The sequence below is a fragment of the Trachypithecus francoisi genome, unplaced genomic scaffold (genome assembly GCF_009764315.1).
Source record: "Trachypithecus francoisi isolate TF-2019V2 unplaced genomic scaffold, Tfra_2.0 Lachesis_group10, whole genome shotgun sequence".
Lineage (NCBI taxonomy): Eukaryota > Metazoa > Chordata > Mammalia > Primates > Cercopithecidae > Trachypithecus > Trachypithecus francoisi.
The window spans coordinates 37,118,550-37,190,362 of record NW_022681455.1 but is presented as its reverse complement, the minus strand read 5'-3'; the positions used below and the strand labels follow the sequence as shown (position 1 = coordinate 37,190,362).

Below are 71,813 nucleotides of genomic sequence, written 5' to 3'. Positions count from 1 at the left end.
AATAGGAGTGTTCCACCTCTTTAAAGACATGCGTCTGTACGTATCTTTTATATATTGCTTCTCATTTTATGTCATCTTCAGAGCTTTATTTTAAATATTAAATGTCTCTTAACTAATGTAGAATAAAAACCAGTAACCCATTTAACAATTAAAAATAAATTAAAAAAAATAATAAAATAGCTCTCAAGGGCAGTGCTGTGGTGCTATCTTATCTTTCTACGCACAAGAAGCTATAATGTGCCTTACAGAGAAAATATATGTGTCAGATAAACTTTATTAAAGCATGAGTTATAGCACTGTTTTATATATACACACACACACATATATACACATATACATATATACATATACATATATACACACATATACATATATGTATATATATGCATACACATACATTGGAGACAGGGTTTCACTGTGTCACTCTGTCTGGAGTGCAGTGATGCAATCACGGCTCATTACAGCCTCAATCTTCCTGCCTCAGGCTATCCTCCCACCTCAGCCTCCCAAGTACCTGGGACTACAGGTGCACACCACTACACCCAGCTAAATTTTTTTAGTTTTTTTGTTGATATGGAGTCTCACTATGTTGCCCAGGCTGATCTTGAACTCCTGAGTTCAAGCAATCCTCCGACCTTGGCCTCCAAAAGTGCTGGGATTACAGGTGTGAGCCACCACACCCAGCCAACAATTTATATTACATAAATGTCTTTAAACAGAAACACTCATATTATAAAATAAGGTTATGTATAGATTAGTTGATGAAAATGTTGTGACCAGAGGCTTGCAGAACCTAACCCTGTATTTCCCCCAGGAGTAATGGTTCAGTAATCACTAATTCAGTGTTCATGGCAACTTTATAGAACATAACTACTTCAAATAATAAGAGTCAACTACATTTAGTAAAACATTCCATGTTCCTGGTCCACCTGTACTTGTTTTAATATAGTCTCAAGTATTCCTTACATAGTAGGAAAATGTATTTATCTAAGGCTCCTACCAGTCATCTAAGCATTGAAGTTTGCTGGTTTGTCTACCACTTTCTAACCCCTGACAGATATCTGATTAGCTGGGCACTTTGTGGTCCTAATTTTTCTCAAGTAGGTTGATAGTTTTTCCTGATTTCTATATTCAGTTTTTGCCAATTTCAGAGAGAAAATACTTACCCTGGTGACAGACACTTGATTGTTTTTCAAAAATTTCCTGTCAGTCAGGTGTGGTGGGTCATGCCTGTAATCCCAGCACTTTGTGGGGCTGAGGTGAGAGAATCACTTGAGGCCAGGAGTTTGAGACCACGTTGGGCAATGTAGCGAGAGCCTGTCTCTGCAAACAAGATTTTTTAATTGGCCAGACATGGTTGGTGTGCACCTGTTGTCCTAGCTACTTGGGAGGCTGAGATGAGAGGATCGCTTGAGCCCAGGAGGTTGAGGTTACAGTGAACTAAGATTGTGCCACTGCACTTCAGCCTCGGTGTCAGAGCAAGACCCCCACCTCTAAAAAAAAAAAAAAAAAAAACAGAAGAGTTGAGGCCAGATGTGGTGGCTCATGCCTATAATCCCAGCACTTTGGGAGACCAAGGTGGGATGATCACTTGAGGCCAGGAGTTTGAGACCAGCCTGGCCAACATGGCAAGATCCCATCTCTACAAGAAATACAGAAATTAGCTGGGTGTGGTGGTGGGTGCCTGTAGTCCTAGCAACTCAGGAAGCTGAGGTTCGAGGATCACCTAACCCCGGGAGGTCGAGGCTGTGGTGAGCCGTGATTGTGCCACTGCACTCCAGCCTGGGTGACAGAGTAAGACCCTGTCTCAAAAAAAGTAAAAAAAAAAAAAAAAAAATTAAAAATTAAAAAGAAGAAAAGTTGAAAAAATAGTAAGATGAGCACTCATATACCTCCACTCCAGTTAGATACTTAGATGCCACGATTGCTATCATTTTGTCAGTTTACCATGCTCTCTCTCTCCACACGCACTTTTCTTTTTCTTTTGCTTACTTCTTACATTTGAAATTAAGTTTTGATTTAAAAAAATGAAATCAAAATACTTCACGTCAAAATATGTCCTGCATCTCCTAAAAATAAGGACATGCTTTTATACAATGACAATATCCTTAACACACCTAAGAAAAAGAGCAATAATTTTCTAATATCTTCTAATATCCAGTGAACATTCAAATTTCCCCAGTTGTGCCAAGAATGACAGAAACATGACATTGAATATCCCCAACTGTATAGTAGCCATATATTCAAACCAAAAGTCTGGGCGCGGTGGTTTATGCCTGTAATTCCAACACTTTGGGAGGTGGAGACGGGTGGATTACCTGAGGTTAGGGGTTCGAGACCAGCCTGACCAACATGGTGAAACCCTGTCTCTACAAAATACAAAAAAATTAGCAGGGCGTGGTGGAGCATGCCTGTAATCCCAGCTACTAGGGAGGCTGAGGCAGGAGAATTGCTTGATCCCAGGAGGCAGAGGTTGCAGTGAGCCAACATCGCGCCATTGTGGTTCAGCCTGGGCAACAGAGAGAAACTCCAGCTCAAAAAAATATATATTAGGGTGTATGGCCAGCCAATGGATTTATTGGACAACAAGCCAGAGGATCCCTTTCATTTCTCTAAGGCCTCCAAGAGCAACCGTCCACACCCTGCTTCCTCTTCCCCTCACAAAGGGGCTCCTGCCCCTCCAGAGAGCAATGCCCCGGCCACCGTGCCGCCCCAGGAGTGTCCCGAGTACAGCTTCCCCTTGCCCAGGAGAACACACGGGGCTTCTCCAGGATTCTTCTTGGCCTCATTTTTATGATCCTCATTCAGTTAATTCCATTTCGGGAAATCCCAAACACAAATTTTCTCTTCTTTTTTATTCCTTTTGTAAACCCAAAGACACCCTAATTATGACTTGTCCAAGAGGTTTACTAGTAGCATACATTTATTAAGGAAGAGAGAATCCATACAGCCAAGCTTTCAGGATAAAATAGGTATAATAAGCATCTGGAGGTTCCATCTGGTCATTTTAAAGTACTTTAAACCTCTTTTAGCATCCACCTCTGTCACACTCACCCATTCTCCACCAATTAAACTTGCTGTGCTACAAAAGCATCAGTCTTCAAGAGACAACAGAAGCTATTTCTTATTATTTGATTATTATTTTAGAATTATTTTTATTTTTAATTGACACATAATCATTGTATATATTTATGGGGTACAATGTAATGTTTTTGTACATGTATACATTGTATAGAAATCAAATCGAGGAGAAGGAAGGAAACATCTTCTGATTTCCATGGTATAAATACTCCTGCCATGGCTACCAATGTGATGTCCATTGGCTCATGAAACTCCTGAACATTTTTCACAGTCAGTTTTCCCAAGCTGTCACAAGCTGGCTCCAGCACAACACGGGGCAAGAGGGTCTAGAAACCAGGTCATCTATCAAATAGTCAGAGGACCGACACCCCTTGACTGGGAATGAAGAGATTTCAGGGGAACAAGTCAGGAGTCCTTAACTATTTGAAGACCTGTTGTAGGGGAGAGTTATCAGATTCATGTAGTCAGACAGTGGAGCTAGGACCAAAATACAAGGTAGGCCCAGCTCAGTGGCTCACATCTGTAATCCCAGCACTTTGGGAGGCTGAGGCAGGCAGATCACTTGAGGCCAGAAGTTCAAGATCAGCCTGGCCAACATGGTGAAACCCTGTCTCTACTAAAATACAATAATTAGCCCCGAGTGGTGGCACATGCCTGTAGTTTCAGCTACTCGGGAGGCTGAGCCAGGAGAATCACTTGAACCCGAGAGTTGAAGGTTGCAGTGAGCCGATATTGCGCCATTGCACTCCAGCCTGGGGGACAGAGCCAGGCTCCCTTTAAAAAAAAAAAAGAGAGAGAGTCGGGCGCGATGGCTTATGCCTGTAATCCCAGCACTTTGGGGGGCCAAGGCTGGTAGATCAGGAGTTTGCGACTAGCCTGGCCAACGTGGTGAAACTCCATCTAGACTAAAAATTCAAAAATTAGCTGGCCGTGGTGGCAGGCGCCTGTAATCCCAGCTACTCGGGAGGCTGAGGCAGGAGAATCGCCTGAACCCGGGAGGCGGAGGTTGCAGTGAACTGAGATTGCGCCACTGCACTCCAGCCTGGGCAACAGAGTGAGATTCCTACTCAAAAAAAAAAAAAAAAAAAAAAGAGAGAGAGAGAAAGAAGGTAGCAGAAGACAAATAACAACTTGAAACAAGGAAGACTTTTCTAACTGTCTTGGGAGGGGAATACACTCAACTAAGGGAGAATGCCTATCTATATGGTGGTGCTGATTCCTGCACTAAGGAGGGAACTCTAGACAACAAGATGGACCAAGATGTAAGGCAGGAGGGGATGGGGAGATTGACTGGAAAGAGCAAACTCAAATGTCTGAGTCCACAATCCACTGTTGTGTCTGAGTTCTAGAATCCCAAAGTATTGTTTTCATAGCAATTGTATAGTATTTCAGCCACCTCATGTGTTAACTCAGCATTTGAGGGCAGAGCTGAGAGCTCAACCTCCATTTGTAATGTGGTTTCTATAGGAAGATGTGTTGGATTTCAAGCAAATGATACACAAACAAATTTTTGAAACATGACCCTTCAGGAGCAGAGAACTGCCTGCTCTTCTTTTCACTGGTTCTTAAACTCCTGAACACATCCAGCTGTCCTCATGCTACTGTTCCTGGGTTTGGGGATTAAGTCTATGTTTGTCTTACTAAATTATCATTTTGTAAACTTCAAATTCCCGGATGAGTTTGACCAGACAGGAAAGAAGGAAACCCAAGACCTGGCGCCTTCGGAGTCAGATTTTTCCAACCTAGGCCGAGGCGGGCAGATCACTTGAGGTCAGGAGTTCCAGACCAGCGTGGCCAACGTGATGAAACCCTGTCTCCACTAAAAATACAAAAATTAGCCAGGAGGCCAGGCGTGGTGGCTCACACCTGTAATCCCAACACTTTGGGAGGCCGAGGCGGGTGGATCATGAGGTCAGGAGTTCAAGACCAGCTTGGGCAATATGGTGAAACCCCGTCTCTACTAAAAATACAAAAAAACTAGCCAGGCATAGTGGCACATGCTGGTAGTTCCAGCTACTCAGGAGGCTGAGGCAGGAAAATCACTTGAACCCAGGAGGCAGAGGTTGCAGTGAGCCAAGATCGTGCCACTACACTCCAGCCTGGGCAATAGAGGCAGACTCCGTCTCAAAAAAAAAAAAAACAAAATTAGCCTAGCATGGTGGTGCACATCTGTAGTTCCAGCTACTTGGGAGGCTAAGGCAGGAGAATCACTTGAACCTGGGAGGCAGAGGCTGCAGTGGACCGAGATCGCACCGTTGCACTCCAACCTGGGTGACAGAGGGAGACTCCGTCTCAAGGAAAAAAAAAAAAGAAGATTTTTACAACCTAGCTTTATTAGTTTGTCTGAAGTAAATGCCTAGGTTGATAGATAATCCTGCCTCCTCCCTGCTTCCCAAGAAACCTGCTGTGACACCTGCAGCCAACATTCTCTTTTTAGGCCTCCAGTAGTAATTTGTATCTCTATAAAGCAGACAACATGTTTTGGTGCTGGGTTACCATTTACTTTATAATGTTATTATGTATCCTCTCATCTGCTCTCTAATTGTTCCCTGTACCCTACACCTGCCTTTTCATAAAACTGTATGCTTTGACCTTACATTAACCTATAACATACTCATCTGTTAGAGCCTCCAAAAAGCCAAGAACAGTAGCAACACAGTGTGGGTTTTTTTGTTTTTTGTTTTTTTGAGACGAGGCCTTGCTCTGTCGCCCAGGCTGGAATGCAGTGGCGTGATCTCAGCTCACTGCAGCCTCCACCTCCTGGGTTCAAGCGATTCTCCTGCCTCAGCCTCCTGAGTAGCTGGGGTTACAGGTGTGTGCCACCACGCCTTGCTGATTTTTAGTAGAGACGGGTTTCACCACGTTGGCCAGGCTGATCTTGAACTCTTAATCTCAGGTGATACTCCTGCCTCAGCCTCCCAAAGTGCCGGGATTACAGGTGTGAACCACTGCGCCTGTCCAGCAATGCAGTGTGTAAGGAAAGACTCTAAAGTTGGCGACACATAAACTTAGAATTCTACTCTGCCATTTACTAGCCATGTGACCTTGGTAAATTATTCCATTTTGGAGTCTTGATTTACTAGTCTCTAAAAGGGAAATGACTGTACACTTATAAAGTGTCTGTCACATGCTAGGCACCCAATAAATCATCATTCCCATAAATAAGCACATGATGTATGACACCACTTAAATAAAATCCTACAACAGGCAAACCTAATCTACGGTGACAGAAAGCAGATGTGTGGTTGCCTGGGGCCAGTGAGGATGGGATGGGGAGATTGACTGCAAAGGGCCCAGGGAACTTTTGGGGGAGGTGGAAATGTTCTATATCCTGATTGTGGTCATGGTTACAGGGGCCTGTACGTTTGTCAAAACACATCAAACTGTGTGCTTAAAATGAGTGCTATTTAGTGTATGTAAATTACCCCTCAATAAAGTTTTTTTTAAAAAACATGTATTATCTTTTTTTTTTTTTTCCTTGAGAGGAAGTCTTGCTCTGTCACCCAGGCTGGAGTGCAGAGGCACAACTTTGGCTCACTGCAACCTACACCTCCTGGGTTCAAGCGATTCTCCTGCCTCAGCCTTCCGAGTAGTTTTCCGAGTAGTTGGCATTACAGGTACCCGCCACCACATCCAGCTGATTTTTGTATTTTAGTACAGACGAGGTTTCACTGTGTAGGTCAAGCTGGTCTCGAACTCCTGACCTCAAAAGATCCACCCACCTTGGCCTCCCAAAGTGCTGGGATTACAGGTGTGAGCAACCGCACCTGGCCATATTTCCTTTCTTTCTCCATCAATTAAAATATGTTGGATTTGGCTGGGCACAGTAGCTCACGCCTGTAATCCCAGCACTTTGGGAGGCCGAGGTGGGTGGATTACCTGATGTCAGGCGATTGAGACCAGCCTGGCCAACATGATGAAACCCTGTCTCTACAAAAAATATAAAAATTAGCTGGGCGTGGTGGTGCGTGCGTGTCTGTAACCACAGCTACTTGGGAGGCTGAGACAGGAGAATTGCTTGGAACCTGGGAGGAGGCTGCAGTGAGCCAAGATAATGCTACAGAACTCCAGCCTGGGCAACAGAGCAAGACTCTGTCTCAAAAACAAAAACAATAAAATATGTTGGATTTAGGAACACATTCTAGTGCCAAATATACATTTTAAGTTATCTTTCATTTTAGATTATTCATACTATCATATACTTTCCCCATGGATTGATGCAAATAAATGAGAATCAACTTGATCGCCCAGCTCACTTTCTTTTTATTTTTTGTTTTTTGTTTTTTAGAGACAGGGTCTCACTCTGTCACCCAGGGTGCAATGCAGTTGCACTATCGTAGCTCAGTATCACCTCGAACTCCTGGGCTCGAGTGATCCTCCTGCTGAAGCCTCCCAAGTAGCTAGGATTACAGGTTCACGCCACCATGCCCAGTTTATTTTTATTTATTTATTTATTTTTTAAATTTTTTTTTTTGAGACAGAGTCTTGCTCTGTCGCCCGGGCTGGAGTGCAGTGGCGGGATCTCAGCTCGCTGCAAGCTCCGCCTCCTGGGTTCACGCCATTCTCCTGCCTCAGCCTCCCGAGTAGCTGGGACTACAGGCGCCCGCCACCTCGCCCGGCTAGTTTTTTGTATTTTCAGTAGAGACGGGATTTCACCATGTTAGCCAGAATGGTCTCGATCTCCTGACCTCGTGATCCCCCCGTCTCGGCCTCCCAAAGTGCTGGGATTACAGGCTTGAGCCACTGCATCTGGCCTATTTTTATTTTTTAATAGAGATGGGTTCTCACTACGTTGCCCAGGGGGTTCTTGAACTCCTGGCCTAAAGCTATCTGCCTGCCTTGGCATCCCAGAGTGCTGGGACTACAGGCGTGAGCCACTGCACCCAGCCTCCAATCTCACTTTCTAACTGACTTGCAGTATAAAATTGGACCGATGTGTCAAGAGGAGTTGGAAGGAGCAGACACTGGGGCCATGAGAAAGTGAAAGTATAAAGATACCACACATTTTTTGAAAAATCACTAACTTAGAGGGGACAAGTATTTTTCTTATGAAATACTAAAAGCTTATCACAGGCCCAGACATAGTGGTCCATACCTGTAATCTCAGCACTTTGGGAGACTGAGGCAAGAGGATCACTTGAGTCCAGGAGTTCAAGACCAGCCTGGGCAATACAGCAAGACCCCACCTCTACAAAAAAAATTATAAAAATTAGTCAGGCGTGGTGTGCGTGACTGTAGTCCCAGCTATGGGGAAGCTGAGGCAGGAGGATTGCTTCAGACCAGGATGTTGAGGCTGGAATAAGACATGATTGCACCACTGTACTCTAGCCTGGGTGACAGAGTGAGGCCCTGTGTCAAAAAAAAAAAAAAAAAAAGCTTGTCACAAAACAAGGTGATCGTGGTGACAGCTCAGATTAATGATGTGGCCTGAGGGAGCCACTTTTTTCTTTCTTTTCTGTTTCTGTTTCTTTTTTTTTTTTTTTTGAGGTGGAGTTTCACTCTCTTTGCCTAGGCTACAGTGCAATGGCGCGAACTTGGCTCACTGCAACCTCCGCCTCCCAGACTCAAGCAATTCTCCTGTCTCAGCCGCAGCCTCCTGAGTGGCTGGGATTACAGGCACCTGCCACCACATCCAGCTAATTTTTGTATTTTTAGTAGAGATGGGATTTCACCGTGTTGGTCAGGCTGGCCTCGAACTCCTGACCTCGGGTGATCCACCTGCCTAGGCCTCCCAAAGTGCTGGGATTACGGGTGTGAGCCACCATGCCTGGCTGGGAGCCACCTCTTTTCTACTCAGCAAGTTTTCTTCCCCACTCCCACTACTGCCTTCTCATAATAGCTCCTGTTTCCCTCTATCTTGGAAGGAACTTTTCTGGAATCTGCACCAGAACATTTTCACTTTCATTTCATTGACCTTAACTTTGTCATGTGTCCAAAGTTGGTTGCAAGAGAATCTGAGGAATTTCCTGTTTATTCTTAAGGAAGGACTCACGACTTGCTAAAAATAAGCGGTTCTAAAGTAAATAAATAAATAAATAAATAAAAATTTGGCTGGGTGCAGCAGCTGACACCTGTAATCCCAACATTTTAGGAGGCCAAGGCAGGAGGACTGCCTAAGGTAAGGAGTTTGAGACCAGCCTGGGCAACATAGCAAGACCCCATCTCTACAAAAAAATATAAAAAATTAGCTGGGCATAGTAGCATGTGCTTGTAGTCCCAGTTGCTCAGGAGGCTGAGGCAAAATGACCATCCGAACCCAGGAGTTCAAGGTTATAGTGAGCCATGAAGAGAGGTGAAAGAAGGAAATGGGGAGCTGAAAGGATCGGGGCAGAGGCAGACAAGGAGACAAGGAGGGAGCCAGACCCCAGAGGGAAGCATGTGGTGTTAGCTAGCTGAGGTAAGACAGGTGGTAACTCCAGGAATGAGTATGTATGTACAGGGGCACACACGTACACAACACCCACACCCACCATATGCACATGCACCGCCCTGCCACCACACACACATAGACACCACCTTCTTTCACCCCTCACACCACACACACCAAAGAGACACATTTGCACACGTACATACACCATACACGCCTATACCACACCAGAATCCGCATCACGTACACAACACTCACTGCCAGATCTATCGATCTCACTGGGAGGACACTGACACCAGATCTTTGCTTTGCTGCAATGCTTGTCTATTTGCTGGCATCACTGGGAACCCTGAAGAGACAATGGGCAGACCTTGGTTCTGTCTACTTACACAGGAAAAGGAGTTCACAGGTGTTTACAGCATGGTGCCTGGTTCAATGTGGGTGCTCCATGAATGGAAGGGCAACATGGTCCCTGCTTCTGGCTCCTGGTTATTTTACAAGGGCAAAACCTTGCTGTGTATATTGATCTCCTAAGCGATTTAACCCAGGGGACAGACATCTAAAGACTGGCTTCTAGCTGGGAGCGGTGACTCATGCCTGTAATCCCAGCACTTTAGAGGCCGAGGCGGGTGGATCACCTGAGGTCAGGAGTTCGAGACCAACCCGACCAACATGGAGAAACCCCGTCTCTACTAAAAATACAAAATTAGCTTGGTGTGGTGCCACATGCCTGTAATCCCAGCTACTAGGGAGGCTGAGGCAGGAGAATCGCTTGAACCTGGGAGGCAGAGGTTGCAGTGAGCTGAGATCACGCCATTGCACTCCAGCCTGGGCAACAAGAGCGAAACTCCGTCTCAAAAAAAAAAATTCCATCAAAAAAAAAAAAAAGACTGGTTTCTGCTGGCCATAACCCAAATGCCTCTTCATGCAATGGAATATTCTAGAGTGAAAATGAATGACAGCTACGTTATAACATGCATGAGTCCTTATAACATAATGCAGAGTGGAAAGAACAAGTTCCAGATCACTACCTACATGCATGATACTATTTTTATAACTTTCAAGAATAATTGAAACTAAATAGGCTGGGTGTGGTGGCTCATGCTTGTAATCTCAACGATTTGGGAGGCCAAGGCAGGAGGACCACTTGAGCTGAGGAGTTCAAGACCAGCCTGGGCAATGTAGTGAGACCCCCCATCTCTACAAAAAAATTTTTTAAAAAGTTAGTTGAGGCTGGGCGCGGTGGCTCACGCCTGTAATCCCAGCACTTTGGGAGGCCGAGACGGGCGGATCACAAGGTCAGGAGATCGAGACCATGGTGAAACCCCGTCTCTACTAAAAATACAAAAAATTAGCCGGGCGCGGTGGCGGGCGCCTGTAGTCCTAGCTACTCAGGAGGCTGAGGCAGGAGAATGGCGTGAACCCGGGAGGCGGAGCTTGCAGTGAGCCGAGATCGCGCCACTGCACTCCAGCCTGGGCGACAGAGCGAGACTCCGTCTCAAAAAAAAAAAAAAAAAAAGTTAGTTGAGCATGGTGGTGCACACCTGTGGTCCCAGCTACTTGGGATGCTGAGCTGGAAGGATCACTTGAGCCTGGAGAGGTCAAGACTGCAGTGAGCCTTGATTATGCCACTGCAACTCCAGTCTGGGTGACGGAGTGAGACCTTGTCTCAAAAAAGCCCCAAAAGGGCCAAGTGTGGTAGCTCGCCTATAAGCCCAGCACGTTGGGAGGCCAAGGTAGGTGGATTATTTAAACCCATGAGTTTGAGAGAAGCCTGGGCAAGATGACGAAGCCCTGTCTCTACGAAAAATACAAAAATTAGCTGGGTGTGGTGGTACAGACCTGTAGTCTCAGCTACCCGGGAGGCTGAAGTGGGAGGATCGCCTGAGCTCAAGAGTGGGAGGTTGAAGTGAGTCGAGATTGTACCATGGAACTCCAGCCTCAAGGACAGTGTGAGATACTGTGTCAAAAACCACCAGTAACAATAACAAACTAAATACAGCTAGAGCAATCACATAAGAGAAAGAAATAAAGGGCATCCAAATTGGAAAGAATGTTTGCAGATGATATGATCTTATATTTGGAAAAACCTAAAGACTACACACACATACACACACACACACACACACACACACACACACACACAACTATTAGAACTGATAAAATCAGCACACTTACAGGATACAAAATCAACATATGAAAATCAGTAGCATAGGCTGGGCGCGGTGGCTCACGCCTATAATCCCAGCACTTCAGGAGGCCAAGACGGGCAGATCATCTGAGGTCAGGAGTTCAAGACTGGCCTGGCCAACATGGCGAAACCCCATCTCTACTAAATATACAAAAATTAGCCAGGTGTGGTAGCACACACTTGTAGTCTCAACTACTTGGGAGGCAGGAGAATTGCTTGAACCCAGGAGATGGAGGTTGCAGTGAGCCGAGATTGTACCACTGCACTCCAGCCTGGGCAACAGAGCAAAACTCCATCTCAAAAAAAAAAAAGCCAGGCGTGGTGGCTAATGCCTGTAATCCCTGCACTTTGGAAGGCCGAGGCAGGCAGATCACCTGAGGACCTGAGGTCGGGAGTTCGAGACTAGACTGACCAACATGGAGTAACCCCGTCTCTACTAAAAATACAAAATTAGCCGGGTGTGGTGGCACATGCTTGTAATCCCACCTACTCAGAAGACTGAGGCAGGAGAATCGCTTGAACCCGGGAGGCGGAGGTTGCAGTGAACCGAGATCACACCATTGCACTCCAACCTGGGCAACAAGAGCGAAACTCCGTCTCAAAACAAACAAAAAAAGGAGCATTTTATATGCCAACTGTAAACAATCTGAAAAAGAAATTTAAAAGTAATCTCATTTATAATAGTCACAAATAAAATTAAATACCTAGGAATTAACCAAAGAAATGAAAAATCTTTATCATAAAACACTGATGGAAGAAATTGAAGAGGACACCAAAAAATGGAAAGATACTTTATGTTCATGTATTAGAAGAATTAATATTGTTAAAATGTCCATACTACCCAAAGCAGTCTACAGATTCACTGAAATCCTTATCAGAATACCAATGACATTCTTCACAGAAACAGAAAAAATAATCCTAAAATTTATATGGAACCACAAAAGACCCGAAATAGCCAGAGCTATCCTAAACAGAAAGAACAAAACTGGAGAAATCCCATTAGCTAACTTCAAATTATACTACACAGACAAACCTGCGCATCCTGCACACATATCCCGAACTTAAAAGTTGAGGCCGGGTGCAGTGGCTCACGCCTGTAATCCCAGCACTTTGGGAGGTCGAGGCAGGCGGATCACGAGGTCAGGAGATCGAGACCATCCTGGCTAACACGGTGAAACCCCATTTCTACTAAAAATACAAAAAATTAGCCAGGCATGGTGGTGGGAGCCTGTAGTCCCAGCTACTCGGGAGGCTGAGGCAGAAGAATGGCGTGAACCCAGGAGGCAGAGCTTGAAGTGAGCGGAGATCGCGCCACTGCACTCCAGCCTGGGCAACAGAGCGAGACTCTGTCTCAAAAAATAAATAAAAATAAATAAAAGTTGGAAATTTAAAAAATGTATATTATACAGTCAGGCATAGTGGCTCAAGACTGTAATCCCAGGACTTTGGGAAGGCAAGGCGGGCGGATCACCTGGGGTCAGGAGTTCAAGACCAGCCTGACCAACATGGTGAAACCCCATCTCTACTAAAAATACAAAAATTAGCCAGGCATGGTGGCAGGTGCCTGTAATCCCAACTACTCGGGAGGCTGAGGCAGCAGAACTGCTTGAACTTCCCAGGAGGTGGAGGTTACAGTGAGCGGAGATTGCGCCATTGTATGACAGCCTGGACAACAGAGTGAGACTTCATCTCAAAAAAAAAAAAAAAATTGGCAGGGCTCACGCCTGTAATCCTACCACTTTGGGAGGTTGAGGCAGGAGGATCACCTGAGATCAGGAGTTCGAGACCAGCCTAGCCAATATGGCGAAACCTAGTCTCTACTGAAAATATAAAAGTTAGCCAGGCGTGGTGGCGGGCGCCTATAATCCCAGCTACTCGGGAGGCTGAGGCAGGAGAATCACCTGGGAGGTGGAGGTTGCAGTGAGCCAAAACTGTGCCACTGCACTCCAGCCTGGGTGACAGAAAGACTCCATCTCAAAAAAAAAAAAAAAAAAAATTATACTACAGAGTTGTAGTAACCAAAACAGCATAATACTGGCATAAAAATAGACACATACCAGCCTGGCCAACATGGTGAAACCCCATCTCTACTAAAAATACCAAAATTAGTCAGACATGATGGTGTATGCCTGTAATCCCAGCTACCCGGGAGGATGAGGCACGAGAATTGCTTTAATCCAGGAGGTGGAGGTTGCAGTGAGCTGAGATTGTATCACTGCTCTCTAGCCTGGGAGACAGAGTGAGACTCTGTCTCAAAAACAACAACAAACAACATTTAAAAAAACTAGACACATAGACCAGTGGAACAGAATAGAGAACCCACAGAACTCAGAAACAAATCCAGACACCTACAGTGAACTCATTTTCAACAAAGGTGCCAAGAACATACGCTGGGAAAAAGACAGTGTCTTCAATAAATGGTGCTGGGAAAACTGGATATCCATACACAAAAGAATGAAACTAGACCCCTATCTCTCACCATATACAAAAATCAAAATGGATAAAAGACTTAAATCTAAGACTTCAAACTATGAAACTACTACAAGAAAACTTTGGAGAAACTCTCCAGGACATTGGTCTGGGCAAAGATTTCTTAAGAATACCCCAAAGGCACAGGCAACCATAACAAAAATGGACAAATGGGATCCCATCATGTTAAAAAGTTTCTGCACATGATTGGGCACAGTGGCTCATGCCTGTAATCCCAGCACTTTGGAAGGCTGAGGCAGGCAGATCATCTGAGGTCAGGAGTTTGAGACCAGTCTGACCAACATGGAGAAACCCCCTCTCTACTAAAAATATAAAATTAGCCGGGCCTGGTGGCGCATGCCTGGAATCCCAGCTATTTGGGAGGCTGAAGCAAGAGAATCGCTTGAACCCGAACCCAGGAGACGGAGGTTGCAGTGAGCCGAGATCAAGCCATTGCACTCCAACCTGGGCAATAAGAGCCAAACTCCATTTCAAAAAAAAAAAAAAAAGCTTGTGCAGCGGGGGTTGGTGGCTCACACCTGTAATCCCAGCACTTTAGGAGGCCAAGGTGAGAGGATCATTTGATGTCAGGAGTTCGAGACCAGTCCGACCAACATAGTGAAACACCATCTCTACTAAAAATACAAAAATGAGCCAGGCATGGTGGCGTGCACCTGTAATACCAGCTACTAGGGAGGCTGAGACAGGAGAATCGTTTGACCCTGGAAGGTGGAGGTTGCAGCGTGCCTAGATGGAGCCACTGCACTCCAGCCTGGGTGACAGAGTGAGACTCCGACTCAATTAAAAAAAAAAAAAAAAAAAAAAGCTTCTGCACAGCAAAGGAAACAATCAACAAAGTAACAAAGGGAAGAGGCAACCCAGAGAACAGGAGAAAATATTTACCGACTACCCACCTGACAAAGGATTAAAAACCAGAATATGTAAGAAGGTCAAACAACACTATAGGGAAAAAACCCAATAATCTGATTAAAAATGAGCAAAAGGGCCAGGCGCGGTGGCTCATGTCTATAACCCCGGCACTTCGGGAGGCCGAGGCGGGCGGATCATGAGGTCAGGAAATCGAGACCATCCTGGCTAACACGGTGAAACCCCGTCTCTACTAAAAATACAAAAAAAATTAGCCAGGCGTGGTGGCAGGTGCCTGCAGTTCCAGCTACTCGGGAGGCCGAGGCAGGAGAATGGCGGGAACCTGGGAGGCGGAGCTTGCAGTGAGCTGAGATTGCGCCACTGCACTCCAGCCTGGACGACGGAACAAGACTCTGTCTAAAAAAAAAAAAAATAAAAATAAAAAAAATGGGCAAAAGATTTGAATAGACATTTCTCAAGAGAAGACATACAAAGGGCAAACGGGCGTATGAAAAGGTGCTCAATATCACTGATCATCAGAAAAATGCAAATCAAAACTATAATGCGATATCTTCGCACCCCAGTTAAAGTGGCTTTTATCCAAAAGACAGGCAATAATGAATGCTGGTGAGGATGTGGAGAAAAGGGAAGGAACCCTCCTACACTGTTGGTGGAAATGTAAATTAGTACAGCCACTATGAAGAACAGTTTGGAAGTTCCTCAAAAAACCAAAAATAGAACTATCATATGATCCAGCAATCTGACTGCTGGGTATATACCCTAAAGAAAGGAAATCAGTGTGTTGAAGAGATATCTGCACTTTCATGTTTGTTGCAGCACTGTGCACAATAGCCAAGATTTGGAAGCAACCTAAGTGTCCATCAACAGATGAATGGATAAAGAAAATGTGGTACATACGCACAATGGAGTACTATGCAGCCATAAAAAAGAATGAGATCCTGTCATTTGCAACAACATGGATAGGATTGGAGGTCATTATGTTAAGTGAAATAAACCAGGCACAGAAAGACAAACATTGCATGTTCTCATTTATTTGGGAAATCTAAAAATCAAAACAATTGACCTCATGGACAGAGTAGAAGAATGGTAACCAGAGGCTGGGAAATGTAGTGGGACCCTGGTAGGGAAGAGGGGATGATTGACGGGTACAAAAAATAATAGAAACAATGAATGTGACTATAGTCAGTAATAATTTAAGAGTATGTTTTAAAATAACTACAAGAGCATAATTGGATTGTTTGTAACACAAAGGATAAATGCTTGAGGAGGTGGATACCCCATCTTCATGATGTGATTATTACACATTGCATGCCTGTGTTAAAACATCTCCTGTACCCCATAAATATATACACCTAGTATGTACCCCAAAAATTACAAATTAAAAAACAATTGGCCGAGCACAAATTGTTCACACCTATAATCCCAGTATTTTGGGAGGCCGAGGCTGGTGGATCACTTGAGATCAGGAGTTTGAGACCAGCCTGGCTGACATGGTGAAACCATATCTCTACTAAAAATGCAAAAATTAGCAGGGCATTCTGGTGCATGCCTGTAATCCCAGCTACTCGGGAGGCTGAGGCAGGAGAATCGCTTGAACCTGGGAGGCAGAGGTTGCAATGAGCTTAGATTGCGCCACTCCACTCCAGCCTGGCCAACAGAACGAGACTCCATCTGAAAATGAAATGAAATAAAATAAGATAAAATTAAAAATACTAAATACTACATCATCTAGGGATACATACCTATAAAATAAAATTTTATTTTAAAGTCAGAGAATGCTGCTATGCTGTTAGCCGGGTGCGGTGGCTCACATCTGCATTCCCAACACTTTGGGAGGCCAAGGTGGGTGAATCACTTGAGCTGAGAAATTTGAGACCAGCCCAGGCAACATGGTGAAATCCTGTTTCTATAAAAAATTTAAAAATTAGCTAGGCACAGTGGTCACGCCTGTAATCCCAGCACTTTGGGAGGCTGAGGTTGGAGGATTGCTTGAGGCCAGGAATTCAAGACCAACTTATTCAACATAGTGAGATACTCATCTCTACAAAAAATTTAAAAATTAGCAAGGTGTGGGGGCGACATGTCTGTGTCTCAGCTTCTTGGGAGGCTGAGGCAGGAGGATCACTTGAGCCCAGGAAATTGAGGCTGCAGTGAGCCTCGATTGTACCACTGTACCTCAGCCTGGGTGACACACTCAAAATAAATACATAAATAAGCCAGGAGTGGTGGCTTATACCTGTAATCCCAGCACTTTGGGAGGCCGAGGTGGGCAGATCACCTGAGGACAGGAGTTCGAGACCAGCCTGGCCAACGTGGTGAAACCCTGTCTCCACTAAAAATACAAAAATCATGGTGGCACATGCCTGTAATCCCAGCTACTTCGGAAACCGAGGCAGGAAAATTGCTTGAACCCAGGAAGCAGAGGGTGCAGTGAGCCAAGATCATGCTATTGCACTCCAGCCTGGGCAACAGAGTGTGACTCTGTCTCAAAATAAATAAATAAAATATAAAGTAAGAGAATGCCAAACACAAAATTTAGGACAGTGGGTTGTATCTGATGGAGGTAAGAAATGGACTAAGAGAGGATTATATAGATAGATGAATGTCATTGTTAATATTCTGGTTCTTGAGCTGGGTGGTGGGTTCACTACCCAATATGATAAAAGGTAATAACAACAGGCCGGATGCGGTGGCTCATGCCTGTAATCCCAGCACTTTGGGAGGCTAAGGCAGGTGGATCACCTGAGGTCAGGAGATCGAGATCAGCCTGGCCAACATGGTGAAACCCTGTCTCTACTAAAAATACGAAAAATTAGCCGAGCGTGGTGGCAGGTGCCTGTAATCCCAGTTACTTGGGAGGCTGAGCCAGGAGAATTACTTGAACCTGGGAGGTGGAGGTTACAGTGAGCCGAGATCGTGTCATTGCATACCAGCCTGGGTGACAAGACTCTGTCTAAAAAAAAAAAAAAAAACAAGAAATCATATATATATATGTGTGTGTGTGTGTGTGTGTGTGTGTGTGTGTGTGTATAACAAAATACCATTCTTGGACCAAGGATGAGAATATATGATGAACCAAGGATTATGATGAATCCACTTCTGTACATCGGATGTCCTGTTACAATAAATAAAAATAAAGACAGTCCTCTGGGCTTGCCCCTAGTTCTGCTTATTTTTATTTTTGCACTTCCTCCCACAGCACTGCTGAGGGGACACTGCAACCTTGCTCTTGGCAATCGGGGTTAGTAGCGCAAGGCTGGGCAGGAAATGAACTGGGGGATGAGGCCATATCTTTTCTAACACTGTTCTCGATAGGTCTTTTGTGGTGAAGGTTTCCAAGAACCAGCACAGCAGTTGAAGGAGCTGAGCAACATTTACAAGAAATGTGCCCCTGCCCCACCCCAACCCCCCTTGGGTCCCCTTTCTTCTCCCTTTTCAGCCTCCAACTCTTCCTCCCCAGCCAGGCCCAAGTGAAAGATAGTTTACAGGAGTTCATAATGACTATTTCCACAGAACAGAATGGCTTACCCAACTCTGGAGTCTGGGGAAGAACTGCTCTCACCTCCAGATCCTGGGCCCTGAAGGGGCCTTCAGGTGGCTAATCCACACAAATGTTTGCAGTGAGCCAAGATCGTGGAGTCCGGATGACCATAGAACACAGATGGACTGGGTTCAAATTCTGACCTGACCGCTACCTAATATGTGGCCTTTGGCATGATACTTTACTACTCTGCACGTCGTTATCCGTATCTGTGAAATGGGGATACATAACTGCATCAAGCCAGGGTGGGTGGCATGTATCTGTACAGCCAGCTATTCAGGAGGCTCAGGCAGGAGTATTGCTTGATCCCAAGAGTTTGAGGCCAGCTTGGGCAACATAACAAGATCCTCATCTCTAAAAAATAAAATAGGCTGAGTGCAGTGGCTCAGGCCTGTAATCCTAGCACTTTGGGAGGCCAACACGGGTGGATCACCCAAGGTCAGGAGTTTGAGACAAGCCTGGCAAACATGGCGAAATCCAGTCTCTTCTAAAAAAAAATACAAAAATTAGCTGGGCATGATGGCACATACCTGTAATCCCAGCCACTCAGAAGGCTGAGGCAGGAGAAACGCTTGAAACCCGGAGGCAGAGACTGCAGTGAGCCAAGATCATGCAACTGCACTCCAGCCTAGGCGATACAGCGAGACTCTATCTCTAAATAAATAAATAAATAAATAAATAATAAAATAAAAATAAAATAAAACAAATAACAGTGTCTTCCTCTCTACTCTCCAATAGCGTCATAGAGAGTTGTTGTAAGGATAAATAAGTTAAATGCATGCAAAGCATGCAGAATAGTGCTGGGCACATAGTAGGTACTGAATGTTAGCAATTATCACTAAGGAACTACTACATGCCTGGCACTAGGTTAAGAGTTATCAGGCTGGGCGCCGCGGTGGCTCACGCCTGTAATCCCAGCACTTTGGGAGGCCGAGGCGGGCAGATCACAAGATTAAGAGATCGAGACCATTCTGGCCAACGTGGTGAAACTCCATCTCTAATAAAAATACAAAAATTAGCCAGGCGTGGTGGCGGGCGCCTGTAATCCCAGCTACTCTGGAGGCTGAGGCAGGAGAATGTTTGAATAAGGAGGCAGAGGTTGCAGTGAGCTGAGATCACGTCACTGCACTCCAACCTGGCAACAGAGCCAGACTCTGTCTGAAAAAAAAAAAGGAGTTATCAAAGATGTAATTGAGACCAGGCCCAATGGCTCATGGCTGTAATCCCAGCACTTTGGGAGGCAGTGGCAGGAGGATCACTTGAGCTCAGGAGGTTGAGGTTGCAGTGTGTCATGATCACACCACTGCACTCCAGCCTGGGCAACATTGCATGACCCTCAAAACAAACAAACGGCCTGTAATCCCAGCACTTTGGGAGGCCGAGGCGGGTGGATCATGAGGTCAGGAGATCGAGACCATCCTGGCTAACACGGTGAAACCCCGTCTCTACTAAAAGATACAAAAAATTAGCGGGGCGTAGTGGCAGGTGCCTGTAGTCCCAGCTACTCGGGAGGCTGAGGCAGGAGAATGGCGTGAACCCGGGAGGCAGAGCTTGCAGTGAGCCGAGATCGCATCACTGCACTCCAGCCTGGGCGACAGAGCAAGACTCCGTCTCAAAAACAAACAAACAAACGCATTAGCTAGGCACCGTGGCACCCACCTGTAGTCACAGCTACTCAGAAGGCTGAGGTGGGAGGATTGCTTGAGCCTGGAAAGTCAAGTCTGCAGTGAGCCCTGATCGAGCCACTGCACTCCAGCCTGGACGACAGAGCAAGACCCTGTCTCAAAAAAAAAAAAACTCCGAAAAAACAACAACAACAAAAAATCAGTCAATGGGACCATAATCTAGTGTAGAGATTAGTAAATTTTCTCTGTAAAGGACAAGATAGTAAATGTTTTCAGCTTCACCAGCCATATTGAGTGTCTTAACTACTCAACTCTGCCATCATATCACAAACGCAGCCATAGACAATATAGAAATGGACAAGAATTTTTTTATGAACACAGACAATTGACTTGTATATGTGTGCACACGTGTTTTTTTTTTTTTTTTTTTTTTTTTTTTTAAGACACAGTCTCACTCTGTTGCCTGGGCTGGAGTGCACTGGAGAAATCTCGGCTCACTGCAATCTCCACCTCCTGGGTTTAAGCAATTCTCCTGCCTCAGCCTCCCTGGTAGCTGGGACTACAGTTGTGCACCACCACACTGGGCTAATTTTTGTATTCTTTGTAGAGATAGGGTCTCACCATGTTGGCTAGGCTGGTCTTGAGCTCTTGACCTTAGGTGATCTGCCCACCTAAGCCTCCCAAAGTGCTGGGATTACAGGTGTGAGCCACCACAGCTGGTCTCTTTTTTTTTTTTTTTTTTTTTTTTTTAAGAGATAGAGTCTTGCTCTGTCATCCAGGCTGGAGTGCTGGAGTGCAGTGGTGCAATCATTGCTCACTGTAACCTCAAACTCCTGGGCTCATGTGATCCTCCTGTCTCAGCCTGCCAAGTAGCTAGGCCACCATGCCTGACTAATTTTTATTTATTTTTTGTAGAGATGGGAGTCTTGCTAGGTTTCCCAAGCTGGTCCAGAACTCCTGGCCTCAAGCAATCCTCCCACCTTGGCCTCCCAAAGTGCTGGGATTATAGGCATGAGCCACTATACCCAGCCAAGTATTATATAATTTTTACATATCACAACATATTATTCTTCATTTGATTGATTTTCAACTATTTAAAAATGCAAAATCTAGCCTTAGCTTGCAAGCTGTACAAAAACAGTACGGGGACCAGTTCAGGCAGCAGGCCATAGTTTGCTGATTCCTGGTCTAGTGCAGGAAAAACATTTAGCGCACGAAGATTTCTCTGCTTTATCTGCATGTTTGATGCCCATTTTATAGGGAAACAGGCTGAGGCTCCATCCTTCAAAATCCAGGTGAAATGCCACCTCCTCTTTTAAGCCTTCCCAGATCACCTCAGCCAAGGGCAGTAATAACTCCATCTGCTGCCTCCTACATGATAAGCACAAATATATTCATCACTTTTAAAAGCTTATCGGCCGGGCGCGGTGGCTCAAGCCTGTAATCCCAGCACTTTGGGAGGCCGAGACGGGCGGATCACGAGGTCAGGAGATCGAGACCATCCTGGCTAATACGGTGAAACCCTGTCTCTACTAAAAAAATACAAAAAACTAGCCGGGCGCGTTGGCGGGCGCCTGTAGTCCCAGCTACTTGGGAGGCTGAGGCAGGAGAATGGCGGGAACCCGGGAGGCGGAGCTTGCAGTGAGCTGAGATCCGGCCACTGCACTCCAGCCTGGGCGACAGAGCAAGACTCCGTCTCAAAAAAAAAAAAAAAAAAAAAAAAAAAAAAAAAATAAAAGCTTATCATAGGCTGGGTATGATATTCCACACCTGTAATCCCGGCACTTTGGGAGGCCAAGGAGGGAAGATCACTTGAGGCCAGGAATTAAAGATTAGCCTGAGCAACATAGTGAGACCCTGTCTTAATTAAAAGATAAAGTTAAAGGCTGAGCACAGTGGGTCATGCCGGTAATCCCAGCACTTTGGGAGGCCGAGGTGGACGGATCACCTGAGGTCAGGAGTTTGACACCAGCCTGACCAAGAAGATGAAATCCCCTCTACTAAAAATACAAAAATTAGCCGAGCATGGTGACAGGTCCCCGTAATCCCAGCTACTTGGGAGGCTGAGGCAGGGGAATCGCTTGAACCTGGGAGGCAGAGGTTGCTGTGAGCCAAGTTCACGCCTCTGCACTCCAGTCAGGGATACAAAGCAAAAATCTTCCCTCAAAAAAAAAAAAAAAAAAAAAATGGACCGGGCGCAGTGGCTCACCCCTGTAATCCCAGCACTTTGGGAAGCCAAGACAGGTGGATCACTCGAGATCAGGAGTTCAAGACTAGCCTAGCAAGCATGGTGAAACGCCATCTCTACTAACAATACAAAAATCAGACAGGTGTGGTAGCACACACTTGTAGTGTCAGCTACTTGGGAGGCTGAGGCACGAGAATCGCTTGAACCTGGGAAGTGGAGGTTGCAGTGAACCAAGATTATACCACTGCACTCCAGTCTGGGTGACAGAGTGAGACTTTGTCTCAAAATAAACAAATTATATATATATATAAGGTTTCTAGATAAGTAAGCTCAAGGCTGATTCCCAAGTCAATGCTTTTCACCATTGCTCTCTATATTCTTCTGGCCGTGACATTGATGCCCCACGGACTTATTAGTTATCTGATTCCCTTTCCACGCTACATGTCAAACTGCCCCTGAGAAGAGACTAAATATGACCTTTCACCCTCCCCCTAAAACTCTTAATATCTTGCACCCAACAGGAGCGTGATCTGTCTTTATTTAGAGATACTTCCTTCCATTCCCCCTAAGCAGTCTCATTAGATGGGGAAACTGCCAGAAACTCACTTCGAGAAAGAGAAGGGTGGGTCCTTGCCTGATTTCGTTAATAGCTTGCAGCAACTTTTAATTATCCAAGTGTCAGCTTTACTGCAAAGGATGAAGCATGCAACCCTCAGGCTCCAAGATGTTGGTAGTGTGTGTATGTTGTGTGGGGGATGGGAGATATTAGAGAAAAGGGGAACCTCAGAAAATCAGCCCCCCAGAACCAAGACATCCTTCCTTCCTCTTTATAGCCACATGGGGGGCTAAGCTGAGATATGGGATCTAGTCTAAGCTTAAGGGTAGACACACACCAGAACCCAATGAGGGGTGAGGGGTATTGTGGTCTGCACCCTCCAGCAACCTGGAGGGTGCATGTGGGCCAGTGTCCAAAGGGTGTGTGGATGCACTGAGGGTTGGGAGCATGAAGACCCCAGGGAGGGAGTATTATAGCTGTGGATATTTATAAAGAAACAAGAAACCAACATTTACCAATACTTACTATATGAATTGACAGTGGCACTCCAGTGTGCTTTCAAAATATCAGGGTGTATCCAGGCCACACGCACAAAGTGGATTCATGGGTCTTGCCATCCAGTTTAAACTAAACTCATACAAAATGGACAAAGGGCCTATTAAACAGATCCCTGCAAAGAAACCATGGACTAAAAATACTAATTATCCAAGAATAAGCGGTAAGAAAATGGCAGAGCTAACATTTCTCCTACTCCCAATATTAGCCCTTTGTCAGACACATCAGAGGGGGAAACCTTAAGTCAAACACACATTTCTACCCATCCCCTGTTGTGTGTGTGTGTTTTAAGTGGGGTTACCTGTTGCCCAGGCTGGAGTGCAAGAGCGTGATCATAACTTACTGCAACCTTGGAGCTCCTGGGTTCAAGTGATCCTCTTGCCTCAGCCTCCTGCGTAGCTAGGACTACAGATGTGTGTCCCAACGCTCAGCGAATTTTTACTTATTTTTTGTAGACCAGGTCTTATCTGGTCACTACTTTAGTATCACCACACCGATCTATATTTTTTCTATGCTGCATAATAAATTATACTATTGTTTAAGACTAGGCCGGGCGTGGTGGCTCATGCCTGTAATCCCAGCACTTCGGGAGGCCAAGGCAGGCGGATCATTTGAGGTCAGGAGTTCCAGACCAGCCTGGCCAACATGGCGAAGCCTCATATCTACTAATAAAAAATTAGCTGGCGTGGTGGCACATACCTGTAATCCCTTCTCAGGAGACTGAGACAGGAGAATCACTTAAAACACGGCAGGCAGAGTTTACAATGAGCCTAGATTGCGCCACTGCACCCCAGTCTGGGCGACAGAGCAAGACTCCGTCTCAAAAAAAAAAAAAAGGCCGGGCGCAGTGGCTCAAGCCTGTAATCCCAGCACTTTGGGAGGCCGAGACGGGCGGATCATGAGGTCAGAAGATCGAGGCCATCCTGGCTAACACGGTGAAACCCCGTCTCTACTAAAAAATACAAAAAAACTAGCCGGGCGAGGTGGCGGGCGCCTGTAGTCCCAGCTACTCGGGAGACTGAGGCAGGAGAATGGCGTGAACCCGGAAGGCGGAGCTTGCAGTGAGCCGAGATCCGGCCACTGCACTCCAGCCTGGGCGACAGCGCGAGACTCCGTCTCAAAAAAAAAAAAAAAAAGAAAGAAAGAAAGAAAAATAAAGGCTGCAGAGCGCGGTGGTTCACGCCTGTAATCCTAGCACTTTGGGTGGCTCAGGGAGGTGGATCACAAGGTCAAGGATTTGAAACCAGCCTGGCCAACATGGTGAAACCCAGTCTCTACTAAAATACAAAAATTAGCCAGGTGTGGCAGCAGGCGCCTGTAATCGCAGCTACTCAGGAGGCTGAGGCAGAACTGCCTGAACCTGGGAAGTGAAAGTTGCAGTGAGCTGAGATGGTGCCACTGGCAGTGGTATGCCAGTTAGTCCAGCCTGAGTGACAGAGACTCAGTCTCAAAAAAAAAAAAAATACTCAACCTCACACTAAAGGTGAAGGAAACTTGAATCAGGAACCGAGAGTTAATATACGCAATAGTTTTTCAATAAACTTAACATGTTCCAAGGGGACATGCTCAAAATGTTTTACTATCAGTGGGAGAAAATTGATAAAAACTTCAGTGGTTAGTTTGGTAATAGGTATGTATTTGTTATCTCTAGATCAACCCTGTCCAATAGAACCTTCTGCAATGATGTCTTATGTGAGGTGGCCACTAGCCACAAATGGCTATTGAACACTTGAAAATTGTCACCATGTATCCTATTTGCATAGCTTTAAAATTTTAACTTGGAAAAGATTATTTTATTAGGCCCCCCACGCCAGATATTGCCCAAATCTTGGTAATACTGGTCCTACCCCTTGATCATACATTCGTTTCGGGAAGGTGACTATCCCAGAAATCCCAATGGTGAAAGAAGCCAGATTTAGGCCGAAAATTCCTTTCTCCTCCTACAATTCTTTGGCACTTACCAAATGCTCAATAAATGCAGGTTAGCAATGCCTCTGCATAGACAACGATTGGAAGCCATGAGTTAAGACAAAAGATTTTTATTCAAAAAACGCCAAGTATAAAAAAAAAAAATAAGATCTCTTTTATTCCCCTGTACAGTATTTCACTCAGATAAAACCAGCAGGCTACCTGCTGCTCAAAACACAGCCCCAGAGAGGATCTGGAAGGCACACCATCCAGAACTGCTTTTCATAATTATCCTATATACACAGTCAGCAATGCCCCTCCCCACCACCCACGGAGCCGGGACCCACCTGGGTAAGTAGGTGAGGGGCCCCACAGAAGTCAGGGAGCTGCAGCACTGTCCCGCCTGAGTCCCGTCACCCCACAAACAGAGCAAGCGTCGCAGCCCTCCCCCAAAAGGTCCCCAAGTCAGAGGAGGAAAGGCGGAAAGAAAACTAGGGCAGCAGCTATGGAAGCTTGGAACAGGAAGGGAACCAAATAAATAAATAAATAAATACATAACATTGACCTCCAGGTTAGAATGCGCATCTTTCAAAACAAGAAACAAAAACAGGTAAAATAACTTAAAGGCAAAATTTCTTAAAAATTAGATCAACTACAATCTTTTTGTATACTACCATGCCAACTGTACACACATTTACAGCTTTTCTGTTGATTTGCATTGTTTGTGCATTTTGTGTGTGTGTGAGGTCTTGGCTTTGAAACAGTTAAGTAAAAACCAAAAAGGAAGACCAGTTCACTCGGAGTTTTACTAAAGGAGGCAGAAAAAAGGGCAGGTGGCTCAGCGTTTGGCCCTGTAGCCTCTTCCATGGCACCTTTCATATGAAGGAGGGGGTGAGGGAGGACGGGAGAGAAAAATAGGGAACCAAACCCAGGCAGATTTTTGGAGAAGCAGCAGGTAAAAGAGGCAAGTTCAAGTATTTCTCCCAGCACAGCCGGAGTCCCCACAGAAGGCACTCAGAAGAGTCGGAAGAGGTGACAGGGACTTAAAATGGTGCTAGTCCTATCCCATCCCAACCTGTTTCCCCCCTACCTGACCCATCGCGGCATTCAGCAGAACTGATAAGGAAACAGCTCCATGGTAGGGTTCTGACCCACCCCCACCCCCCACCCCCGGGGATATTTCAGAGTCCAGCCATGCTGGACACCTATGAGAAGGAGAGAGTATCTATGGGAGGAGTTGAGGCCTAGGACCCCTGGAGAGTCTCTCTTCCCCACTGTTGAGAGGCAGCCTCCAGGGGCCTGGGGTCTGGAATGAGTTGTAAATGTTGTTCCTGTATCAAGCACTGTCCTGCTTGGCGAGAAGTGTCACTGGTACTCGGGAAGCTGGAGACAGAAGATTCCCCTCCCTCGGGCATCTGACAGAGAGGGGAGGACCTGCCAGAAAGGCTGCTATTTGCTGGGCCCCGGCGACAGGCTGTGGAGGTGGATCTCAGCAGTTTCCTGGGGCAGGAGAACATCTTGCATCCATGGATGGTTCTGGATTTCTTCAAAAGTTGGCCTATCTGATGGTCTCAGGGCCAAGCACCATCTAATGAGATGCTGACACTCTGCAAGAAAGGAGGACAGACAGAGGTTATGAATGACTCAACTTGTTTTTACACTGCAAAGGTCTTCCCCATTTGCTTCTCAGAGGCCCACAAGTCTGGGGTCCCAGGAAGGCCAAGCACTTTCTAGAACACTGTGCTGGGTACCCTTCAATGGGAAGGTATTGACTAATATCTGGGTCCTTCAGTCTGCTTTCAGCTAAAAACAGACTCTCCTCTTAAACCTGTGGTTTTCAAACTTCAATAGTGGGGGCCTTTCCCACAACACCCACTCACCAGAAATAGGAAAGATGATGACAATAGATTTTGATGAGACACCACTGAGCATGATGAGATGATTCAACTCACCTACCAACTTACAAACATGAACACCACCCACAGTGAGGTCACTGGTACCAAAATATTTGGAAGTACTGACTTAAAAGTAGAAGCTAAAAGAGCTTTTAACTTTTTACTCTTTGGCAAAACAGCCAGGAGTTATCAGGTTTCTGTTGGTACCTTTAAAAAACTTTCTGGGGAAGCCAGATTGTCTTTTCTTCTTAATAGGCTCACACATGCTGTTCCTCTGACCTCCTAAGGAAAGCTCAAGTGCAAACCATGTGATTTATGAGGCCAGCTCTCAAGTGTAAATCACTCACCTACAATTTTAAGCCAAGGGTCAGGGCATCTACTGGAGAGCGAAGTTCTCCAGAATTTCAGACTGTCGCATGAAGACTAATAGCCCCACGGAGACCAATAACCCCATGGCCAGGGGCTTCCATCAGTTACCTGAAGAGACCCTCTGCCTGAAGAAAACTTGACCCCTGATGATCTCTTCGTCATGCTCGAAAGGAATATCTCCACACACCATATCATACAGCAGGATCCCCAGGGACCAGACTGCCGCCGACCTGCCATGGTAGCGATGGTAGCGGATCCACTCTGGAGGGCTATACACTCGGGTCCCTATGAGCCAAGGGAATAGAAAACACACTTTTAGCAAAAATAAGCACAAAGCAACTAGATAATATATATGACTCTTTCTTTAAAAAAAAAAAAAAAAATCCCTTCTCTCAGGAGCTGGGTGAACTCCATTTTTCTCCCTGGGCTAAGGAGAGTGGAGGCGCAGCTTATGGCATCTCTCCAACCCAAAGCATTACCTGCCTCTCTCCTAGCCCAAACCATAAACAAATTCTTTACAAACTGCTCCAAGAAACAAACACAGCTGGCCGCAGATCCAAAACCTGAGGCTGTGAGGCAGGACCGCCTGCGTAAGGATGAAGGGATGCATGTCTGCACAACCAAGAAAGGTATCCCATAGACTATCCATCCTTACGCTGCATTCACCACAGCCCAGGTGAGATTCTCATGGCCGACAGGATCCAAGCAAGGATGCTTGCACAACATCCTAAGTCAAGGGTGCCCTTTGGGAGGCCTTCCTCCCCACCCGACGCGCGCCGGAGCAGACACCCACACCCTTTCCTCCCTAGACTGGAAAGGTAGACAGAGCTGCAGGGTTGGTTTCAGACCACGTGATTCCTGTTTACAAACTTTGGATAGTAAAAGAAATAGGAGGGGCCATGCCGCTGGTGCTCACCAGGGGGCAGCAAAGACTTGAAGGAAAAAACATGGGAGGACCCGGCCAGCCATTAACTGTTAAATACAAAAAATGCAGCCCAACCCAGCGTCCTCCAAGGGCAAATAAACATAAACCACAAGCCCGAGTCACAAGTTTTGAAAGGCTGTCGTTTGTTAGGTTAAGCCGCTCAAATGATGACCCACCCTCCGCAGCTTTGATCTCAGGCTCTCCATTCCTTCTTTTCTGAAAGAACCCGCTCCAAGCCCCTCCCTAGGATAGGTTTTCAGCCTCTCTGCGGAGACACCCAACTAATTTTCAAACCAGAGACAGATCTTATTTCACAACATTCATTCCTGACTCTCTCACCCCATAACACTAAAAAAAAAAAAAAAAGAAAGGCCACCAATAATAATAGTTCCTATTCCTTAACCTTCCCTAGATCAGAAAGGAGGAAAGAACTGCAGGTCTAAAACTACCATACAGAAAACTAACTCCCTTATAAAACAAAACAAAAATTACAAAACCCGCATCAATTTCCACCTCTTCCCCCGCCCCCATCCTTTTACTGGCGGGGAAACTGGGTCAGACTTTAGAAAAATCTGGGCTACCGCCGGTTGCCCACAACCTCTTATTCATCGGGAAAGCTTGGAACTCACTGAATTCCACTTGAAGAATAAAATCATGCCAGAAACATTACAGGTTCAGCTGGCTGAAAATCCCCGGCTTTACTACGCTGGGAGGCTCTCCTGCGTCCCACCCCGGCTAGCATCGAGCCAGGCGGCCCAATGACCTTTACAAAAGGCTGGCGCGGGAGACTGGCCGAGGCCTCCGGGCTGGGCCGGGCCGAGTCACCTGGGCAGCTCCCTCCCGGGCCTGGCTCACCATCGAAATCCGTGTAGACGGTGTCCTTGAGCAGCGCTCCCGACCCGAAGTCGATGAGCTTGAGCTCGCCGCGATTGAGGTCGATGAGGATGTTTTCGTCCTTGATGTCGCGGTGGAGCACCCCGCAGTTGTGGCAGTGTCGCACGGCCTCCAGCACCTGCCAGAAGAAGCTGCGGGCCAGCTCCTCTTGCAGGGCCCCCCTTTCCGTAATAAAGTCGAAGAGATCTTGCACCGGCTCGGGTCTCTCCAGGATCAGGACGAAACTGTCGGGCCTCTCGAACCAGTCCAGGAGCCTAATGACGCCGGAGAAGCCCGAGCTCACCTTCTTCAGCAGGACCACTTCCATGGGCACTCGGGTGCCATTGGGCTGCAGGGGCGAGAGGGCCGCGTTACGGCGGGAGTCGGGGGCGCCCCTCACCCCACCCACTCATTCTGGGGGTCGCTCCTGCAGGGCACTCACCAGTTCTCCCCAGTCGGAAATCCGGTCCTTCTCCACGTGTTTGATGGCCACCTGGAAGCCCCAGAGTCTCCGTCAGGTCCCCTCGCCTGGGCTAATACACGCCCGTGCGCCCCCCGCCTGGCGCGCCCTCCCCACCGCGGGGCGCCCACTCACCGGCAAGTTGTCGGAGACGCGGATGCCTGAGTAGACCGAGCCGAAGCCGCCGCTGCCCAATAGCGGGCCCACCTGGTACTGCGACTCCAGGGGCTCCTTCTCCTTGCCTAGGAAAGGGGGAGAGGCACGGGGACTCAGTGCCGGCCCGCGAGCCGCCAGCTCCTCACCCAGGAGATCCCGCCGCCGCCCCGCATCCCCGGGCCGGAGGCGGGAGGGTGCTCTCACCCGGCGCCAGCTTGGTGGCGTGCAGGTCGTTGCAGGGCGCGGCGCGCAGGTGGGCAAGCGAGTTGATTTTGGACAAGAGCATCCCAACCTCCAGGATGACGGCGCAGGGACGGTGCCCCGAGGAGCTGCAGCAGGAGCCGGAGCCGGAGCTGTGCCGATGGCTATGCCTGGGGCTGTGGCTGTGGCTGCGGGTGGCGTTGCGGCTGTGGCTGCGGCTGGCGCGGAAGGCCGAGGGCGAGTCGGAGGACAACTGAGGGCGCTGCCGGGACTGGCGGCGGGAGGGCGCGCCAGCGGGGTCGGGCAGCGCTGAGAGCGGCGGGGTGAGCGGCTAGTGGGGCTCGTGCGGCAGCGCCGCGGGGCAGGAAGCTCGTGGCTGCTGCTGCTGCTGCTGCTGCGGGTCCCGCCGCCGCCGCCACAGACTCCTCTCGGGCCTCCTCCGCCACCGCGGCCGCTGCAGCAGACGCCCGGCTCGCCCCGCAGCCAGGAGTAAAGGGGAGGAGCGCGCCGGCGGGGAGGGCGCGCGGGGAGGGCGCGGCGGGCGGGGACGGGGCGGGGCCTCTCCGGGAGGCCAAGGCGGGGAGCAGGGCTGCCTGGCCGGCAGAGGGAGGAGAGGGGGTGGGGAAGCGGCGGGACGGGGCGACTCCCCTCGGCCCCCGCCCCGCGCGCTCCGTGGCCGCACCCCGGCCCCGCCCCCGCCGGCGCATCTCCACCAACCAGGGGTCGACTGATCTGCATAACTCGGCGCGCCCCGCCCCCGCCCCGCCCCGCTCTCGCGGTCAGAATGGTCTCTACGCCGCCACGACGTGGCGGGAAGGAAAAGGCGCCAAAATGGAGGGGGAGGGGCGCGGGGCGTGAGGGGAGGCGGGAGCTGGGTGTAGGGCCGCGAGGGAGGAAGGATGGGGAGGGGCGTATCGATTCAAACCCAAACAATAACAAAGCCATCAAAGGCCGCCCGAGGCCGGCTCTGCGGCTCTCTGTTTCGCGGAGGTTTTTGGGTCAAGGGCTCGAGCCGGAGCATAACAAGTTGAGCGGAGACGACGGGCGTTGGTGTGTCAGGCGGGGAGGCCGGCGCGCCGGGTGTGGGACTGTGTGTGGGGATGCCGACGAGGGTGGTCTTTCTGTGTGACTCAGACCCGAGACCTCCAAGTCGGCTGGGGCGGGCTGACGTCGCGCTGTAGGCTGGGGGCGGATTCTGGGGGTTTGTGTGTGGGGGGCGCGTCGGGGGCGAAGGATCCGCAGGACATGAGTCACGGTGGGAGTGGAGGAGTCAGGCCTGGAACATAACTGGAGGCGGGAGCCCCGCTCCTGCGGGAAAGGGATGCAGCCCTCGGTCGCTCCGGCCGGCTAAAAGCTCAGTCGCAGGATTCCCATTTTAGAAATGCAAAAAGGCACCAGCGAATCCTGATTCCTGGGAAGGGATGTGTGTCAAAGGGCCGGGTAAAGAGGAAATCACGAAGCAAATGTTGGTGTTGTGATGCCAGATGCTGCCTCAGCCCCTTCTGTGAGGGCGGAAAATTCCTCATCTAAAACGAGGGTGGGAGAGTGCGCTTGATTTAACCAGTTTTCACGTTGTAGTCACCTTTTCATCAGCCTGTTATTACCAGGAAGGCAATACCAGCAATTATTGGCCAACCCCAAGTCTTGTCTCAAAGGAAACCCCCCACCCTCTGCCTCCCTTGGAAATAACCCGGAACACTGACCAACTCCACTTGCATCCTTTGTCCTTTTAAACTTCATGTAGAGTTGATAACGACGTGTGAAATGAGTAAATTAAAATACTATATAATCCATAAATTGAATTGTTAGTGGCCTAAGTAATTGAAAGCTAACTACATTATATTTTAATTTTTTCAAGTGCCTGCCTGCCATTTAAAGGAAAAATTAGGATCCCCTATAGCTCGTCAGTAGTGAATTTAAATGTTTCCTTTAAGAGTTTTCTACAGTGCTTGCTTTATAAAAGTGCCCAGATCCTCCAGAACTTTTATGAATTTATCCTGCGAAATATTACATATTTTCCTTTTGTTTGTGTACTGTGACCAAACTCATTCATTTTTTATGACTAGGAGAAAACCCAAGGGAACCAGAATTACTCCCTTTCTGCAGATAGGAAAATGGAGCATAAGTAGGATGGCACAGGGTCATGCAGCAGCTGAGAGAGGAGATGAAATGACCCAAATTCAACTCCTGAGTATTCAAAGCTTTCTGCTTTTCAGGGTCTAAAACTGTCCTTGGCACTGAAGAAGTTATCATTAAATGTATGTGATTCCCACTTCCATCCCTGCTACCCTCCCTTTCTCAAACCCTCAAATGTAGTCAAACAAAACTATTCCCACTTGTTCCCACTCACCTAACACTTGACAGACCCTTTGCCTTTGCAGAAGCAATAAACCTGTCCTGGGAGTGCCCTCTCTACCTCTCCACTTTTATTCAAAGCCTTTCCACCCTTTAGGAAACAATTGTAGTTCTACCACAGATTGATGAACAAACTTAGAGCATTGGTTCACCGCCTACTATCTGACAATCGGGATTTGTTTTTTTAAATCCTTTTTGTTAATTTACTTTTCCATTATACTTTGTCTTCCTATTCCTTGAATGCATACTTTTTTTTTTTTTTTTTTTTTGAGAGGGAATCTTGCCCTGTTGCCCAGGCTGGTGCGCAATGGTACGATCGCGGCTCACTGCAACCTCCACCTCCCGGGTTCAAAGGATTGATTCTCCTGCCTCAGCCTCCCAAGTAGCTGAGATTACAGGCACCTGCCACCATGCCCAGCTAGTTTTTGTATTTTTAGTAGAGATGGGATTTTACCATGTTGGCCAGGCTGGTCTCAAACTCCTGACATCATGATCCGCCTGCCTCGGCATCCCAAAGTGCTGGGATTACAGGTGTGAGCCACCGTGCCCAGCCTCCTTGAATGCATACTTTATCCAACATTTGTTGATAAAAGAGACTATAATGGATCCCAACAAAAAGATCATAATTAAAGTTGATTTATACCAAATTTAAATGAATTAAGTGGGCTTAGGGAACATAAAGGTTGAGAGCAAGGGCTTTAAACTGAGTTAGCGTGGTTTCAATTCTGGAATCTGGTAGCTACTAGTTATGTGGCATTGGTTAAGTTAACCTTATTAAGCTTTAGACAGAATGGAGATAATAACAGCACCTACCTCATAGGGTTGTTGTAAGGAGCAAATAAAACTCTTGTTTGTAAAGCATATTACCCAATACAGAGTAAACTTCTAATAAATATTAGCAATGATGATGGCAATAATGTTGATCGTGGTTATGACGATGATGTTTTTCCAAATGGTCTTATGCCTTGAAGGTATCAAAGGTAAAATACTGTATTAATAGTTGGATTTTTAACCATTTGGGGAGAGATGTGATTTAAAATAGTTGTTTCTAGTAGGTCTTTTAGGCCTTTTAGAAAAAAAAAAAATCAAGTTCAACCTTTTTCACTTTTTCTAGGTCTTTGAAGGACTAAATATTTAATTAGTTAGAGCTAAAGTGATTAACATTTAATCTATGTGCTTTATATGGTGGGGGCTTCACAGCTGGAAGTTACAAAACATGGACTTTGCTTGGCATACAGCTTTGATTTACTTAAAATTGCTTTAAAAGATAATTAATAAACATTCAGATGTGTTGTGGGTCAAAAGTTACTCCTCGAGAGCAGGGAACTTGATGTTTTGATTGATCGAAATACAGCCTTAATAAAATTTAGCACTATTTGTGCTATCTCAAAGAATCTAACAAAGAATCAGAAAAATCACCCTAATAATTAAATGACAAGTGCTTTTGGAAAGGTAAAAGGCCATAATCATGCTAACATTTCTCTGGGAAGAGCAGCATTTATTAATATTAACTTGAATAATATCCAAATTAATCCTTAGGTGGTTTTCATATTCTGCCTGATATGGGTTTAATCAAGTCATTGTCAAAGGAATGACTTCATCCAGGGACTCTATGTTTATGCAAAAAAATAAATAAATAAAGCAATGACTTCAGCAATTTCTGTAGTCACGGAATTTTTTTAAAAAACAAGTTTAGAAGAAAGTTTGAAAGGGATATCTGTACACAATTTTTTACAGTGTCTGTAAGTCTAGTCAATGCATTTATATAACTAGGATTGTATAACTAAGACTCTATATGCTATTTATGATTAATCAGGTGGAGATATATTGAGTCTATATCACTCATTTATCTCCTAAAAAAAAGTACTTAGTTTTTTATTCATTTTATTTAGTTTATTTGTTTTTGAGACAGAGTCCCACTCTGTCACCCAGGCTGGAGTGCAGTGGTGTGAGCTCAGGTCACTGCAGCCTCCCCCTCCCGGGTTCACGCCATTCTCCTGCCTCAGCCTCCCAAGTCGCTGGGATTACAGGCGCCCGCCACCACCCCCGACTAATTTTTGTATTTTTAGTAGAGAAACAGAACCAAAACTGACTCTTTCTTTTTTTATTGTAATTTTCATTTATTTATTTTTGAGACAAAATCTGACTCTGGTCACCGAGGCTTGGAGTGCAGTGGCACGATGGATCATGGCGCACTGCAGCCTAGACCTCCTGCGCTCACGCCATCCTGCTGCCTGAGCCTCCCACCTAGCTGAAATTACAGGGGTGAGCCACCATGCCGGGCTAATTTTCACATTTTTTGTAGAGATGAGGTTTACCATGTTGCCAAGGCTGGTCTCAAACTCCTGGGTTCAAGTGATCCATCAGTCTTGGCCTCCCAAAATGCTGTTTTTGTTGTTGTTTGAGATGGAGTCTTGCTCTACCTAGCAGGCAGGAGTGCAGTGGCGCAATCTCGGCTCACTGCAGCCTCTGCCTCCCGGGTGCAAGCGATTATCCCTGCCTCAGCCTCCGGAGTAACTGGGATTACTGGCGCCTGCCACCACACCCGGCTAATTTTTGTATTTTTAGTAGGGACGGGTTTTCACTATGTTGGTGGGGCTGCCCTCAAACTCCTGACCTCAGGTGATCCACCCGCCTAGGCCTCCCAAAGTGCTGAGATTACAGAGATTACAGGTGTGAACTGCGGTGCCTGGCCCAAAGTGCTGGTATTACAGGCATAAACCACTAAACCCAGCCAAAAACCTTTTTAAATTGAAATGATTGTGGTAGTGGGAGACACTTAGGATATCCACCATGTCCCAATTTCAGAATCATCAGGGAATCTATGTAGTCATTAGAACTAGTTATTTTCTTTTCTTTTTTTTTTTTTGAGACGGAGTCTAGCTCTATCGCCCAAGCTGGAGTGTGGGGGTGCGATCTCGGCTCACTGCAACCTCCATCTCCCGGGTTCAAGCAATTCTCCTGCCTCAGCCTCCTGAGTAGCTGGGACTACAGGTGCCTGCCACCATACCCGGCTAATTTTTCGTATTTTAGTAGAGACGGGGTTTCATCGTGTTAGACAGGATGGTCTCCATCTCCTGACCTCGTGATCCGTCCGCCTCGGCCTCCCAAAGTGCTGGGATTACAGGCGTGAGGCACCATGCCCGGGTAGTTCTTGTCCTTGACAAGGATATGATAGTTATTTCCTTTTTTTTTTTTTTTTTTAAAGACCGAGTCTCGCTCTGTCGCCAGGCTAGAGTGCAGTGGTGAGATCTCCGCTCACTGCAAACCTCTGGCCCCTGGGTTCAAGAGATTTTCCTGCCTCAGCCTCGGGAGTAGCTGGGACTACAGGCATGGGCCACCACGCCCAGCTAGTTTTTGTATTTTTAGTAGAGATGGGGTTTCACCATGTTGACCAGGATGGTCTCAATCTCTTGACCTTGTGATCTGCTCGCCTCGACCTCCTAAAGTGCTGGGATTACAGGCACGAACCTCTGCGCCTGGCCTATTTCAGTTTTATAAATCTATTTTAGCCAGCAAGATTGGGAAAAGAAAGGGTTATTTTACAACAAAGTATATTTAAATTAATTACCAATTCATTTATTTTTTAGAGGAAATAAAAGTAACCTAGATTTATTTTTGGAATTTTGCACATTAAATACTGACAGTTTGAGTAAAAATAATATTTACTGAAGGCATTATGCACAAAGATTTTATAGTTCCTGAGTATTGCTGGATAGATGAAAAAGGAGTAGCTTAGAACATATAAAGGCTACAGGAAGTCTGGAGACTGTTATAAAATACCTTATTAGAAGACTAGGAAAATGTATGCCTCAGATCAGAAGGACCAGGCAGACACATGAACAAAAACGCTGCATGTCTAACTAACAAAGAAAAGGGCCATCGTGTCTGTGCGTGTGTGTGTGTGTGAGTGTGTGTGTGTGTGAGAGAGAGAGAGAGAATGTCTTCTATCTAGGAGCTTGTGAGGGGATTGTCTACCATCTTTTAAAAGTAAAATAAAATTGCTGATGTAAGACTTTGGAAAAGCCACAAAGTTTATCTAGGTGAAATAAAAAAAAAAGTGCAAAAAATATTTCATGGAATATCCTTGTAAGCACTACAAAGAAAGTGATGAAAACATTTCTTTACTGTGTATCTAATTTGTCATCTAATAGTATATAGTCTTATTTTTCTGTATTTGTCTCATCTCTACAACTAGATTATAAATACATTGAAAGCAGAAACCATCATCCTTTAATTGAACATAAAGGCTAAGTAATGAAAATCATTGGCGGAGGGGCAAAAGAGATAGGTACTAAAAGCCAATATTGAGCATCAATGATGTGCTAGGCATTGTTCTATTTATATCCTCATATCAATCCTATGACGTGGGCATTTTTACTATCTTCATTGGTTTACAGATAAATAAACAGGAACAGAGATAAGTAATTTGCCCAAGGCTACACTGTTAAGTGGCAGAGCAATCTCCTACTCACCATGCCATTCTGCTTTTCCAAGGAACACAAAATGAGTTTAAGAGATTTAACAGCAAGGCACAGTGGCTCATGATTGTAATCCCAGCACTTTGGGAGGCTGAGGCTGGTGAATCACTTGAGCCCAGGAGTTCAAGACCAGGTAGGCCGATATGGCGAAACCCTGTCTCTACAAAAAATACAAAAATTAGCTGGGTGTGATGGCATATGCCTGTAGTCCCAGCTGCTTGGGAGGCTGAGTTAGGAGGATCTGCTTGAGCCCAAGTAGCAGAGGTTGCTGTGAGCCTTGATCATGCCACTACACTCCCACCTGGGCTATAGAGTCAGACCCTGTCTCTAACATACAAACAAAAAAAGAGATTTAACAAGGTCTTCTGTGATTAAGTTCTGATAGTATCATCCACAAAGTCAAGGTTCAGAGGAGGCTGAAGAGGTCTGGGGAGGCTCCATGGAGGATGTAGATCTTAGGTCTTAATGAGTAAAATATAAATAGGTAGGAAGGAGAGAGAGAACAGGGTGAGTAAAGTCAGGAAGTGAAGCGAAAGATGCTTTGTGTTATGTTTTTTGTATTCCCCAATGCACGTGAAATGAATGAATAAAAGTTTTTTTTCTTTTTTTTTCTTTTTGAGACGGAGTCTCGCTCTGTCACCCAGGCTGGAGTGCAGTGGCGAGAGCTTGGCTCACTGCAACCTCTGCCTCATGGGTTCAAGCGATTCTTCTGCCTCAGCCTCCCATGTAGCTGGGATTACAGGCGTGCACCACCACACCTGGCTAATTTTTGTATTTTTGGTAGAGACAGAGTTTCACCATCTTGGCCAGGCTTGTCTTGAACGCCTCACTTTGTGATCCATCCTCCTCGGCCTCCCAAAATGCTGGGATTACAGGCGTGAGCCACTGTTCCCAGTCTCAAAAGTTTTTAAAATCAAAATCAAGAAGCCAGAGACAGAACCAGTAGGAGCTCCTGATGTCATGTTGCAAAAGGTGAAAGAAAAAGATGATAAGAGATATTATTTCAGTCTTTTTTTTTTTTTTTTTTTTTGAGGCGGAGTCTCGCTCTGTCGCCCCCACTGGAGTGCAGTGGCCGGATCTCAGCTCACTGCAAGCTCCGCCTCCCGGATTTACGCCATTCTCCTGCCTCAGCCTCCCGAGTAGCTGGGACTACAGGCGCCCGCCACCTCGCCCGGCTAGTTTTTGTATTTTTTTAGTAGAGACGAGGTTTCACAGTGTCAGCCAGGATGGTCTCGATCTCCTGACCTCGTGATCCGCCCGTCTCGGCCTCCCAAAGTGCTGGGATTACAGGCTTGAGCCACCGCGCCCGGCCTTTTTTTTTTTTTTTGAGACGGAGTCTCGCTCTGTTGCCCAGGCTGGAGTGCAGTGGTGCAATCACAGCTCACCACAACCTCCACCTCACAGGTTCAAGTGATTCTCCTGCCTCAGCCTCCCCAGTAGCTGGGACTACAGGCACATACCACCATGCCCAGCTACTTTTTGTATTTTTAATAGAGACAGGGTTTCACTATGTTGGCCAGGCTGGTCTCGAACTCCTGACCTCGTGATCTGGCCACCTCAGCCTCCAAAAGTGCTGGGATTACAGGCATCAGCCACTGCGCCCGGCTATTTCAGTCTACTGAAGAAGAAACTAGGAAGATTCTCTATTCAAATAATCCTTTGATGCTTATAGTTTAGGAATATTTGCTTATATCATGGTTAATACACAGAGTGTTCCAAGTTCCAAATGATAAAAAAGACATGTAGTAACATTATTGGATGAAATCTACTCAATAATTTGGAGAAACTTACATTTTCAACGTATACTTCCTCTTTTCCAACTGTTTTACTTCTCTTTTTAGGTGGCATGCTGCTAAAACAAACATGACAGCTCACCACAGCCAGAACTAGAACAACTATACTACAGATACAGAGCTGTTTTTTATGGCCTTCGATGTATTACTTTGTCAGAGATTCTTTGCATGTCTAAATACAATCTTGCTCACTCTGGAGAACTAGGGAGCTGTGCTGTTCCCTTTATAGAAATGGTGTCACTTTTCTCTGGATAGGTTAAGTTTGCTTCTGTGTTCAGTGATGCTACTTTATTAGAGAGACACCCACTCACTAGATGAGAAAATCAGACTTGGCAGTCATCAGGGTTTTATCTGAAGTTACTCTTGTAAATGGGAGTTATGTTGGCAAATAGCTGGTCCTCTGATGCAGGGCTGTAAAGACAACACAGATTACATTCTCTAACCCAAATTGCACACACATCCCCAAATTCTGTCTGTCCTTTCAGACCAACTCAAGGCCATATGGACTTCTTACAGCTTTCCCTGACCACTCCAGTCAATAGTTTTTAAACTCACAGCAGTTACTTATAATACTAATCTGATACGATCATATTCTTTTGTTATCTAAGTATTTACTGTCATTGTAGCACCTTTTTTTTTTTTTTTTTGAGACAGAGTCTCGCTTTGTCGCCCAGGCTGGAGTGCAGTGGCGCGATCTCGGCTCACTGCAAGCTCCGCCTCCCGGGTTCACGCCATTCTCCTGCCTCAGCCTCCGAGTAGCTGGGACTACAGGTGCGCACCACCACTCCCGGCTAATTTTTTTTGTATTTTTAGTGGAGACGGGGTTTCACCATGTTAGCCAGGATGGTCTCGATCTCCTGACCTCATGATCTGCCCGCCTTGGCCTCCCAAAGTGCTGGGATTACAGGCGTGAACCACCGCGCCCGGCTGTAGCATCATTTTAAGGAGCAGCAAGCATTAATTTAATACCCACTTTGAAAGGACCCATGTTTCCCCAATGAGACTATCAGCTCCTCAAGTGCAGAGATCATACTGTAAAAAAATTTTTTGGCCAGGCGTGGTGGCTCACGCCTGTAATCCCATCACTTGGGAGGCTGAAGTCAGTGGATCATGAGGTCAAGAGATCGAGACCATCCTGGCCAACATGGTGAACTCCCATCTCTACTAAAAAAATACAAAAATTAGGTGGGCATGGTGGTGTGCGCCTGTAGTCCCAGCTACTCGGGAGGCTGAGGCAGGAGAATTGCTTGAACCCAGGAGGCAGAGGTTGCAGTAAGCCGAGATCATGCCACTGTACTCCAGCCTGGCAACACAGCGAGACTCCATCTCAAAAAAAAAAAAAAAAAAAAAGAGAGAGAGAGAGAGAAGGGTCTTACTATATTGTCTAGGCTGGCCTTGAACTCCTGGGCTGAGTGATCCTCCCGCCTCAGCCTCCCAAGTAGCTTGGACTACAGATGGATGCCATGGTGTCCAGCTTGCAATGCACATTTTATTATTATTTTTTTTTGAGACGGAGTCTTGCTCTGTCACCCGGGCTGGAGTGCAGTGGCCGGATCTCAGCTCACTGCATGCTCCGCCTCGCGGGTTTACGCCATTCTCCTGCCTCAGCCTCCGGAGTAGCTGGGACTACAGGCGCCCGCCACCTCGCCCGGCTAGTTTTTTGTATTTTTAGTAGAGACGGGGTTTCACCGTGTTAGCCAGGATGGTCTCCATCTCCTGACCTCGTGATCCGCCCGTCTCGGCCTCCCAAAGTGCTGGGATTACAGGCTTGAGCCACTGCGCCCAGCCGCATTGCACATTTTTAAAGACCACATAGTTCCCTTTGAGAGGTGCTAAACAGATACCTTTTAAAACAGAATTGAATTAAACCCCAAAGAGAACACATCTAAGACACTGAATTTCCCCTGCCTCAATCTTGCCCCTGCCCCTTTTATTTTTTTATTTATTTTTTATTTTTTGAGACAGTCTTTGTCTCCCAGGATGAAGTGCAGTGGCACGATCTGGGCTCACTGCAACCTCTGCCTCTGGGTTCAAGCAATTCTCCTGCCTCAGCCTCCTGAGTAGCTGGAATTACAGGCACCCACCACTATGCCTGGATAATTTTTGTATTTTTTAGTAGAGATGGGGTTTCACCACATTGGCCAGGGTGGTCTTGAACTCCTGACCTCAGGTGATCCGCCCACCTCGGCCTCCCAAATAGCTGGGATTATAGGTGTGAGCCACTGTGCCCGGCTCACTTTTATTGTATATTATAATGAAAAGATGGATAGTTGTTTGCTCTTTTAAAAATATAGACTTCATAGCTGGGCGCGGTGGCTCACGCCTGTAATCCCAGCACTTTGGGAGGCTGAGGCGGGTGGATCACAAGATCAGCAGTTCAAGACCAGCCTGGCCAACATGGTGAAACCCCATCTCTACCAAAAATACAAAAAAATTAGCTGGGCGTGATGGCGGGCACCTGTAATGCCAGCAACTTGGGAGGCTGAGGCAGGAGAATTGCGTGAAACTGGAAGACAGAAGTTGCAGTGTGCCGATGTTGTGCCACTGCACTCTAGCCTGGGCAATAAGAGCAAAACTCCATCTCAAAAATAATAATAAATAAATACATAAATAGACTTCACCAGGTATGGTGGCTCATGCTTGCAATCCCAGCACTTTGAGATGCCAAGGTGGGAGGACTGGTTGAGATCAGGAGTTCAAGAGCAGCCTGGGAAGCAGAGTAAGACCCCATCTCTACAAAAAAATTTAAAAATTAGGCAGCCGGGCGCGGTGGCTCATGCCTGTAATCCCAGCACTTTGGGAGGCTGAGGCGGGCAGATCACTTGAAGTCGGGAGTTCGAGACCAGCCTGACCAACATGGAGAAACCCCATCTGTACTAAAAAATATATAATTAGGCGGGCGTGGTGGTGCATGCCTCTAATCCCAGCTACTCGGGAGGCTGAGGCAGGAGAATTGCTTGAACCTGGGAGGCAGAGGTTGCGGTGAGCCGAGATCACGCCATTGCACTCCAGCCGGGGCAACAAGAGTGAAACTCCGTCTCAAAAAAAAAAAAAAGGCCGGGCGCGGTGGCTCAAGCCTGTAATCCCAGCACTTTGGGAGGCCAAGACGGGCGGATCACGAGGTCAGGAGATCGAGACCATCCTGGCTAACCCGGTGAAACTCCGTCTCTACTAAAAAATACAAAAAAACTAGCCGGGCAAGGTGGCGGGCGCCTGTAGTCCCAGCTACTCGGGAGGCTGAGGCAGGAGAATGGCGTAAACCCGGGAGGCGGAGCTTGCAGTGAGCTGAGATCTGGCCACTGCATTCCAGCCTGGGCGGCAGAGCCAGACTCCGTCTCAAAAAAAAAAAAAAAAGTTGCTAGGCATGGTGGCACTTGTGTTTAGTCCCAGCTACTCGGGAGATTAAGGGGAGGATTACTTGAGCCCAGAAGGTCGAAACTGCAGTAAACTATGATCATGCCACTGCATTCCAGCCTGGGCGATGGAGCAAGAACCTGTCTCAAAAAGTATATATAAAATAAAAAATAGCCGGGCCCGGTGGCTCACGCCTGTAATGCCAGCACTTGGGGAAGACAAGGCAGGAGGATCACCTGAGGTCATGAGTTTGAGACCAGTCTGGCCAACATGGTGAAACCCCATTTCTACTAAAAATACAAAAATTAGCCGGGCCTGGTGGCAGTGGCCTGTAATCCCAGCTACTCGGGAGGCTGAGGCAGGAGAATCACTTGAACTGGTGAGGTGGAGGTTGTAGTGAGCCGAGATCGTGCCATTGCTCTCCAGCCTGGGACACAAGAGCGAGACTTCGTCTCAAAAAAACAAAACAAAACAAAATACAATCAGGATGTAAGGTAATGAACGGAAAGACAATAGAGTCCATGGATAATTTCCTTCAATATGTGTCCAAAAGAAATGAATGGGGATTGAAACAATGTTAAAAGTCGAACATGTAGGTGAGTAGTGTCAAAGAAGAATGGCTGCTAAAAATGAGAGCTTTTAGTGGAGAGGCAATATGGAGTAAGGGTTAACCTTAGCTTAAAGGGAAACTACAATCTTTATAGCAGTAAGATAAGAATTTTTTTTTTTTTTTTTTTTTTTTTTGAGATGGAGTTTTGCTCTGTCACCCAGGCTGGAGTGCAGTGGTGCAGTCTTGGCTCACTGCAACCTCCGCCTCCCGGGTTCAAGTGATTCTCCTGCCTCAGCCTCCTGAGTAGCTGAGATTACAGGCGCCTGCCACCACACCCAGCTAATTTTTGTATTTTTGGTAGAGATGGGGTTGCACCATGTTGGTCAGGCTGGTCTCGAACTCCTGACCTTGTGATCTGCCCTCCTTGACCTCCCAAAGTGTTGGGATTACAGGCATGAGCCAGTTCGCCCGGCCAATAAGAACCTTTTGTATCTTGCAGTGATACTGACTGATTTGGTCAATTAATGAATAAACATTTACTGAACAGCTACTATGTTTAAAGTACTGTGCTAAATACATGGAGATATATAGAGAGGCAAAAGATATGGTCCCTGATTATATATTCCTGATTAAGGAATCATATATAGGCCAGGCGTGATGGCTCACACTTGTAATCCCAGCACTTTGGGAGGCCGAGGCAGGAGGATTGCTGAACTAAGGAGTTGAGACCAGCCTGGGCAAGAGTGAGACCCTGTATCTACCTAAAATTTGTATGTGGGGTTGGTGTGTGGGTATGTGTGTTGTGGTTTTGAGACAGTCTCACTCTGTCGCCCAGGCTGGAGTGCAGTGGCACAACCTCGGCTCATTGCAGTCTCAACCTCTTGGGCACTAGTGATCCTCTCACCTCAGCCTTCCAAGTAGCTGGGACTACAGGCACATGCCACAATGACCAGCTAATTTTTGTATTTTTTGTAGAGACGGCATTTTGCCATTTGGCCCAGGCTAGTCTCAAACTCCTGAGCTCAAGTGATCCACCAGCTTCAGCTTCCCAAAGTACTGTGATTACAAGCCTCAGCCAACACATCCAGCCCCCTAATTTTTTTAAAAATTAGCAGGGCGAGGGCCGGGCGCGGTGGCTCAAGCCTGTAATCCCAGCACTTTGGGAGGCCGAGACGGGCGGATCACGAGGTCAGGAGATCGAGACCATCCTGGCTAACACGGTGAAACCCCGTCTCTACTAAAAAAAAATACAAAAAACGAGCCGGGTGAGGTGGCGGGCGCCTGTAGTCCCAGCTACTCGGGAGGCTGAAGCAGGAGAATGGCATAAACCCGGGAGGCAGAGCTTGCAGTGAGCTGAGATCCGGCCACTGCACTCCAGCCTGGGCGACAGAGCTAGACTCCATCTCAAAAAAAAAAAAAAAAATTAGCAGGGCGCAGTGGCATGCGCCTGTGGTCCCAGCCACTCAGGAGGCTGAGGTGGGAGGATTGCTTGAGGTTGCAGCGAGCTATGATCACACCACTGCACTCCAGCCTGGGCAACAGAATGAGAACCTGTCTCAAAAAATTTTTAAAAATCATTTGAGATGGGGGTCTTGCTCTGTTGCCCAGGCTAGTCTCAAAATCCTGGCCTCAAGCAATCCTCCCACCTTGGCCTCCCACAGCGCTAGAACTACAGGTGCAAGCCACCTTGACTGTCCTAATCTCTATTTTACAGATAACCAAAACCAAATCTCAGAGACAGGAAGTAATTTGCTGAAGTTCTCATAGCATTTGCAGAACAAGGATAGTGAACTCAGACTTTATTGCTACCCTAGGATCTTATAGAGATATAATTAGTAATGAAAGGTGGTATTTGCCAAGTGGCAAATTAATGGCATAGGCAATGCATATTTTTGGCTGTAATATGTTTACAAGTTTAAGGTCTAAAAGCTAACTAGAACTTTTCCTGGGGAATTTTCAGGTGCAAGGGGACTTTCCCAGTTGTCTCCTCAACTGCTTTAGCATGAAAACAGAAAATGGTCTTGTCTCCGTGCACCTGTGCCACCTCAATCATACACATCACACGTGTTCTTGATATCTCTGGCTCAGTAGTTCTGAAAGTGTGTGGTCTTTGGACCAGCAGCACCTGGAAACTTGTCAGAAATGCAAATTCTCGGGCCCACTGCCTACCCACTGAATCAGAAACTCTGGGGGTGGAGCCCAGCAATCTGTGTTTTAATAAGCACTCCAGGCAACTCCAGTGTACCTTGGGGTTTCAGAACCCATGGTCTGTCTAATGGCTCTCCAGAGAGTTTATGAACTCCTTGAAGGCAGAGACTGTGTCCTGGCAGTTTTTGTTTCCCTAGCATCAAGCCTTGAACACAGTGGATATTAATAAATATTTCTAAAACTGAACCACAGGAGTGAATATGGCTCGGCAGATAACCAACATCCCATTATCCAACTCTTTTCATATGATGATTAATACTTTTAGGTTTACTTTATGTAATGGATTGAATTGTGTCCCCCAAAGTTCATATAGAAGTCCTAACTTCCTAGTACCTCAGAATATAACTGTATTTGGAGATAGGGCCTTTAAGAGGTAATTAGGGTAAAATGAGGTCATATGTGTAGACCCTAATGCAATATGACTGGTATCTTTATAAGAAGAAAAGATGAGGCCGGGCGCGGTGGCTCAAGCCTGTAATCCCAGCACTTTGGGAGGCCGAGACGGGTGGATCACGAGGTCAGGAGATCGTAGACCATCCTGGCTAACACGGTGAAACCCCGTCTCTACTAAAAAAAAAAAAAAAAAAAAAAAAAACTAGCCGGGCGAGGTGGTGGGCGCCTGTAGTCCCAGCTACTCCGGAGGCTGAGGCAGGAGAATGGCGTAAACCCGGGAGGCGGAACTTGCAGTGAGCTGAGATTCCGTCACTGCACTCCAGCCCGGGCGACAGAGCGAGACTCTGTCTCAAAAAAAAAAAAAAAGAAACCCCGTCTCTACTAAAAATACAAAAAAACTAGCCGGGCGAGGTGGCGGGCGCTTGTAGTCCCAGCTACTTGGGAGGCTGAGGCAGGAGAATCGCTTGAACCCAAGAGGCGGAGGTTGCAGTGAGCCAAAATCACACCACTGCATTCCAGCCTGGGCGACAGAGCGAGACTTCATCTTAAAAAAAAAGAAAAAGAAAAAGAAAATACAGGGGGGACAAGGCATGAGGATTGCTTGAGGCCAGGACTTCAAGACCATCCCGGGGAACATAGTGAGACCCTGGTCTCTACCAAAACATAGATAGTTTTAAAATTAGCCAGGCATGGTGGTATGCACCTGTAATCCCAGCTACTCTGGAGGCTGAAGTGGGAGGATTGCTTGAGCCTAGGAGTCCAAGGCTGTAGTGAGTCATGATTGTACCACCGCACACCAGCTTGGGCTAGAGTAAGACCCTGTCTCAAACAACAATAAAGAGGGATAAAAAAGAAAATACAGAGAGGAGAAGACAGCCATCTGTAGTCAAATACTCTACCCCGAGAAGACTGCTGTCTACAAGCCCAGGAGAGAGGCTTCAAAAGAAACCAACCTTGCAGACATCAGGACCTTGGACTTCTAATCTCCAGAATCCTACGAAAATTTAATTACTGTTGACCGGGCGCGGTGGCTCAAGCCTGTAATCCCAGCACTTTGGGAGGCCGAGACGGGTGGATCACGAGGTCAGGAGATGGAGGCCATCCTGGCTAACGCAGTGAAACCCCGTCTCTACTAAAAAAATACAAAAAAAAAAACTAGCCGGACGAGGTGGCGGGCGCCTGTAGTCCCAGCTATTCGGGAGGCTGAGGCAGGAGAATGGCGTGAACCCGGGAGGCGGAGCTTGCAGTGAGCTGAGATCCGGCCACTGCACTCCAGCCTGGGCGACAGAGTGAGACTCCGCCTCAAAAAAAAAAAAAAAAGAAAGAAAGAAAATTTAATTACTGTTGTTTAAAGCACCCAGATTGTGTAGTCCTTTGTTATGACAGCTCTAGCAGACTAACACACTTTATGAAAAATTTTACAGCAGGCACAGTGGCTCACACCTGTAATCCCAGCACTTTGGGAAGCCAAGACAGGTGGATCACTTGAGCCCAGGAGTTTAAGGCCAGCCTGGACAGCATGGTAAAACCCTGTTTTTACAAAAAAAAAATACAAAAATTAGCCAGGCTGGTGGCACATACCTATAGTCCTAGCTACTCTGGAAGCTGAGGAGGGAGGATCACTTGAGGCCGGGAGGTGGAGTTTGCAGTGAGCTGAGATTGTGCCACTGTACTCTAACATGGACAACAGAGCAAGACTCTGTGTTTTTCACTTTTTTTTCTCTCTTTTTGTTTGAGACAGGTTCTCACTCTATTGCCCAAGCTGGGATGCGGTGGCATGCGATCACAGCTCACTACAGCCTCCACCTCCCCAGGCTCAAGTGATCCTCCTGCCTCAGCCTTCCGAGTAGCAGGGGCTCCAGGCATGTGCCACCATGCCCGGCTATTTTTGTAGAAATGGGGTTTCACCATGTTTCCCAGGCTAATCTCAAACTCCTGAGTTCAAGCGATCGCCTGCCTCGGCCTCCCAAAGTGCTGGTGTTATAGGCATGAGTCACTGTGCCTGGCCAAGGCTCTGTCACAAAAAAAAAGAAAGAAAGAAAAAGAGAGAGAGGAAGAAAAAAGAAAGGAAGAGAAGGAAGGAAGGAAGAAGGAAGGAAGGAAGAAGGAAGGAAGAAGGAAGGAAGGAAGGAAGGAAGAAGGAAGGAAGGAAGGAAGGAAGGAAGGAAGGAGCGAGCCGGGCGTGGTGGCTCACACCTGTAATCCCAGCACTTTGGGAAGCCGAGGAGGGTAGATCATGAGGCTAGGAGTTCGAGACCAGCCTGGCCAACATGGTGAAATCCCGTCTGTACTAAAAATCAAAAAAATTAGCTGGATGTGGTGGCAGGCGCCTGTAATCCCAGCTACTTGGGAGGCTGAAGCAGGAGAATTGCTTGAACCTAGGAGGCAGAGGTTGCAGTGAGCTGAGATCACACCATTGCACTCTAGCCTGGGCAACAAGAGCAAAACTTGAAAAAAGAAAGATTTTACAAAAATACTGACTCTGAAATCCAAGAACTCCCATCCAAGCCCAGCCTATGACAAGACAATCTTATTTTGGGGTGAGTCTTAATAGTCTTTAGATGTTAGCCATTAAAGTGTTCAAGAAATTACTCTTTTTTGTTTTTTTGAGACAGAGTTTCACTCGTGTTGCCCAGGCTGGAGTACAATGGCACAATTTCAGCTTACTGCAACCTCCACCTCCCGGGTTCAAGGGATTCTCCTGCCTCAACCTCCCAAGTATCTGGGATTACAGGTGCCTGTCATGATGCCCAGCTCATTTTTTGTATTTTTGGTAGATACAGAGTTTCATTATGTTGACCAGGCTAGTCTTAAACTTTTGACCTCAGGCAATCCACCCGCCTCGGCCTCCCCAAGTGGTGGGATTACAGGCATGAGCCACCGCACCGGGCGAGAAATTACTCTTTCACGCTCAACATGAGTATAGGTTTTGGAGTCAGACAGAGGTGGGTTTCAATTCTGACTTAGCCACTTAGGAGTTGTGTAATTTTAAATTCTAAAGACTCAGTTTCCTCATCTGTAATTTGAGGCTAATAATAGCTCTCTCCTAGATATAGCTCAATAATTGGCAATTATATCATAGGTACTTAGTACGGGGTGACTTAAAAATGATAATTAACTAAATTATTTCTTTTTTTTTTTTTTTGAGGCGGAGTCTCGCTCTGTCGCCCAGACTGGAGTGCAGTGGCCAGATCTCAGCTCACTGCAAGCTCCGCCTCCCGGGTTTACGCCATTCTCCTGCCTCAGCCTCCCGAGTAGCTGGGACTATAGGCGCCCGCCACCTCGCCCAGCTAGTTTTTGTATTTTTAGTAGAGACGGGGTTTCACTGTGTTAGCCAGGATGGTCTCGATCTCCTGACCTCGTGATCCGCCCGTCTCGGCCTCCCAAAGTGCTGGGATTACAGGCTTGAGCCACCGCGCCCGGCCAACTAAATTATTTCTATTGGTCCTCTCTGGGAGATGGGATTACTGTGAAATTTTACTGTAATGTTTGAATCAGTTCAAAAGACCATACAAAATGGCAATGATATTTTTCAAGACAAAAACAACTGAAGACTCAAGGATAATATAAATCAGAATAAGAATGTCAGAGGCCGGCCAGGTGCAATGGCTCACGCCTGTAATTCCTGCACTTTGGGAGGCTGAGGCCGGTGAATAACCTGAGGTCAGGAGTTCAAGACCAGCCTGGTCTTGACAGTGAAACCCCGTCTCTACTAAAAGTACAAAAAATTAGCTGTCGCGTGGTGGTGTGTGCCTGTAATGCCAGCTACTCAGGAGACTGAGGCAGGAGGATCGCTTGAACCTGGGAGGCTGAGGTTGCAGTGAGCCAAGATTGCACCACTGCACTCCAGCCTGGGCAATAAGAGCAAAACTCATCTCAAAAAAAAAAAAAAAAGAATGTCAGGGGCCAAGCACAGTGGCTCATGCCTATAATCCCAAAACTCCGAGAGGCCAAGACAGGCAGATCACTTGAGGCCAGGAGTTCGAGACCAGCCTGGCCAACATGGCGAAACCCTGTCTCTACAAAAAATACAACAATTAGCCGGGCATGGTGGCACACACCTATAGTCCTGGCTACTCAGGAGGCTGAGGTGGGAGTATGGCTTAAGCCTTGGAAGTTGAGGCTGCAGTGAGCCAAGATTGCACAATGGCACTCCAGCCTGGGTGACAGAGCAAGACCCTATCTCAAAACAAAAAAAGAATGTCAAAAATGTAATGGAAAGATACAACACTGGCCAGAAGCAGTGGCTCACGCTTCTAATCCCAGCACTTTGGGAGTCTTAGGTGGGCAGATCACTTGAGGTCAGGAGTTTGAGACCAGCCTGTCTAGTATGGCAAAAACCTGTCTCTTCTAAAAAAAAAAAAAAAATTAACCAGGCATGGTGGCGTGAGCCTGTAATCCCAGCTACTTGGGAGGCTGAGGCAGGGAGAACCTCTTGAACCTGGGAGGCAGGAGTGAGCTGAGATTGCGCCACTGCACTCCAGCCTGGGGGACAAGAGCGAGACTTCGTTTCAAAAAAAAGAAAAAAAGAGAAAAGAAGGAAAGAAAGAAAGAGAGAGAAAGAAAAAGAAAGAAAAGAAAGAAAGAAAGAGAAAGAAAGAAAGAAAAAGAAAGAAAGAAAAGAAAGACAAAGAATAATTGAATTATCTCAAACCGGTGAGTAATTAAACTATAAGTAGGAATTACTGGCCAGGTGCCATGGCTTATGCCTGTGATCCTAGCACTTTCGGAGGCCAAGGCATGTGGATTGCTTGAACCCAGGCAAAACTTCATCTCTACAAAAAATATAAAAATTAGTTGGGCATGGAAGTGCACACTTGTGGTCCCAGTTACTTGGGAGGTTGAGGCTGGAAAATGACCTGAGCTGGAGAAGCTGAGGCTGCAGTGAGCTGTGATCATGTCATTGCACTTCTCTGGGTGACAGAGGAGACCCAGTCTCAAAAAAACAAATACAAAAAAGTATAGAGTATTGATTTTATCTTTGTATCCCCAGATCCTAATATGGCACCTGGCATTTACTATAAGTTCCACAGCTTTTGGTTGAATGAAAGAATGAATGGCCTTCTACAAAGATGATTATTCTAATTATACAGAGACATTTCAACCCAACTATACTTACACAGAATCAGTGGCTCTGTAGCATTTTGACGTTGTGCAATCAAAACTTTAATTTTAACCTGGAAATTCCACTTTGGGGAAATAACCTAATAAAATAACCCCAAAGGAAAAAGAGTGTTGTGGTTTTTTTGTTTGCTCGTTTGTTTTTAAAGAGTCTTTATTGTGGTGACACTCAAAATAGAGAAATCCTGGGATTGTCTTTAGAGCCTCCCCAACCCACATTCTACATCTCCCCTCCGGAGTTTTGATCAGACCTTCCCAGCTGCCCTTAAACTGTTCTGACCATCCTTGCCACCCTTCACCTGACTGGCCCAGTACCCCATACTTCAGACGTTTTGGGATCAGCATTCTCATTAAAACTTATTTGTTTTGTGCCTGCCTGTCTTTGAGACTCTACTCAGTCAACTAATCTGATAAATTAATTTAAACTGGGATGCTAATGAGTGATAATGGCTGAATATGAGTCTACTCATGGATAACAGTTGCATTTCAGCAGCACCTTACTCTGGGCATAAGTCATACATTTCAGGCATGTGTCAGGGCCATTGGGAAAGATATTTTAAGAAGGGGGATTTCCTCAAACCCCTCAAATTACACCATGTAGACAGCTGTCTATCCTGTATGATCTGGCCAACTTCTTGGCATCCAGTTATCATCTCTGAGGGGACACTAGAGGAAACAGTTCTGTTCCTCTTCTTAATAGGGCTTGGAAGTAGTGACTGGACTATTTATATCACTTAAAGGAAAAAGGCATTTACTCTGGAAACCACCCAGAAAGCACACATTCCCTAGGCTTAGAGAAGACCCTTCTCTACCTACAATTGTAAGAGCAAGGAACAATTCAAATCAGAAACTACTAATGCCCCTATGATTTGCTGCAAAATAAACTCTGAAACAATACTTTTTTTGAGACTTCCTCTCAATAATAATAATAATAATAAGCTTCACAAGTGAGAAAATCCTAGACATCAATATGAATTTATACAGATACGCACATGAAGGACTACTGAACCCGATCATAAAAATAGCCACCTTTTGGCCGGGAATGGTGGCTCACACCTTAATCCCAGCACTTTGGGAGGCTGAGGTGGGCAGATCACCTGAGGCTGGAAGTTTGAGACCAACCTGACCAACATGGAGAAACCCCCATCTCTGCTAAAAATACAAAATTAGCTGGGCGTGGTGACGCATACCTATAATCCCAGCTACTCGGGAGGCTGAGGCAGGAGAATTGCTTGAACCCGGGAGGCCGAGATTGCAATGAGCAGAGATCGTGCCATTGCACTCCAGCCTGGGCAACAAAAGCGAAACTCCATCCCCCAAAAAAGAAAGAAAGCAAGCAATGAAACCCTTTAAATCTGATCTCCAGGATCAGGGAAGGCTTCAGAGAGGAGGCAGCCCAGATGTGGGTCTTGAAACAGGAAAAGAAATAGAAGAATCAGTCAGTGGAAGGACAGGTTGGGAAAACTCAAATTTCAGCAATAAGAAGAAACATGTGCAAACATCCAGAGGCATGAATTTGCATGGACAGAAAAAAAAAAAAAGGTCACGCTGTAGTAAGTAGGGTGCAAAAATTTTTATTTATGTATTTACTTTTGAGACGGAATTTCACTCTTGTTGCCCAGGCTGGAGTGCAATGGCACAATCTCAGCTCACCACAACCTCCGCCTCCCAGGTTCAAGCGATTCTCCTGCCTCAGCCTCCTGAGTAACTGGGATTAGAGGCATGTGCCACCACGCCCAGCTAATCCAAAAATTTTATAAGCACAAAACAGAGGAAAAGGTTGCATTATCATTGTGAAGTTAAAGAAAAATGGTTAGTTTTTCAGTAGGGTCTGTGCTATCAGAAAAAGCACATAAGGTAAAGATAGTGAAATTCATTATGTACACAACAGAGGCTCACTGAAGTGAGAAAGTCCAAATGATCATGAGGCAGTCACTTCCCAGCTGCCCGACCTCCAACACTTTACCCCCATTTGAGAAGGGGAGTGGGGGCTTAGTAGAGAACTAATTATCAGTTGCAGTTACATTTGAAATTCCCATTATCATAGACTTTTACCTTGCTGCTGAGTATGGTCCCTGGAGGAAAAGGGAGTGGAGATAAATGCAACTGAATAAGTAGCCACAGGTGATCATGAAGAGCTGTGTATGCCTTTTTTTTTTTTTTTTGAGATGGACTCTCACTCTGTCACCTAGGCTGGAGTGTGGAGTGCAGTGGTACAATCTTGGCTCATTACAACCTCCACCTCCCAGGTTCAAGTGATTCTCCTGCCTCAGCCTCCCAAGTAGCTGGGACTACAGGCATGTGCCACCAGGTCCGGCTAATTTTTGTATTTTTAGTAGAGACGGGGTTTCACCAATTGGGCCAGGCTGGCCTCGAACTTCTGATCTCAGGCGATCTGCCCACCTCGGCCTTCCAAAGTGCTGGGATTACAGGTGTGTGCCACCTTGCTCAGCCTGTGTGTGCCTTTCTGAGGAGTATGATTTTTATCTGAAGAGTGGTAGAGGCCGGGAACGGTGGCTCATGCCTGTAATCCCAGTACTTTGGGAGGCCGAGGCGGGCGGATCACCAGGTCAGGTGATCGAGACCATCCTGGCTAACACGGTGAAACCCCGTCTGTACTAAAAATACAAAAAAAATTAGCTGGGCGTGGTGGCAGGCGCCTGTAGTCCCAGCTACTTGGGAAGGCTGAGGCAGGAGAATGGCTTGAACTCATGAGGCAGAGCTTGCAGTGAGCCAAGTTCGTGCCACTGCACTCCAGCTTGGGCGACCGAGCAAGACTCTCTCTCTCAAAAAAAAAAAAACAGTGGTAGAAGGTTGTGGAATGATTTTCAGCAGGCCCACCTACTATAAAAGCTTTCCTGAGCCACCACCATGTGTGTAGTTATTTGCACTCATATCCCCTTAGATTCAATACTCTGACTTACATTTTTAATTGTTATTATCCATATATACAATATGCACTCTTAGGCTGGGCACAGTGGTTCATGTCTGTAATCCCAGCACTCTGGGAGACTGAGGCAGGAGAATCACTTGAGGCCAGGAGTTCAAGACCAGCCTGGGCAACATAGAAAGACCTTTTCTCGGTTGGGCGCAGTGGCTCACGCCTGTAATCCCAGCACTTGTGGAGGCTGAGGCAGGAGGATCACGAGGTCAGGAGATTGAGACCATCCTGGCTAACACGGTTAAACCCTGTCTCTACTAAAAATATAAAAAATTAGCTGGGCATGGTGGCGGGCGTCTGTAGTCCCAGCTACTCGGGAGGCTGGGGCAGGAGAATGGCATGAACCCGGGAGGTGGAGCTTGCAGTGAGCCGAGATCGTGCCACTGCACTCCAGCCTGGGCAACAGAGTGAGACTCTGACTCAAAAAAAAAAAAAAAAAAAGACCTCTCCTCCACCAAAAAAATTTAAAAAATTAATCAGACAGGCCGGGCACAGTAGCTCGCGCCTGTAATCCCAGCACTTTGGGAAGCTGAGGTGGGTGGATCATGAGGTCAGGAGTTCAAGACCAGCCTGGCCAACATGGTGAAACCCCATCTCTACTAAAAACTGTAAAAATTAGCTGGGCGTGGTGGCACATGCCTGTGGTCCTAGCTACTCGGGAGGCTGAGGCAGAAGAATTGCTTGAACCTGGGAGGCAGAGGTTGCAGTGAGCGGCGATCGCGTCACTGCACTCCAGCCTGAGTGATAGGGCGAGACTCTGTCTTGAAAAAAAAAATAAATAAATAAAATTAAATAAAATTTAAAAAGTAAAAATAAAAAATTAACCAGACATAGTGGTGCACCCCTGTCATCCCATTTACTCGGGAGGCTAAAGTAGGAGGAAGATCGCTTGAGCCCAGGAGTTCCAGGCTGCAGTGAGCTATGATGGTGCCACTGCAACAATGCCTGGGAGACAGATGAGACTCTGTCTCTAAAACAAACAAATATGCACTCAAAATATATTTGTTGTTTGAAGGAAAGAAGCAAAGGGAAAGGAATCATTTGAATTCCTCTTATTTCATAGTTCAGTCAGTCAGAGTTGAGTTCACCAGGTGGATGAGCTGATAAAGTTTTGTAGAGGCAAAACAAAATTCTTTTTTTTTTTTTGTATTTTTAGTAGAGATGGGATTTCACCATGTTGGCCAGGCTGGTCTTGAACTCCTGAGCTCAAGCAATCCGCCTGCTTCTGCCTCCCAAAGTGCTAGGATTACAAGCATGAGCCACCACACCCAAAGCAAAATTCTTTTTAGGGGGGGACGGATTCTGGCTCGGTCACCAGGCTGGAGTGCAGTGGCGTGATCTCTGCTCACTGCAACCTCCAGTTCCCTAGTTCAAGTGATTCTCCTGCCTTAGTCTCCCGAGTAGCTGGGATTACAGGCATGCACCACCATGCCCGGCTAATTTTTGTATTTTTGGTACAGATGGGGTTTCACCATGTTGGCCAGGATGGTCTCGATCTCCTGACCTTGTAATCTGCCCACCTTGGCCTCCCAAAGTGCTGGGATTACATGTGTGAGCCACCGAACCCGGTGCAAAACAAAATACTTAATGGGTTTATAAATGTGAATGTGACTTATACAACCATATTTATTCAAATGAAACCTCTACTTTCCTATCTGCTTAATTCTATTGAACTCAAAAGTACCTAGGACTATGGGGACACAAAGCCAGTGGGAGTGCTAAAATTTGTAAATATAATGTTAATCGGCTGGGCATGGTGGCTCACGCCTGTAATCCTAGCACTTTGAGAGGCCAAGGCAGGTGGCTCACTTGAGATTAGGAGTTCAAAACCAGCCTGGGCAACATGGTGAAACCCCGTCTCTACTAAAAATACAAAAAAATTAACTGGGCGTGGTGGCGGACGCTTGTAATCCTAGCTACTCGGGAGGCTGAGGCAGGAGAATTGCTTGAACCCAGGAAGCAGAGATTGCAGTGAGCCGAGAATGCACCACTGCACTCCAGCTTCGGCAACACAGCAAGACTCAGTCTCAAAAAATAATAATAATAAAATAAAATAAGGTTAATCATGGATAGATTAAGTTACCAAGTTAAAGTGTTTTGTAAAATAGAGGAAAGTGATAAGATTCATTAGTAGAGCTAATTCCTCTGTCAATATCCTAGTCAAAGCCCTTAAACCTACAAATCTCCCTACATTCTCTAATGGTGGGTTCCTAGATTCTACAGAAACCAAACCAGATTGTGAAAAGACCCCATTATCTAGACCAGTGCTTCTCAAAATGTGGCCCTTGCACCAGCAAAGATGGAAATGAAAATTCACAGGCCCTACCCCAGCAAGCCAATAGAATCAGAAAGTCAGGAGTTGGAGCGCAGCATCCTGAATGTTAACAAGCCCTCTGATGCTGAATGCTCAAGTTTAAGCATTGTTCCCAGGCTGGATGCGGTGGCTCATGCCTGTAATCCTAGCACTTTGGGAGGCTGAGGTGGGTTCCAGACCAGCCTGAACAACATGGTGAAATCCCGTCTCTATAAAAATACAAAAATTAACCAGGCATGCTGACTTGTGCCTGTAATCCCAGCCACTCAGGAGGCTGAGGCAGGAGAATCGCTTGAACCCAGGAAGTGGAGGTTGCAGTGAGCCGAGATCATGCCACTCCACTCCAGCCTGGGTGACAGAGTAAGATTCTGACTCAAAACAAACAAAAAACAAAACAAAAAAAAGAACCACTGTTCCAGGTTACTCTTTTTTTTTTTTTTTTGAGACACAGTCTCGCTCTGTTGCCCAGGCTGGAGTCTGGAGTGCAGTGGCACGATCTCAGCTCACTGCAACCTCTGTCTCCTGCGATTCTCCTGCCTCAGCCTCACGAGTAGCTGGGATTACAGACAGGAGCCACCATGCCCAGCTAATTTTTGTATTTTTAGTAGAGATGGGGTTTCACCATGTTAGTCAGGCTGGTCTCAAACTCTTGACCTCGTGATCCACCCGCCTCGGCCTCCCAAAGTGCTGGGATTACAGGCGTGAGCCACTGAGCCCAGCCCCCAGTTACTCTTATCTCTTAAGGCCCTCTGCAAGGAAGAGTAGAGTGGAGATGGGGACTACGGAACCTATTCCCATCTCTTTGGGGATCTATATTGTCTATTGGTTTGTTTTGCCATTACCCTAATACGGATGGAACGTAAGGCCCATTAGACAAAACATGAACCAGACCTGTTCCATGGAACTGTGAAGTCAGTTTTCCTTGGCTTTGCTTTTGGTCATTTAAAAAAAAAAAAAAAAATTATTGCTTCATGAGACACACTGGTCTCTGAACTTTTCCCTTTTCTAGTAAAAGTACAAATTCCAGCTGGAGCTCTTGACCAACAACATCTTTCTACAGAAGTTGCTGTCTTCGGTGCTTTGCTGAGTTCCAGAGATAAGATAAATAATTTACCAAATGTAGGTTTCTGATTACTCACTCTATTAGCATTTAGAGCAGAGAGCTCTGGCCCCTGGGGAGTTTGATTCGTTCAGATGCAGCCCATCTGCTTTTGTTTTTTTTGTGGGGAGTTTTTTGGGGGTGGGGTTGCCTGGAAAAGCCAGGGAGCTCCCAGCATCCCACACATACTTTAGGGATGAACTGCCTAAATCTTATGGGTTTTACTGGAAATTCTGGGGAATGCTATTTTCTTATTATTTAAAAAATACACAGCTGCTAAGGCTCATTTTCCTTTCCTCTCCTCTCTCTTTCTCTCTCTTTTTTTTTTTTTTGAGACGGAGTCATGCTCTGTAGCTCCGGCTGGAGAGCAGTGGCGCCATCTGGGCTCACTGCAACCTCCGCCTCCCAGGTTCAAGCAGTTCTCCTGCCTCAGCCTCCTGAGTAGCTGGGACTACAGGCGCCCGCCACCACGCCCAGCTAATTTTTTGTATTTTTAGTAGAGACAGGGTTTCACCTTGTTAGCCAGGATGGTCTCGAACTCCTGACCCTGTGATCCGCCCCGCTCGGCCTCCCAAATTACTGGGATTACAGGCGTGAGACACCGCGCCCCGTCCTCCTTTTTTTCTTTTCTCTTCTTTTCTTTTCTTTTCTTTTTTTTTTTTTTTTGAGAAGGAGTCTCACTTTGTCGCCAGGCTGGAGTGCAGTGGCGCGATCTCGGCTCACTGCAACCTCCGCCTCCCAGGTTCAAGCGATTCTGCTGCCTCAGCTTCCTGAGTAGCTGGGACTACAGGCGCCCGCAACCACGCCCAGCTAATTTTTTTTCTTTTCTTTTCTTTTTTTCAGAAGGAGTCTGGCTCTGTCGCCCAGGCTGGAGTGCGGTGGCGCGATCTCGGCTCACTGCAACCTCCGCCTCCCACGTTCACGCCATTCTCCTGCCTTAGCCTCCCGAGGTAGCTGGGACTACAGGCACCCACTACCATGCCCAGATAATTTTTTATATTTTTAGTAGAGACGGGGTTTCACCGTGTTAGCCAGGGTGATCTCCATCTCCTGATCTCGTGATCCACCCGCGTTGGCCTCCCAAAGTGCGGGGATTACAGGGGTGTGCCACTGCTCTCAGCCTTCTCTCTTTTTTTCTTTTTGAAAGATGAGCAAAAACAAAACCCCACAATTTATTTTCAGAGTGTACAAAATAAGATATCTGAAAGGGTATTTTCAATCTTGTGCAATTTATCCTAAATTCATGCTGCAGGTTACAAGATTAATTTCAGGGAATTTTATAGAAAAGATTAACTAGAGTTTCTCCTAAATCAAATGACACTGTTTTGGGGGGAATGAAAGTCTATTATATGAATGCATCACTCTTCACTCATATAATTTCTGAAGTATAGTTGCAATATCGGTAGTGACAGATAGGTGTTAGAAAAGGTTTGTATCTGTAGTTATTCCACAGGCTCTTTATGGCAAATATACGTCATTATTATTTTACACCAGTCTTAAAGGTAAACTGGGTTAACAGAAGAAATCACAGCAAAAACCAGCAGATTCTGTGGATGGTCCATTCATTGCAAATATAGAGAGGAAAAAGTTTTGATAAACCCAAGAAGCCACGAGTTTTACATATATTAAACGCTCTTCTGATTCTTTCAGTATAATCTGATCAACAACTTACTTTATTCCTTTTTAAAATAAATATTAAACTATGTGCCTGGATGATAGAACGTAGTGATGAGTGGGTCTTATTTTGGTGATCCTTAAGGAATAGAAATTCCATGTAGTCTCCCATGTTGGTTTTTTGTATTTTCATGAACTTAGTATTTTTTTTTTTTTCTTTTGAGAGGGAGTCTTGCTCCTCTCCCAGGCTGGAGTGCAGTGGCGCTATCTCGGCTCACTGCAATCTCCGCCTCCTGGGTTCAAACAATTCTCCTGTCTCAGCCTCCTGAGTAGCTGGGATTACAGGCACGTGCCACCACGCCTGGCTAATTTTTGTATTTTTAGTAGAGGCAGGGTTTCACCATCCTGGTCAGGCTGGTCTCGAACTCCTGACCTCGTGATCCACCCACCTCGGCCTCCCAAAGTGCTGGGATTACAGGCATGAGCCACCGCGCCTGGCCTTCATGAACTTTCTTTTTTTTTTTTTTTGAGACGGAGTCTCGCTCTGTCACCCAAGCTGGAGTGCACTGGCCAGATCTCAGCTCACTGCAAGCTCCGCCTCCCGGGTTCACGCCATTCTCCTGCCTCAGCCTCCCGAGTAGCTGGGACTACAGGCGCCCACCACCTCGCCCGGCTAGTTTTTTGTATTTTTTAGTAGAGACGGGGTTTCACCGTGTTAGCCAGGATGGTCTCGATCTCCTGACCTTGTGATCCACCCGCCTCGGCCTCCCAAAGTGCTGGGATTACAGGCTTGAGCCACCGCGCCCGGCCTTATGAACTTTCTTAATGCTAAGCCAGGATTGTACATGCTACTTCCTATGGTGAGCACCCTGTGAATAAGTAAAATAATAACATCTCACCACAAACCTGAGTGTTGTTTTTCTGTCAGTGATTTAGTAGAAAGTTGATTGTCTCCCAATACCAAGTCACATGAAAAGTCTCTTGCGTGGAAGTTGAGAGTTGTGGGTTGGTTTGGGGCATGGCCCTAGCTGAGTAGTTAGCTCCCATACAAAACAATGATGTTAGAAAAGAGAATACCACTAAAAGGGTGAGAAAGGTAAAGTAAGGACACAAAAGGAATTCCTTGTGCCTCACAGCTCTGGGTCTAAAGCAATTAAAGAGTGAAAGGTGTAAAAATGCTACTTGCTACCTATTTTGTGTTTCTCTGGGAGATTAACCTACTTTCTTGGCTCATTTTCTTCTTCCTACATCAGCTGGTATAAAAGCTGTGGTAGCTGGCAGCCTCAGATGACTCCATCAGCATCTGTTATCTCAGTTTTGGGCCTCTCAGGGACACACAATGTAATTTACCTCTTATTTCTTTTGCTTCCTCCCCACAGCAGGTAAAAACTCTGCCCCGAGCTTAGACACATTCTCCCCTGTCATAAGAATCTGCTCAACCAAGGACAGTGAGTTAACAGTGGGTGCGCGCACTCTTTCTTCTCTCTTGTCTTCTGACAGATCCAAGAGGCTGGAGTAGTAAATCTGAGAAAAGCAGCATCTAAGTACACACACACACTCAGAAGGAGAGCTCAGACTCAGCCACTTGCTCTCTACTTCTGCTTCCCGTATGCTGCATTTTAGAAGGTTTCATATTGCTCCTGCAACATTTTTTTTTTTTGGTTAGTTGGATGGCTGAATGAAACACAACCTTCCCTGCAGACATCAAAGCATGTCTCCAGCATAGCAAACCCTCCATCCAGCCTTTCGTCTCTCCGGCTACATTCCAATTTAACCCGGGCTGCCTTGCATGATAATCAGGCCTAATTACCACTTTATCCCTTGATTGTTGTGCTGAGTTTTGGAACTGCAGAGTTCTTTTCTCAGCTTCAGTTCTGCCTTCTCTTACCCTCCCTCCTATTATTTAGCATACCCAGGACTGAGATTTAGCCATTCTAATTAGCAAATAGGTGAAAAGGGCTGGACTGTGCCTTTGGAATATCAGGGCTCTGTCCACTTAGTAAACTTGAATTCCTTTCACAACTGTGGGAAGACCTTGCCATAGACAGGATATTCTGAATACCACAGGAGCTTTAAGAGATTTATTACTAGGTTAAAGAGTAAAACAAAGGCCCTGAGATGATATCCTCATTCCCCAGAGGTATTTTCCTACCTTCTCTCTTACCACACACACAGGCACAAGATCTTTTACAAAATGCTGAAACCAGGAAGGAAGGGGGTGTAAACTGGGGCTTTTGGAACCTTTTTTCTAATTCTTTCACTTGCTACAATGCATTTGAATGCCTTCGTTTCCCTAACTGTAAAAAGAATCACAGCCAAATAATTGAAAAATCGGAACACAACTAATCCCATCTACCTGCAGTTTAAACCATCCAGGTAGATGATAATTTATGTTTTACTTTAAAATTGTTTTTCCTTCCTTTTTTTTTTTTTTTTTTGAGATGGAGTTTTGCTCTTGTTGCCCAGGCTGGAGTGCACTGGCGCAATCTCGGCTCACTGCAACCTCCACCTCCCGGGTTCAAGCAATTCTACCCCAGCCTCCCAAGCAGCTGGGATTACAGGCGCCTGCCACCATGCCCGGCTAATTTTTTGTATTTTTAGTAGAGACGGGGTTTCTCCATGTTGACCAGGCTGGTCTTGAACTCATGGCCTCAAGTGATCTTCCTGCCTTGCCTTCCCAAAATACTGGGATTACAGGCATAAGCCACCATGACTGGCCTAAAATTATTTTTAATTTGTTATTTTTATTACAAATTTATTGAGTACCACGTGCCAGGCACAGTGTTAGATACTGGGGATTTTAAGATAATAGGATACAATTCTTGCCCTAGTGAGAACACACTGAACAGTAAAGGTAGGTGAAGGGAACCTGGACGGTCTGGAGGGTCTAGATATGAGTTTTTCAAAAATATGATCTGAGGGAAACAAAATTAGCCTTGAGGTGACTGATAATTGTTGAAGTTGGGGATTGAAACATGATTGTTTAACATTACCATTTTGTCTATTTTTTCCATGTTTGAAATTTTGCATAACAGAAAAGTTAAGAAAAAAATAAAAACATGTAATCTGGCGCCATAATCTGTAGAACCACGTGGAAGAGACTGATTGAAACACAGATTCTCTGGCCCCACCACAGTCCTAGTCAGTTTCTTGATGGGGTTCAGGAATCTGCATTGTAAATAAGGTCTTCATATGAGTCCTATGCCTACTAAAATTTGAGTTCCTTGGCAGAGGAGACAGTACATTCCAAGACTGGAGGCAGAAGAAAGAAGGAAAACTATTTTTTTTTGGGACAGAGTCTCACACTATTGCCGGGGTGGGAGTGCAATAGCATAATCTCGGCTCACTGCAAGCTCCGCCTCGCGGATTCAGGTGATTCTCCTGCCTCAGCCTCCCGGGTAGCTGGGATTACAGGTGCCCGCCACCATGCCTGGCTTATTTTTTGTATTTTTTAGTAGAGACGGGTTTCGCTATGTTGGCCAGGCTGGTCTATCAACTCCTGACCCTGTGATCCGCCCACTTTGGCCTCCCAAAGTGCTGGGATTATAGGCGTGAGCCACTGTGCCCGGCCGGAAAACTATTTATCAGAGAAGAAAAACTCCCTTGGAAACCACTTAATGAGATTAGACAATTTCAGTACTATGTAGAGGACCTTTGGAGAGCCTGAGTCTAGGCCAAGTCATTTTAAATTGTAATGTGCACGAGAATCACCTGGGGAGCTTGTGAAAATGCAGCAGGTTAGAGTGAGGACTCACAGCCTGCATTTCTAGTTATCTCCCTAGCTAGCCGCTGTTGCACTGCTGCTGGTCTGGGGATTGCACTTTGATTAGCAAGGGTTGGGGTAACCTCAGTATTTTACAGATAAGAAACTGAGGCCTAGAGAGACAAATACTTGCTCTGTTGTTGCAGGCATTGATTCTATCATTTTGTGCTATCTCCTAAAGATGCTGAGCCTTGGTAGGAGCCTATTACCAGTTGGATGTCATGAGCAGGCGGCACTTAACATAAAGATTGCAAACGCGGGGCAGTCTTGGAGCTGAGCTGCAGTACAGATTTCTTCTAAGCACCTTGGGAATGGTCCAAGGAGTTGCAATGTGGCTGTTCTGCCACAGTCTGTTATTTCTTATCACTGTTACTGCATCTTCCAGGTCTGGTCTCTTGAATTCTATGAGAGTTCTTGGGCAATCATTAGACCTATTGAATGCATAACCCTATGCACTAACATGTGCCCAGATTTATCATATATATATATATATATATATATATATATATATATATTCTTGTTGTTGTTGTTAAATGCTGTTGCATTGAGCAAGTTTTGCAACTCTATCCTGAGTTGCAAAGACAATATGGGTAGTAATCTATTAAATGTACTTCCTAATATTGGGACAGGACTGAACTCCTTGATACAGGAAATTCCATGTCACACAAAGCTAGTAAGCTCAGGGAACTGATTATCCCAGGTGCGTACAGATTCAAAACTGCTTTCTCACCCTCCTTGAAGGATAGATAAGATAGTTAAGCATCCTTAAGGAAAAAGGATGCTTGGGGGGTACTTCCTAACCTTTGAGGAAGAGGTTGAGGTTGACTCAAAGAAGCTGTCCCTGTCCTGTTTCCTCGTCAGTGACAGAACTCAAGACAGGAGGACCAAAGAATTGACCGGGGGGCATGTTTCATGATCACCAATTTCCAGGTAGTGAAGACTCAAGACATTTCTTAACAAAAAACATTACCAGAACCTCCACCCCCCACCCATACTCCCCTACACATTGTCTGCCTATCTTGAAGCATCTCTTACTCTGGTCTTGAAACAATTTCTGTTGAAATGACTCTGAGTTAGAACACCCCGTGATCTTTCCTAAAGACCTGAGCATGTCTCCTTGACATGCATCGCATTTACGTGTATATCTTTTCCTTTTGATCCAATGACTCATTTTCCCTGAGCCCTTTTATCTAAAAATGCTAAAGAGGGGACAAATGATTGGTAAGCAGAATCTCCTGGCCACTGCAGTCCCAATCAGAATGAGGTTTGAAAGGTTTTCTTAGGCTCAGAGTCCAGGGAAAAGTTAACTTTCGGTTCTCGGCATGTGGACTTAGGTTTCTCTGCCGGTGAGGAGTAAGGATGTGGAATGAGCAAACTCCCTGGGAGGTGGGGGGTGGGGAGGGGACGGGGCCTCCCTGGAACCTCGGGCCATTAGTAATCTGCTTTGTGAATGGAGTTAAAGGAGGAGGGGGCTGCACATACTTGGAATTCTTTCATCTGGGTGGGCTCCTTCTCTCCAAACTTTCAGGATGTGGGAAATATAAGATGAAAGAAGCTGCATTTCCAGCCTATCAGGTTACAGCGTGGAAAATGGAGAGGAAAAGAAGTAGGGGGTGGAGAGGGAGGCGGGAGAATGCCTCCCCGAGAGGGGCCAGGGAAACCCAGTTTGAGAACTAGCTGGGGAGAGTGAGAAAGAGCGCTGGGGCGGTCAGATCACGTTTCACATCACATCAGAGCTGTGGAATTTCCTCTCTTCTGGGGGCAGCCCTGTGAAGATGAAGTTGGTTTAAGGTTAGTCGGTGATGAATAATAGCCCAAAGGCGACCGATGAAGGGTGTTACTAAGTGACTGGTGTTTACAAGCAAAACTTTCGTGGTGGGGTTGGGAGGTGGGAGAGGGAGCCATCTTCAGTTTGAATTGTTCACCAAATTCTGTGACCCGAGAATGGAGTCCATGTATGGATTTTATTTGTGTCTGACCTCTGTGGTATGCAGAGTCTTGAACACTCGGGCTGAGAAGGGGAGCAAAAGAAATGGGAAGGTAATTAGAAAAGGCGGGAGAACCTCCAGCGTGGGTAAGGGATCCAGGGCCCTCCGGGCACAATCAGAGTGTCTGCTTTGTGTCTCTGGCGTCCCTGGGGCGGTCCTGGCAGGATCTGTTTCTGTTCTACTTAATCCACGTGCTCCACACCACTCAATTGTCACCGCCTAGCTCTCCGAGGACTTTACCTCCCCAGAGATGAGTTTATTTTTTAAGAGTGCCCAGGCGGCTGTCCCTCCTTATTTTCTGTTATGAGAAAGAAAGCTCCACCCTGGGTGTGAAACAGAAGTGTGAAACTTCTGCGAGGCTGGGTAAATGGTTCCTGAGGCCAGGTACACCCTCCTTAGGGAAAAACAAAAACAGGGGAAGACCACTGGGGTCAAGTTTGGACCTAAAATGAAATAAAGGACAGCGGGAGGGAAAATGGAACCAGCAACTGGGCTAGTGGTGGCGTGTTTGCAGAAAAAGAATGTTTATTAAACCCTGATTACCAACCACAATCGGGCAATGTATTGTTCTAATATTACGACGAATAGCAAGTTATTAGACGGCATATAAATCATCACATGACAAAAATATTGCTTGTTCTGACAAAATTAGAATACAATAAAATACACTTGTCACAAACCATACCAAGCTTCATTTCATCTTTTTTCTCCTGTTTCAGAAAGCTGTTTAGGATTTTGCAGCATATCAGGGTCATCATTTTCAAACATCTATTAGTGCCATATTGTAGTCGCGTGAGAGGTTCAGTTAATAAAGATTTCTGGTTGATAGATGGCTAGAGCAAACAGACTTTTGCACTATCTTCTCTGAATTGCTACTGAGTTATTACAATACATTGAGTCCATATTTTATCACTTTACAAACCATACACTCACATTTTCCCCTCCTCCCTCCCTTTCCAAACACTACCACCTCGGACAGTTTTGAGAAAAATAAATAGAATATTTCCTCCTCTTTGCATTAACTCCTCACAGCTCCCTTTCCAACAAGAGCTGTAGCCTTGAACCTTGCTGGACTCAGCTCCATTGCCTAATCCTTGCTGGTTTTGACACCCACAGTTATTTTCTAAGACTGGCTTTTTTTTTTCTTTTTTTTCGTGAGACCTGTTAAATTTGGGATAGGTATATTTGAACTGGTCCTTCTGGATTTCTCAGCGGTTTCCTAAGAACAGGTAAGGGTAGTAACTTAAGTGGTATTTCCTGTGTGCCCAAGTGAAATAAGTCAACAGCATGTTTTTCTAAGTTGAAATGAAAATTAATTTTTTTTTTTATTTTGAGATAGAGTTTTGCTCTCTCACTCAGGCTAGAGTACAGTGGTGAGATTACGGGTCACCTTGACCTTCCAGGCTCAAGCGATCCTCCCACCTCAGGCTCCTGAGTGGCTGGTACTACAGGTGTGCACCACCACGCCTGGTTAATTTTTTTTGAGGGGTGGGGGGTATTTTTTGTAGAAACAAGGTTTTGCCATGTTACCCAGGCTGGTCTCAAAGTCCCAGATTCAAGTGATCCACTTGCCTTGGCCTCCCAAGGTGCTGGGATTACAGGTGTGAGCCATTACACGCAGTGGAAAATTATTATTACTATTTTTGAGACGGAGTCTCACTTTGTTGCCAGTCTGGAGTACAGTGGCACGATCTCGGCTCACTGCAACCTCCAGCTCCCTGGTTCAAGTGATTCTCCTGCCTCAGCCTACCGAGTAGCTGGGATTATACGCACTTACCATCACGCTCAGCTAATTTTTGTATTTTTAGTAGAGACGGAGTTTCACCATGTTGGCCAGGATGGTCTCGATCTCCTGACCTCATGATCCGCCTGCCTCAGTCTCCCAAAGTGCTGGGATTACAGGCGTGAGTCACCACGCCTGGCTGGGAAAATTAATTTTTGAAAGTCCTGTAGTCAGCCTAGTCCACCGTAGCCTGCTGTTGACCTTAGTATTGGAAGAACTAAGGACTCAAATGTTAAAATTAGAACTGACTTTCAGTACTGGCCTTACCTACCAGCTAGGCACCTTATTTTTATTGAATGAACACTTATACAACATATACTAGGTACCAAGCACTGTTCTAAGCATTTTAGAAATATTTGCTTGGCGAATACTCATAGTGGTGTTATTGTAATACAATACTATTATGAAGTATGTTGTTATTATCCTCATTTTACAGAAGAAGAATCTGAGATGTAAAGGAATTTGCCAACCTATGAACCTGAGTTTCAGCTCCCTGCCCTAGCATATTCCCCATTGGCTGGAGGGATATAGCCCTGTTTCCACATCTACCCGCATGCAACTTTGAACAGATCACTTGGCATTGCTAGGAGGCATATGAGGGGTATGAAACTGTAGGCGGCAGGGGAGACAGGGCCTTTACACACACATGAAAAAGCAAAGAGCATGTACTTGGTACACTTACAGGGAGCCAGAGGAACGGCAGATTTCTTGGGCTGTTCCTCCCACCCCCATCCCTGTGTAGAGCAGCATGTTTGGGTTACTTCAATACCTTCTTATAATTCAATTCACAGCCTCGGCCGTGTACCATTTCCGTTTCCTTGAACTGCATCTAGACATGATTCTGGTCCCCACCAGCTTCTGACCTCATTACTCATTCTGTTTACAGCTTGGCCTCACCCTTCAGACTGCCCTGATTTCCCAGATAGGAATTTGGCTGCCCTCACTGACTAGGATTCAGATGTTCGCCCCAGCCACACTGCACCAGGCCCTCCTGTGTCCACACCCCTCCGCTCAGGCTGGCACCCTGGGACCCTCACCTCCTTCCCTCACTGAAACCGCTGTCAAGGATCGGACAGGGCTCTATAAAATACATCTTACCACGGAGCGTTTGGGCAGGATTACGGAGGATCTTGAAGGAAACTTGGGAAACTCTTGAAGGATTTGGAGTTGGGTGATAACGTGATGAAGGGGTATAGATTAGAGGGAGGTAAGGCTGGAGGCAGGGGCCTCCATCAGTGAGCTATTGCAGTGACACAAGTGACCCAAGGAAGGGCTGAGGGGGCTGCCCTGTCGAAACAGAAGCAAAGTGTGAATGGGAGACAGAAGATGAGTCTCACAACACCTGGTCATTGCCTGGATTTGAGAGGAATGGGGTGAGGAGAGTCGCACACCGTGATTCTCCAAGTTTCCCCTATGAAGCATCTGGGAAACTGATGACTCAAGGGCAGGACCAGGGTGCTTGTGAGGCAGTGGAAGAGCCTGGCCTTGTGACTGGCAATCAGGAATAGGCTCAACAAGTGTTTACAGAAGGAGGTATATTTATATCAAACCTCTAGATCTTGTCATTAAAAGGTTAATGCCTGGCTGGGCACTATGGCTCACGCCTGTAATCCCAACACTTTGGGAGGCCGAGACAGGACGATTGCTTGAGCTGGGGAAGGTCGAGGCTGCAGTGAGCCGGTATCCTGCCACCGCACTCCAGCCTGGGTGACAGAGTGAGGCCTATCTCAAAAAAATAAAAATAAATAGCATGAGGTTTTTGGGTTTTTTTTTTTTTTTTTTTGAGACGGAGTCTCGCTCTGTCGCCCAGGCTGGAGTGCAGTGGCCAGATCTCAGCTCACTGCAAGCTCCGCCTCCCGGGTTTACGCCATTCTCCTGCCTCAGCCTCCCGAGTAGCTGGGACTACAGGCGCCTGCCACCTCACCTGGCTAGTTTTTCGTATTTTTTAGTAGAGACGGGGTTTCACCGTATTAGCCAGGATGGTCTCGATCTCCTGACCTCATGATCCGCCCGTCTCGGCCTCCCAAAGTGCTGGGATTACAGGCATGAGCCACCGTGCCTGGCCTCCATGTACCTTTTTTCTTTTCACCTCTCTTATCTCCTTAGCAATTTAGGTCAGAACAGGAAACTGTCCCCCAAAGAGAGAAAAACTCTTAAAAGTAATTGAAAAAAATGTTTTTGTGTTCATGTTTGACCATGCATATATATATTTTTTGATATAGAGTTTTTTTTTGTTTTTTTTTTGTTTTTGTTTTGTTTTGTTTTTGAGACGGAGTCTCGCTCTGTCGCCCAGGCTGGAGTGCAGTGGCCGGACCTCAGCTCACTGCAAGCTCCGCCTCCCGGGTTTACGCCATTCTCCTGCCTCAGCCTCCCGAGTAGCTGGGACTACAGGCGCCCGCCACCTCGCCCGGCTAGTTTTTCGTATTTTTTAGTAGAGACGGGGTTTCACCAGGTTAGCCAGGATGGTCTCGATCTCCTGACCTCATGATCCGCCCGTCTCGGCCTCCCAAAGTGCTGGGACTACAGGCTTGAGCCACAGCACCCGGCTGAGTTTTTTTTTTTCAGACGGAGTCTTGCTCTGTTGCCCAGGCTGTAGTGCAGTGGCGTGATCTCGGCTCACTGCAACCTCCACCTCCGGGGTTCAAGTGATTCTCCTGCCTCAGCCTCCCAAGTAGCTGGGATTACAGGCTCCTGCCACCATGCCTGGCTACTTTTTGTATTTTTAGTAGAGGCGGGATTTTACCTTGTTGGTCAGGCTGGTCTCAAACTCCTGACCTCATGATCCACCCATTTCAGCCTCCCAAAGTGCTGGGATTACAGGCATGAGCCATCTCGCCTGGCCGACGTGTACCTTTTCTTTTCACCTGTCTTATCTGCCCAGCAATTTAGGCAAGAATAGGAAAGATTTGTCTCCCAGAGAAAGAAAAACTCTAAAAGTAATTGAAAAAAAAAAAACGTTGGCCGGGCGCGGTGGCTCCAGCCTGTAATCCCAGCAGTTTGGGAGGCCAAGGCGGGTGGATCACGAGGTCAGGAGATCGAGACCATCCTGGCTAACACGGTGAAACCCCGTCTCTACTAAAAAATACAAAAAACTAGCTGGGCGAGGTGGCGGGTGCCTGTAGTCCCAGCTACTCGGGAGGCTGAGGCAGGAGAATGGCATAAACCCGGGAGGCGGAGCTTGCAGTGAGCTGAGATCCGGCCACTGCACTCCAGCCCGGGCGACAAAGCGAGACTCCGTCTCAAAAAAAAAAAAAGAAAAAGAAAAAAAATGTTTTTGTGTTCATGTTTGACCATGCATATATTTGTGTTTGTTTTGTTTTTTTGATACAGAGTCTTGCTCTGTTGCCCTGGCTGGAGTGCAATGGCGTGATCTCAGCTCACGGCAACCTCCACCTCCTGGGTTCAAGTGATTCTCCTGCGTCAGCCTCCCAAGTAGCTGAGATTACAAGTATTGCCACCACACCTGGCTAATTTTTTTTTTTTTGAGACGGAGTTTCGCTCTTGTTGCCCAAGCTGGAGTGCAATGGCTCTATCTCGGCTCACTGCAACCTCTGCCTCCTAGGTTCAAGCGATTCTCCCACCTCAACCTCCCAAGTAACTGGGATTACAGGCACCCGCCATCATGCCCGGCTAATTTTTTTTCTATTTTTGTAGAGATGGGATTTTGCCATGTTGGCTAGGCTGGTCTTGAACTCCTGACCTCAGGTGATCCACCCACCTTGGCCTCCCAAAGTGCTGGGATTACAGGCGTGAGTTACCGCACCTGACTGCTTTAAGGTGATTTATAATTGATATGTTGGGCCTTCCCTATAGATTAAGTTCCCTGCCCCCCCACCGCCCCAAAACAGAGTCTTGCTCTGTCACCCAGGCTCAGGCTGGAGTGCAGTGGTGTGATCTCAGTTCACTGCAACCTCCACCTCCCAGGTTCAAGCAATTATCCTGCCTCAGCCTCCTGAGTAGCTAGGATACAGGCGCCCACGACCACGCCTGGCTAATTTTTGTATTTTTAGTAGAGTCGGGGTTTCACCATGTTGGCCAGGCTGGTCTCTAACTCCTGACCTCATGATCTGCCCACCTCGGCCTCCCAAAGTGTTGGGATTACAGGCATGGGCCACAGCGCCTAGCCCAAATCAAGTTTTGATCGATGGGAGATAATAGTCCCAGCAGCCACCATGTATTTTTCCACTGGTAGGTGCTGTGTTGATGGCCTTGTATTCATTCTCATTGAGTCCTCTCAGTGACTGTTACATATGCCTATCCCCGTTGGACAGATGAGGAAATTAAGACTCAGGGATTAAGTGACTTGCCCAGCAGTAGCTGCGTGTTGATTCCTTTTATTTTATTTTATTTTTTTGTCTTGTCTGATTCCAAGCTGACATTTATTGAGCACTTACTACCTGCCAGGTTCTGTACCATTGCTTCACAATGGGTCCTTAGGACCACACTATGTGAGATAACTATTCTTATTATCCTCATTTTTCAGGTCAAGAAGCAGGCTCAGAGAGGCCTAACTTGCAAATATCACACTACTAGGAAGTGGCAGAAACAGGTTGTGACCCCAGGCAGTGGGATTCCTAGCTTTTGACCACTGCATTTAGTCGTTAAAAACCCAAGACAACCTCTCTATAAGTTAGTGTTACTCCTGAAGTGATCCCAGGGAAGGACTCTCAGGATATGTTAGATCGAGACTCCAGGCTTTGCCCTGACTGTCTACAGAAGGGAGAGCTGGGTAGGATAGGGCTGGGATTCTGAATTGGTTAATATCTGCACAGAGGAGGGCAGAATCAGCTAAGCCATGTTCGGACTGCTCTGTGCATGCCCTGGAAATGCAAGCAGCCCTCAGCTTCTGTGGCTGGCCTGGATGGCTGGCAGCAAGCCTGCAGGAGGGAAGCCCCGTCTCTGGGAGGGACAGCCAGACCCTCAGGCAGTGGCTTCCCCCTCGCTGACCTTTAGCTGGAGCTGATGAATTGGCAGCAACTGCATGACATCAGGGAGACATTTTCTTCTTTGTGAGCTCAGAGCTTCCATTTAAAGATTCCTCAGTCACAAGACAGAGGCTGCAGAAGCCCGGGCAGCACTTGTGGTGGCAGCAGGTGATGTGCACTTGCTCCAAGTCCTCCAGAAGTCTGCGTAATCCCCGGGATTCCGGGTGGCCGCTGGGATGGCCATGTAAGGTGTGGTTGTTGGCCTTATTTATCCCTGTGGCGCTGCCAGCTCTTAGAAGCCCTGCAGGGAAGGGATCATGGGAGGGTGGGGCAGGTCCCATCAGCTGGCGCCTGGGAGTCACCAGCTTCCTCCAGCAGTTTCCTCTGCCTGGCCCCTCTCTCCGTTCTTGTCTTTACCCCTGGTGAAAACCAGCACTCAGTTTAAAATTAAGTGAGCTCAAAAGTTATCCAAACATGTTTGTCTTGACTTTTGTATGTGGGGCAGGTGGAGGGAAGAGAGGCTGCAGTGAGTCAAGATTGTGTCACTGGACTCCAGCCCGGGTGACAGAGCAAGACTCCATCACACACACGCGTGCATGTACACACACACACACACACACACACACACACTCTTTTCCCTAAACTTGACGGTGGCAGAAGGAATCATTATTTTATTACAGCAAAAGGCAGAGTTGAAAGGGAAATTAGATCTCTAAATACTCCAAGCTCCTCATTTTACACAGGAGGAAACTTCCAGCTCAGAGAAGGGAAGGGACTCGCCCAAGGTCTCACCACAAGTTAGTGACAGAGAAAGGACCAGAACTGATTACCGTGGGCAGGTCAGCTTTTCTCTCTGAGCTTCGTTCCTCCATTGATAAAGTGA

At 46.5% G+C, this 71,813-nt stretch overlaps 1 protein-coding gene across 1 annotated transcript; it reads right to left on the bottom strand.

Annotated features, from left to right (window-relative positions):
* Positions 1-25,484: 25,484 nt before the first annotated feature.
* PIM1 (Pim-1 proto-oncogene, serine/threonine kinase) lies at positions 25,485-30,745 on the bottom strand. The gene is made up of 6 exons (XM_033217020.1): positions 30,252-30,745; positions 30,027-30,133; positions 29,874-29,924; positions 29,414-29,780; positions 27,742-27,918; positions 25,485-26,976 (listed from the first exon to the last, which is right to left on the bottom strand). Exons 1-6 carry the CDS (start codon positions 30,331-30,333, stop codon positions 26,819-26,821), a joined length of 942 nt encoding a protein of 313 aa, XP_033072911.1. The 5' UTR covers positions 30,334-30,745; the 3' UTR covers positions 25,485-26,818.
* Between the last annotated feature and the right edge of the window lie 41,068 nt (positions 30,746-71,813).

Bases quoted from the DNA above. Each gene is read 5' to 3' on its own strand.
- PIM1 (XM_033217020.1), bottom strand. From the start codon at position 30,333: ATGCTCTTGTCCAAAATCAACTCGCTTGCCCACCTGCGCGCCGCGCCC. The intron at 29,925-30,026 runs GTGAGTGGGCGC...TGGGGCTTCCAG, and splicing joins GCGTCTCCGACAACTTGCCG to GTGGCCATCAAACACGTGGA. The intron at 27,919-29,413 runs GTGAGCCAGGCC...CTTGGCTCATAG, and splicing joins CGTCTACACGGATTTCGATG to GGACCCGAGTGTATAGCCCT.